General features: G+C 43.9%; 7 protein-coding genes and 2 non-coding genes across 10 annotated transcripts; 3 read left to right on the top strand and 6 right to left on the bottom strand.

Annotated features, from left to right (window-relative positions):
• Window positions 1–366: 366 nt before the first annotated feature.
• Window positions 367–6497, bottom strand: dbf4b (DBF4B-CDC7 kinase regulatory subunit). The gene is made up of 12 exons (XM_076151881.1): window positions 6360–6497; window positions 5200–5386; window positions 4892–5086; window positions 4726–4776; window positions 4553–4622; window positions 4303–4367; window positions 4063–4102; window positions 3922–3967; window positions 3078–3206; window positions 2823–2961; window positions 2593–2714; window positions 367–2477 (listed from the first exon to the last, which is right to left on the bottom strand). The coding sequence occupies exons 2-12, from the start codon at window positions 5341–5343 to the stop codon at window positions 1097–1099; spliced, it is 2382 nt and encodes a 793-aa protein (XP_076007996.1). The 5' UTR covers window positions 5344–5386; window positions 6360–6497; the 3' UTR covers window positions 367–1096.
• A 648-nt stretch (window positions 6498–7145) lies between these two features.
• LOC143001989 (gap junction gamma-1 protein-like) lies at window positions 7146–12555 on the bottom strand. Its single transcript, XM_076151893.1, has 2 exons — window positions 12117–12555; window positions 7146–9673 (listed from the first exon to the last, which is right to left on the bottom strand). The coding sequence occupies exon 2, from the start codon at window positions 9617–9619 to the stop codon at window positions 8255–8257; it is 1365 nt and encodes a 454-aa protein (XP_076008008.1). The 5' UTR covers window positions 9620–9673; window positions 12117–12555; the 3' UTR covers window positions 7146–8254.
• On the top strand, window positions 9805–9875 carry trnag-gcc (transfer RNA glycine (anticodon GCC)). The gene has a single exon. It is a non-coding gene; the product is annotated as a tRNA-Gly (tRNA).
• Window positions 10126–10196, top strand: trnag-gcc (transfer RNA glycine (anticodon GCC)). Its single transcript has one exon. It is a non-coding gene; the product is annotated as a tRNA-Gly (tRNA).
• A 2738-nt stretch (window positions 12556–15293) lies between the features above and the next one.
• Window positions 15294–19493, bottom strand: LOC143001993 (putative phosphatase phospho1). 2 transcript variants are annotated; one of them, XM_076151900.1, is made up of 3 exons: window positions 19160–19493; window positions 17379–18235; window positions 15294–16625 (listed from the first exon to the last, which is right to left on the bottom strand). In XM_076151900.1, exon 2 carries the CDS (start codon window positions 18197–18199, stop codon window positions 17420–17422), a length of 780 nt encoding a protein of 259 aa, XP_076008015.1. In that variant the 5' UTR covers window positions 18200–18235; window positions 19160–19493; the 3' UTR covers window positions 15294–16625; window positions 17379–17419. The 2 variants fall into 2 exon arrangements, with proteins under 2 accessions (XP_076008015.1, XP_076008013.1); XM_076151898.1 differs by having other exon boundaries at window positions 15294–18235; window positions 19160–19492.
• A 1571-nt stretch (window positions 19494–21064) lies between these two features.
• LOC143001988 (synaptic vesicle membrane protein VAT-1 homolog) lies at window positions 21065–38983 on the bottom strand. Its single transcript, XM_076151892.1, has 6 exons — window positions 38244–38983; window positions 36096–36303; window positions 35057–35227; window positions 34842–34931; window positions 34478–34716; window positions 21065–22953 (listed from the first exon to the last, which is right to left on the bottom strand). Exons 1-6 carry the CDS (start codon window positions 38799–38801, stop codon window positions 22768–22770), a joined length of 1452 nt encoding a protein of 483 aa, XP_076008007.1. The 5' UTR covers window positions 38802–38983; the 3' UTR covers window positions 21065–22767.
• On the bottom strand, window positions 22969–28557 carry LOC143001982 (uncharacterized). The gene has a single exon (XM_076151884.1). The coding sequence runs from the start codon at window positions 27320–27322 to the stop codon at window positions 25097–25099; it is 2226 nt and encodes a 741-aa protein (XP_076007999.1). The 5' UTR covers window positions 27323–28557; the 3' UTR covers window positions 22969–25096.
• LOC143001983 (uncharacterized) lies at window positions 28681–31324 on the bottom strand. Its single transcript, XM_076151885.1, has one exon. It carries the CDS (start codon window positions 31101–31103, stop codon window positions 28881–28883), a length of 2223 nt encoding a protein of 740 aa, XP_076008000.1. The 5' UTR covers window positions 31104–31324; the 3' UTR covers window positions 28681–28880.
• A 1733-nt stretch (window positions 38984–40716) lies between the features above and the next one.
• On the top strand, window positions 40717–57774 carry LOC143001994 (rho-related GTP-binding protein RhoN-like). Its single transcript, XM_076151901.1, has 5 exons — window positions 40717–41056; window positions 42133–42220; window positions 52096–52205; window positions 54596–54730; window positions 56794–57774. Exons 1-5 carry the CDS (start codon window positions 40952–40954, stop codon window positions 57046–57048), a joined length of 693 nt encoding a protein of 230 aa, XP_076008016.1. The 5' UTR covers window positions 40717–40951; the 3' UTR covers window positions 57049–57774.
• Window positions 57775–58410: the final 636 nt, after the last annotated feature.

Below are 58410 nucleotides of genomic sequence, written 5' to 3'. Positions count from 1 at the left end.
ATCAGATATTATGCAAGTCAGCATTGGGCTGATGAGTGCACATCAACCAAACCCGTACCCTTACTCTGCTCTCCACATGTGGCTCTGGTTGAGTCAGCATATAAACGTATACTTCAGCGGAACAATCACTCACTCACACGATACCTTTAGCTGTAAAAAGAAGAGGATGAAAGGTTTTGTGTTTTTAAAAATTTATTTAAAACACCATAACAGTTACAAGAATAGATATCACATTTTTCCAAATCCGGGACTGGAGTCGAGTGTTGTGTTGCGTTCAGGCTCTGATTGGGGGGCAAACACGACACTCTATTGTATCTGTGCCTAAAAATATCAATGTTTGCATTTGTTCCTTTTTCCGATGCAACCAAAGAGGAAGGCACAAAGACGGCGGTGAGGCTCTGGGCGTTCTGTCTAAAAAGGGAAACTGCTCTGATTAGTTTCAAGTATAAAGCTGAAAAACCTGTCCTCTGCTTTCTCCTTTGTCCAAATGCTGCTGAGGCATATTCACACACGCCATGATAGGACAGGGGTCTGGACCTCTGGCTGTCTCCTCTGGCAGGTGACCTTGCTCTTCACAACATGAAGATAATCTACTCCCACTGTGTTTTCCCGTCTCTCCCCAGCCCTCTGGATCACCTTCCAGCGGCAGGGAGAAGGCCGTTTGACATTAATCAGTCCTCCCCGTCTCACAGGTAGTGCGAGTCCTTTCACTCTAAGCTAATGCTTCGCCCCCCGTTTGACTATCAACGCCCGACAGGAGTGGGACGGGATCCAGGCGCAGCACTTACGCTAATTGAGTAAAGCTTCAGAAAAAGGCCTCATTAAATTCTCAATAGGCCGCACGTTCCCGGACACGGCTGCTAGAAAAGACTGAAGTCAGCACGACCTGCAGGACGGCGAGGGGGCGGGGCAGAGAAATAACAATGGACACTGAAATGGATTCTTCAAATTCATGGCTAAGTGGAGCGTTGTCCACTTTATAGAGTCCAAAATAATAGCACGTGTTTGGTAAAGTGTCTGTATAATACATTTAAATATTTATTCAGTGACTTACTTTGCTTAAACGCTGCCTTACTACACCCGGGGTCGTTCACCGTCAGTGCTGAACCTCCACAATCTGTACCAAGGTCCTTGAGAAGGCGTTCGAGTCCATTTCTTCGCCGCACAGCGACGGTGCAGAGGTGGCGGGCTGGAGGACGGTGTGCAGGTGGGACTCGTAGCTGGTGTCGTGCATCCAGGTGCACGGCCGCTGGAGGATCTCCTTGTCCAGCTCCGGGCAGCTTCGCTCGGCGGCCGCGGCGGAGAAGGGGCCGGCGGCCGGGGTGGGACAGAACCGCGACAGCAGCTCGCAGTCCCAGTCCGAGTCGGACGACGACGGCGACAGGTCGGGGATGAGGGCCGGCTCGATGCACACGGAGGTGGAGAGCGACGGCTGGCAGTCCTGGTTAGGAAAGGCCCCGGACGATGGTGAGACCTGTGGAATAAGAGTGGAGTCCCGTCGTGGGCTCTCGTGGCCCCCCTGTTCTACAGTCAATATGCTGTCTCTATGGCGATATGTGCCACCTGTGCACGACACCTCAAATAACACACCGCCCTTTGCACTTTGTGATTTTGTAAAACATTTAAAAACTTCTCCCGACCAGGAAGCGTCCTGTCCATAAGCTGCTGATGTCCTCCTCCGTTTGCTCGTGTTGAGTTCCAGGCTGAACGATCGGCAGCGTTTTTTGGGGTTCCACGTTGTCTCTGAGAGCCAAGGGAGAGAATGAGATCTACGCAGGGCCAGCTCAGTGACCTCCAAGCTACCGTCAGGACATAACAGTCTGCTCAACCCTGGAAGATGCAGCGGTTGTTTTGATCCTTCCTTCTCCTCCCCAATAGAGGAAATAAGCGGAGTAGAGATGGGAAACGTGACAGCGGGGATAAACTGAGACACAATGTCTAGAGTTTCTGTTTCATCAGTGTGTCCGTCTTCAATGTACTGCTGAGGGCTGAGGACAGGGGGCTCAGAGTACGGACTGTGAGCTTCAAGAACTTGGGAAGGATCTAGGATTTGTGGGCTGAGGACCGGTGGCAGGTCGTATGGGTCAGAGGGCAGACACTGGATGTCAGGACAGGGCGAGACAGATTGAGTGTCAGGCCGCCGGCTGGCTGAACACGGCGTGAGTGACGCAGCATCCAGTGAGGGAACAGCTGGACCAGAAGCAGAGGGTCGGCTGTCAGGGAGCTGGCAGTCCGTGATGGGAGTGAAATGCTGAGTGTTGGCAGGTGGAATGGTTGGATTTGGGGTGAGACACTGAACACCTGGTAATGAGCTGGCAAGGACAGAGGAAAAGGAGCTCATCATAGGGTTGGGGACCCGAGTATTGAATGATGACCCCTGGATCAGCAGTGCCTGAACCGCGTCTTCCGTCTCAGCGTCGGTGAGCGGCTCCAGCTCGCAGATAGCGACGTCTGGAATCGGCGAAGGAGTCGGCAGTCTGGAAAGCACGACGACAAAACGTCAAACATCGTCCTTTTACACAGATTCCAAACAGAATTCCTTCTTGATGACAGAAGAAAAGGGACAACGCTGGCCTGAAGTTCTTAACGTACCTGTTCTTGTCTTGTGACGGATCGAGGTCGAATCCTGGCCGCATCCCAGCCACCAGCTGGTCCAACACATTGTAGTTGTTGGAGTCCAGGACAAACTGACGATGTTGATCAGATTGTAAGTGCTGCAGGGAGGAAGAGCACAGGCATCAACACCAGCCAAGCCTGCTGTGGTACAAACAGCTACAGCGGGGAAAAACTAAACATTTCCTCGAGCAGAAAAAGTGTCTCACCTCTTCTAACTGAGTGAAGGGCTGCTGGCAGGCTTCGCAGTACGCCAGGTCCTTTTTGCGCGGCCGCCAAGGTGAAGGGTTAAAACTCAGCGGCGTGGGCGACTTGTCCTGAATGCTGTCTGCTGCTTTCTTCTTCTCCCTGATTCAAAAGAGCAAACACACACACACACACAAGAGCACATTGAGATCCATGCAGATAGAGGCTTAGTCTGTTACTGTTGTGAAACTTTAAGAACACCTCAACTTCAAACAAACCTGGTTGTACTTTCAACTGGATCGGTGAGTTTCTGAAGCGGAGGCGGCGGCGTCGCAAAGGGACTGTACCGGCTGGAGTAGCACACGGAGGGGAAGGTCATGGACTGCATGTGCAAGGGCTTGTACTTCCTAGAGATATGAAGGAAAACAACACAGTGAAACGGCCAAAAGGTTCAACATCATTACAGTACAAAGTGCTGATATAGGACATCATTTCTATACTTCTACATGTATTTTGCTCTTACATAACCAGGCTCATATTGTTTCAGATGTCATAGAATGGGACGCACGCCTTCACTAGAGCACTCCAATTAACTGAAACCAGAGGGCAGATGAATAGAAGTGTTGGCACGTAACGATGCCCCCCCAGCAGGAACGGCTACCGAAACCTGCGCCGCCTCATCAAACAGAAATTGAGCCCTGGACTCCCGGGGAGAAGCTTAAACAGAGGGGGGCTCGTCACGTTACCCGGCGGAACTCCTTCGCGGGATCAGTTAAGAAACGTAAACCCCACACCGGGCCGGGCCGGGCCGGGCCTCCAGCGAGGAAGCGGGTGCCAGGCAGATCACTTCCTCTCTTTGTTCCCATTCATCACGCCTCAGCCATGTAACGCATCTCATGGGACGCATGGCAGGCCTCAAAAGTGAATTTCGTCTTTGCTGTCAATTCCAGCTCGTGTTTCTTCACGATCGCTTTCAGGCAAAGAGCAGATATGTTGGGGCGAGGACGGGCCTCGATTCATTAAGTGGTGTTTGGGAAAACAAGTGTGCTCTGCTCTTCACACATCCTGTTGTTTGGAATAGAGGGGTTTTTGGGTGATTCTGTCAGTTTGGTGAAAACTCACCTGCTTGAGTCTTCCACTTTAAGATAGGGGGGCCTCAGAGCTGAAGCTGACAGAGAGGAGAGAATGACAAATAAGAGACGGAAAGGAAACAATTGTAGGCAAATGAACACATGTAGCAGCTGCACATGTATGTAAACTAACCTTTAACAAGAGGAGAAACTTGTTGTCTGCTGTACGGCCGCTGCATTTAAAAAAAAAAAATCATTCAAATCCATTAAATGCAAGCTTGCAAAACCTCTATAATGATGTATTTTAACAGATCTTCTATTATCTCATCATGAGGCCTGAGATAGTTTGTTACATTTGTCATGCAGGCTTTTTAACGATATTCCCCATCGCTGATAGTGAAGAGAAACACTTTGGGATTGAAGCCCATCATACCTCTGTCCTCTTGTGTTTAGAGCTGAAGCTCTCCCGGGTCAGCTGCTTTAGATAGGAGAGGACATCTGACACAACGTTAAGGAAGATATCAAAGACTCTCCTGTTCATTTCTATTAAAGCCCGGAGGCATTTTACAGTAACAGCACACTGTGGAACATAAACACACAGCGCCATCTGATGGATACAGGCGCTCACTGCACGGTACAGCTGGGAACTCTGATATTAGCACAGATATTGTTCAAAAGGATACCATCCACATACAGGATCTTCACTCCCCACGACTGAGCATTGGCCAACACACTGCTGCCCCTCAAACGCTCCTGTGAAAGCAAATACGTTTGTTTCACGTCAAGACACAAGAGGTTGCACACATCTTTACCGGCAGCTTCCACAAACTAAACCGATCGTGTGGAAAGGACTCACATTGTTGCGAATGGCCTTCTCAAGTAAGGCCTTCCCCCGGCTGCCACACACCTGCAGAGACAACAACACAGATTATGAGTGACATGTGGACTTTAAAGTCACTGTTCTTCACCAATACAGAATATGAAGATGAGTTGTGGAGTCGAGTGTGAGTGTTGTTCAGTACCATTGGTCTTGGTGTTCCTGGTCGCGGTTTGTCAACGTTGCTGAAGAAACTCTCCTTCTGCTTGGTGAGACAATGGGTTTCTACCTTTGCCGCCTTCGTCCCTGCGTTGATAACAACAAAGCTCGGCTCCTTTGGGCTCTCTCGACTTCCGGTCACGACAAAACTCACATCTTTATGCAGGAAACTCTCAACCCTCTACAGAAAAGGGAAACCAGCATGAATTCATCAAATTTTCATCATCAAATCTTTACTTTATACCAAACAGAATCCATGAAGCAGGACCCCCATCATGGCCTCTGCCTTCTTACCCCTCCTAGCAGGGATATGGCCTCCACCAGCAGAGCTGTCGGGCGGCTCTTCACGCCATCCAGGTAGAAGCTCTTCCCATCCAGCCTCTTGTGCCCGGGACACAGATCGCCCAGAAGGCCTCGTGTCTCCGGAAGCTGCTGCATGATCCTAGCTCAGTAAAGCAGCCTGGAAAACACCAGGATTCACCTTTGTGAGACAAAACACAACTAAGTGAACATTTAAAACTTGTGGATGAAGCCTTAAGTCAGATCCAACTGGAGTTCCTGCTGTTTTGAAGACATAAGGTCACACAAAATCATGTCTTCAAACAACAACAAGCTCCATTCTGTCTTCAATAATGACATCACCCTCCCACCCTACACTCTATTTACTCTTTTTACTGGAATAGAAAGATGGATGGTATTGATTGGAATGTTTTGTCATCAACAAGGTCAAAGAAGTCAAGAAGACGAGCTAATCCACAGACGTTATCCAACAAAGACATTTCTGAGTAGATCATCTAAAGACATTAGGATGGATTACTGCATCTCTGGCCTGCGATGTGAGGGTGTGTGTCAGATCTAACCACACAGAAAGATCACAAGAGACACATTCTGAATCGGATTTATACACAGATATTGTAATTCTTGGGGAAAAATCGATTTAAATTCGTGAATTGTTAAATACTGCTTCTCAAAAAACATGATATATTGTTGTATACATTGTTAATTATGCCTTTAAAAACTTCCGTTTCCCTGATAAGCATAGTGTAATCTTACTGATCGAGCACATCCGTCTTAGATAAACATCAGTATTAGCATAAACATGAATTATAGCGCCATCGCTGTGTTATAACAGTAACTGCAGTAACCGAGGCACACGCCGTATTCAATTCAACTCCAATTCAATTCAACTTGCCAAGCTAATATCGTTACTTAAGAATATGTAGCGAGATGATTAACAAAAACATGCCCGGTCACTGAAATGTGACATTAGTAACACCAATGCACTACAAAATACAACATATTAACAGCTAAACGAACTATCACATGCTATGATCGGTTAGCATGACGAACACACTGACTAACACCGTAGGAATATGTTATTTGTGTGTGCATTAAATGTATACCAGCAATATTTTCTACATGATATGAAGTAAATATAAAAGTGTTTCGCTTACGTTATAGCAGACTGAGAGGAATTGCAATGAACACTTTGATACAAGGGCGAAAAAGTCGAACCGCCGCTTTTTAAAAACACTGGCGCAGATGACAACGTCACATCCTCCTCTTCTTCTTCTTCTTCTCCGGTTTAATGCGCCACGAGCTTTGGTTTCCCACCATAGATTCGACAACAATGATGTGATTGGTCAATCGCTATCACGTGACAAAGAAAATCCGCTCGCACAGTTGTCATTTCAGTTTACATAACCCTGCCGCCATGACACTTGGCAGTAATGCGTCACTAAGCTGGTTTGCTAACCGCCAATAAACTCGAAAGAAGAAGAAGTAGACTATTGACTATGTACACTTCTGCCATTGTTCCGCCTGCTCCCTCTGTATTGGCTAGACTTCTCCACTGCCCGCCTTGTTGTCGAATGACGGGTGGGGCAAAAATAACGCAGCGGACACATTGTTGCGATGCGTTGTTTGGAGTAGAAGAAAAAGAAGATAGTTGAGAAATCATACACAACACACAATGCAAAACACACACGTATTTGAAATTGCGCAATTACTCTTGAGAAAAAAGCATTTATTTATAAACGGTGCTTGTGAAAACAGTGTTCACACAAACATTACATCCTTCTCTGTGGCCTCTTCCTTTAATGTAGCGTCAGTTTGGTCTTGTGGCCCAGGGAGACACAAATCAGGCAACACTTTTTATTTCTAACCATATAAAACAACATAAAACATGCACATTTCCTTAAAGAAACACTAGCCTCAATGAAAAGTTTCAATGAAAAATGTGCAAATCTTATGTGTGTGATGAGCAGTTCTTTATACCAGTGCTGTAAATACAGAGGGCCAGTCACATCAAAATATCATAACTTGAAAATAGACAAAAATAAGAGTATCTATAACAGTGCGTCTGACTCCTTGCATGCATCAAATATGTAAACATCTGAAAACATACAGTACTTCTTTGATATTAATTTTAAGTTAAGCCAAATGGCCGACACATCCCCTTTAAAAGGGAACTTGTCGATTGTGGTTGAACATTTAACAGTAAAAATGACCTGAAACATGACATGCTGCTTATTTGCAATTTAACTGTCAATTGTCTTTTCACTATCCAGTATTTATTGTTTGTTCTGTGGCGCAATTCTTTGTATCTATTGTGTAGTATTGTTGTATCAGCGTGTGTCATATTTCAAATGAAATAAAATGTAAATGAAATGAAATGCAATGCAAATGTCAGACCCCTGAACAATGCTTCTGGCAATAAAGGAAGCGATTGGAGGAATGGCACTCAATGGTATTGACACGCACACACACACACGCACGCACACACACATGCACGCACGCACACATGCACACACTCCAATTATAGTATCATAAGAAAGACAAGATAAGATATCTGTATTTGGCACATAAACTTCTATTCTATTCTATTCATAATGGTTGATGACAAGAAAGAATAGTCAGAAACAGCAATAGTATGGTGTGATCCCTAGATGGGGCTGTTGAGTCGGTGTAGACTTGTAGACTGTAAGACTTGTCACATAGCTTGAGTTGTCAATCCATGGGGTGAGACTTAAAGTGGTGCAATCTCCATTTGAAGAAGCTCTTTGACTGTTGAACTTGAGGCAACTTAGGTAACAACAATGAAACGACTTATATCTGACAGCAGTACCTCTCCACACAACTGCCTGTCTGGGGAGGCAAAACACTTTCAGAAGGACTTAACAGCAATGTCATAGACTCAGAGGCAACTACTAACCTGATTATTTAATAGCGCAAAATTGATCCAAATGAGATCAGAAACTTGTATTTTCAGTGAGAAGATGAATGGAAATAGCTACCCTATCCTTTTTATACTCAACATCATTTGTGTGTGCCTGAGGGTTAAAGTCCTTCAGATCCACTCTGAACCCTTTGTCTCTCCATATCTGCTGCTGTTGCTGTTGTTACTGCTGCTGCTGCTGCCTCTGTCTGTGTCTGTCTTAGTGTGTTTTGAGGCCTGCCGGTGCTTTCGTTCACGCTGAGGTTTGTGGTTATTACTGAGGTTCTGCTGCAGCTGACTGTCAGTCTCCAGTCTGGTCTGCTGCTTTTCCTTCTGAAGACCTTTGGGGTCGTCTTTAATCCCACCCCTGCTCTGGCTTCCATCTTTTCTGGTAAACTGCTGACCCTCCTCTTGGGCAATGTTCTCATGATTCTGCTGAGAAGCCGTCTTGGCATTAATGATGTCAGTGATTGGGAGCGCTTGTTCGTGATGCCCTGTAGATAGCAGAAGAGGTTTGATGTCCATGTTGTACCCGGGTGGAGAGGAAGGTGAGTTCCAGGAGAAAGGGTAGCTGCCGTAGGCCTCTTCATTCAATCCTGCCTCTTTGGGGGAGCTTGGTCCACCTGTCAACCTATACAGCTCATCCTCAGGGAGCTGCGACCTGCGCATGCGTACAATTTCACAAATGGTTCCCAAGCCCAAGTGGAGCATCTCCCATACGTTGAGCGCGAGGCAGAGCAGAGAGACGGCATACATGATGAGGAGAAAGATAGTTTTCTCAGTGGGTCTGGACACAAAGCAGTCCACACTGTGGGGGCAGGGCAGACCTGAGCACACATAGGTGGCAGGCACTGATAGACCATACAGAGCATATTGCCCACAGAGGAAGGCCACCTCCAGCAGGGAGCGAGCCAAGAGCTGAAGGACGTAGATGCGCATCAAGCCATCCTCCTTGATACGCTGGCGCCCGTCATGACGTCCCCTTGCCCTTCCTCGTCTGTCACCACCGCGGCCTTTTGCCCCTCCACCACCATCACTATCCAAGTCGGCCATCTCATAGATAACTGGGTCTTCCTCCTGGTCATCTTCGGCCTCTTCTATGCCCCTGTGCTGCCTTCTGCCAGCGAGGTAGTGCTTTCTGAGTTTCCTCTGGGCCAAACCGCTCGCACCCCCAGGCTCTTCCTGCTCCTCTACTCGGGCAATTTTGTTGACAGCGTATCCCAGGTACATGAGCGAAGGAGCGGCCACCAGGATGATCTGGAAGACCCAGAAGCGAACGTGTGAGAGCGGCGCAAAGGCGTCGTAGCACACGTTCTCACAGCCCGGCTGGCCTGAGTTGCAGACAAACTTGCTCTGCTCGTCATAGTAGATGGATTCGCCTCCGACGGCCGTCAGCACGATGCGGAATACGACGAGCACAGTGAGCCAGATCTTTCCCACAAAGGTAGAGTGGTTGTGGATTTCTTCTAGGAGGCGAGTGAGAAAACCCCAGCTCATGATGGGGGCAGGGAGATGTTTCCACAGCAACACTCAGTATGCACCATCACTCATCTGTGGAAAGAGAGAGAGAGGAGAGAGAGAGGAGAGAGTCCCAATCTGTGAATTTACAAACGTAGTTAGTAAATCACTAAACGTGTTTTTCCTAAAACCGAGATCCGACGTTGACGGATCATTCAAACATCGCATTGGTGGTTCAGTGGTAGAATTCTCGCCTGCCACGCGGGAGGCCCGGGTTCGATTCCCGGCCAATGCATCAGTCTTTTCAAAAGTTTTACAAAACCTCTCCAAATTAGGTTCATAGTTCAGAAACTTTTTTAAATCTTTAAACAAGTAAATTAAAGCCTGTCTGTGTAAGGTGGGTGATTTAATTATCATCCGAGCATCCAACAGTAGTATGTAACAGTAAAATGTGTTGCACAGCTGGCTGAACTGTGCGCTACTCCCGAAAAAGAATCACTGCATGCAACAGCCAGCCTGGGCGTGGTCTTGACAGTTACGCAATCGCATTGGTGGTTCAGTGGTAGAATTCTCGCCTGCCACGCGGGAGGCCCGGGTTCGATTCCCGGCCAATGCATCAGTCTTTTTAAAAGTTTTACAAAACCTCTCCTCTTTTTCTTTTATTCTTTACAAAAAGGTGTATGCATTGTTTTGCAAAACACACACACAGCTGACTGCCTGTACTGTGTGGCACCATCCATATGTTGATGCATCAAGTATAAATTCTGAAAAAAAGTATATATAATCCTGTGTGGCAGATTTCGTGAGGGGAAAAAAAAAAGAAACCTGCAAGTTTAGCCAATCGGCTTTACTACAAAACTAAGACTAGGATAAATCGTTTGGAAGTTTCAGCTACCTTTGGCTGGATTAAAAAGGAAAGGCAAAAAAAATCCATACAAAGATCTATTAAAACAGACAAAAGCACTCCCCACAGCCTTGGCTGGAAAAGATCACACTATGTATTCCTGGACTATACATGGACTTGCCGGACCATAGGACAGCAGGAAAAGGACATTTGTTGATACACGACACCATTCCAGTCTTATCTTTTAGTTTGTATTCAGTGAAAACAGTGTGCCTCTCTCTCTTTGCCTCTTTTTATGACGCACAGAAGCCTGAATATCTGTTTGCAACCACACAAACACACCACACAGGCAGATGTAAAACAATGGGATCTACAATGCAAACTTACTCCTTTGTCTTTCCTATACATGGATCTCAAACGGTGCATTTCTCTGTAATAATTTAATAGCTGTACCCTATAGCTTAAGTCTAAACATACTCTTGGCATAAGTATACACAGGGAAGAGTGATGAAGACAGTGGAATGTCTAACCATAATTGCTATTGTTAAGGGAAAGTTTGTGATGGGAATTCCGGATCGGATCTTTCCATTAGGTCTTTCCTGTGTCGGACATTCCACATGTTCCATAAAACATAACTTTAGTCAGTGTTATACAATATACTTTTCTGCTGCCCTAAGTACTATTTCAGGGTTGTTTCATGAGTTCTACACCTAAACGCATAAGGACCTGAGCAAGGTTAAAGCATGATCCACAACGAAACAGAAATAAAGGCTGGCGTCAGACTTAAAACGGGGCTCAGATACACATTAAGGAAGTTCTTTGTGCAGTAATACTTTAGGATAGCTGGGGTTAAGACAGCCATTACACTGAAAGATGATGCTCCGGGGCAGGATGACACCTTGAGCACCTTAAGAAAGAGCTTCTGGGAACGGGGGTGTATATGCTGCCGGTGCTAGGCCTGCCAGCCCGCAGCCACACCAGAAGGAGAGAGAGAGAGAGAGAGAGAGAGAGAGAGAGAGATAGAGACATCTTGCCTGTGACTGGTGAGCCATCTTCACAAACCTGTCAAACCACTCACAGTGCATGACTCTACTCTACCTGTAGAAACCATTAAAAGTCCACAGTTACTGTTTCTCTACGGGTGAACTGGAAGGTTTGTCGTTTATTGCTTGATTTTATTTCTCTAATGTCAGAGAGAAAGACACCAGAGAGTAAAACTCCATATGTTTTGTAAATATCTACACATATCATCAATCAATTGTTGTCTTATCATTAAAAATAACAAATCACTGCATATTTCTTATCATCTATGTATAAAACAAAGCCTCAAAAATACAAATATTTGGGGGGAAAGTTAGTAGTCGATTTCAATAACAGTAAAATTCGAAGATTACATAAAATCGGATTTTCACTACATAATTATTACCTGCTACAAAGCTATTAAGCTGTTTTTGACTTCAATTTACACAGTTTGCCATTCCAGTCAAGACATTCTATTATGTTATAATGTAGTTAGTTTTACACAATCACGTTAACAAAGGACAAACAACTTTTCACAGCACATTTTGGCTGCACAACCACTGACGGCAATAGATAATAATGACTGTATGCCATCTAGGTGCATCCTGTCTGAATGATAAGCCGTCATTAACACTATTGTAGTTCCAGCTGTGCGGCGTTCAAGGGTCTCACCTGCTCACACGCTCTTTCCACGCCGCTGATCCGCGTCTGAAGGCGGGCAGACCAGCAAACAGATCAAACCGGTAGTTTCCTCCGCTCTGTCCGGTGGGAATGGAGCCGCTCCGCCTTTACGCAGAGCTACACACACATCCATGAGCAAAAGGTGGAATTAATGTTGTAGAGTGTAAAACTGCACTTGTCATCATGCAGACACGAGGACTGAGAGCAACGGGGCTGCTGCTGCTGCTGCTTGGAAAGGAGGAGTTTGTACGTGTGTGTGTGTGCGTGTGTGTGTGTGAGAGAGAGATTGAAAGACGTCACTTATTTAACTTGCGTGATGTTACAGTCTCAGCATTTTGACATCAATTGCATGAATCCATGACTCTTGGGAGCTTCTACTTGTCTTTGCAGAGAGCTTCAGTTGGGTTGGAGCCCATTAAGTTCCATTATACTAAACAAACTTCCCTTACCTTGGCCTTCATTGTTTTATGTTTACAGCAGAAGTTGTCTCCTCGGTTATCTTTCATCTCACCCACACAAACAGCAACTGCTCTGTACAGATTCCAATAATATTTAGCATTTTCCATGGTTAATCTAATCTCTTTTTTAAATCTCTCTGATGATCGTTTACTATAGATCCAGATGGATGAGGGAGGCAGTGGCTCAGTGGGTAGAGCTTCCGCTTGGGAACCGGAGGGTTGCCGGTCAATTGCTCCCCCTCTGCGAAGGGTGGTAAATGTAATGTAAGTCGTTTTGGATAAAAGCATCAGCCAAATGATCGTAATGTAATGTAATGATAAACCAGGAAACGCATGTGACCGAACGCATGTTCGGTCACTTGAAATGCCGGCTCGGTCCCTCGTCGGATACACAGGTGCATCACCCGGATCAGATAGCTGATAGCTGATAGATTAGGATCAGATAGCTGTCATTCCAGCACAGTGTGTCAGTCAGATACTGCAGAGCTCAACAAACAGTTTCACTCTACGATAGCAAAGTTTCAACTTCACCAAACCGTCAACAATGAGCTACAAACCAAGGACAAAGACAATCTATATACCTGCAGCTCTTCTGAAGGACATTTGACAAACTGGATTCCTTCCAACACAGACAGACTCAGAGATGTCTCCTCTCCTTATTGACTGTTCCTTCACAGAGACACATTGCTCATTTGCTTGACTTTTGGCTGCCATTGTACTCTTAGCCTATCAGCGGAGGAATCAAACCCAAAGAAGAGGAAACACTCAGACCCTAATCGGCTTGATAGCAGTTTGGCACAGGAAGCTCATGTCTACTTGAATGACCTCTTACAAGACCGGAGTCCCTTTACCGAGTTATCTTTCACCTCAGAAGGAGTAATTGAATGGAGAACAATCAATGAGGTTATCCATAAAAGCAATGATAGGCTAGCACGGGCAATTTAAAGCATTTTAACTGCTAGGACTCTTGTGTTATTGCTTGGAGAAAGTCGTATCCACAGGGACTATAAGGTATTTAGATATTGGCAGGGAAACTCAACAAGAGGCTGACAGATATGAGGCTCTTAGTGATGAGTTTGAGACCCTCTAAGGTGATTTGTCATCATTCCTGACAGAGTGATTTTAATTGGGTTTCTTTCCCATTCACTTAACTCCTGAGGTCATTGACGGTTGGATTGGGCAGCCAGTTATCTTCCCCCCCCCCCTTTAGCCGTAATAGACAGTGTGTGTGTACACTCTCTCCCTAACAATGTCAATATCTATATGAGCTAAATTGGAGGATCGATTCCGGTCGTGTTGTCCCACTGGGAGTTGCAGTTTCTCCCCGAAAGGAAATCAAGAGCAGGCGGTTTCCCCCGGCTGAAGGTTACCAGAGGAGTAGGGAGAGGACACGTAAAGAAGGAGAGTAGAGGGTTGAGAGAGGGACAGAGTGAGAGACAGAGAGCAATATTGGGTGCATTCATAGAGGAATGTGTGTATTTGATTGGACAGAAATCAGACAACTCAGGAGGAAGGGAGTGAAGGGGGAGAGTTGGAATAGTGGTTCATCAAGATAAGGGGCTTCAAGTGGGCTAAAGCAGACAAATGAAGTAAAGTCAATACAGTCTAAAGGGGAAAGCTTGATTGATCAAATCACTTGGCTGACTTCAGCAGCATTACAGGCTCATTACAGTGCGGAAGAAGCACAAACACACCACACACACCACCTCTATGTCTGCAGCCTTCATTACTGAATTACTGAATGACTTCACAGAAGCTGAGCAAAGGACGGTGCTGCATTTAACACTTTGCTGCCCCCTTGTGGTAGCGAGCTATAACGCAATAGTCATGCCCTTGACACAACAACATACAGTAAAACCACTTCTGCTCACTCTGCAAAGGCTCAATGCCAAAATCCTGCATATAATAGAAGCTTAAAACTCCCTGAAGTAATGTTTATGGCTTTTAACGCAAAGATGATAGCTGCACACGACACAGAAGTCGTCCCGGTGGCTTTAACATCAGTAGACGTCTCAAATCGAGGCCAAGGTTTAGTTGCATTCATGTGTTAATGTCATTGTTCTGGGGTCTATTGTTCTCACGGCTTTACTTCTTACAGAAACGACCAAAGCTGATGATTTCACAGAGCGGAATGCTGCAGCACGTGGTCCAATCCTACACCCCACACGTCTGGTCACGTGGAGGAGCAATCAACAGTTGACTCAGTCCCCTGGCCTGCGGGGGAGGGGGGGTCAGGGACAAAGATGTGGGTACAGTCACACATTTCACTCTGCAGTCAAGGAGTGTTCTCTTTGATCGTCAATCCCGAGTTTGGTTTCTTCTGTTATTTGTATCGTTTTGGGTTCTACTTTATATTCCCTGCAACCGTCACAACTGTCACTTATTCTTATTAATTAATGGAGACAGATAGAGGAAAGTTAACTATCTCTATTCTGGATAAAAAGCGTATTTAGGTTACAGTTGGCCACTTTACACTTACAGATAAATTTAGCTGGTTTCCATGTGTTTCCCTCTGGTTTCCATGCCTGGCAAGTTGGCCGATTGTGCTTGCTGTGCCAAATAAAGGCACAAGACTGGACTTTAGCCTTAGAAGGAGCAGCAGTAGTACTTTTGCTGACCGAAACACTTTGTCCGTGTAGATCACTGTGCTCTTGCCTGGCAGTGTTTGACTGTAAATTCAATGCATATTCCAGAAGAAGTGTGGGAGAGTGTACATAAAGTGTGTATTGTACTCCTGGAGTCAATGCTTGGACACACACTGCACATCACAGAAACCAATCAATCAGATAATGGCTTTATATTCCTGTTACAATAACATATTACACACATACTTAATTGCGTTTTTGATTAAAACACACACACACCCAGGATACAGTAAAACACGCAAAGATGCAAACCAAAGTAGCACATTAGTCCTGGTAATACAGTTTACATGTTTTGAGCAGAGTTAACTTGGTTGTTGTGTGAATCATTAACAGTAGAAAACAGCACAGACTGCTAATCTGCTCATCTGAAGTCATGTCACATCCCTGAAACAAACCAGGAAGCGGCGCTAACAATGTCAAGTTTATTTTCCCCCTCCCTTCCTGTTTGTACTCGCCACTCTCGTTCTCTTCGCATCAAGTATTCATTGTTTAATTATTGCACAATACTCCAATAAAGGGAGTCCGAGTCAATCTTAGTGCCCCTGTTATCATATTCTGAACAAAGCATTGATGATTAGGTGTTGATCTCTGCTCATATCCCTGCTGCCTTGATTACATCTCATAAATAACTATACTTTCTTCACCGTATATGAATATTTGAAAGTGCAAATAAAGACATTTAAACACATATTACTGTGTTTAGCTTGTTAACACTTTGCTTTTTTTCCTACTCCCTGAGAAATTAAAAGTCGGTGGTTAAAACAGATACCCAGTACTTATACAGCATTATAGAGGCTAAATGAAATGATTTAATGTATTATTTATTCATTTTCCCTTAAATATCCTCAGTAGCTAATTAAATCTCTTATTATTAGCTGCAATAAGTGACTATACATAAAAGGTATGTATACCATAAACAATATTTAAAATGAATATTTCATCAAAACGTGTTTCTACTGAAGGCCATTAGCAGAATACACTCCATATAACCATGGAAACTGAAGCTAAATAAGCTACAAAAGTCAACACTTGTGTACAGTGGAGGCTTGATGGTTTGGGTTTGTGTATCCAAACTGTATCGCTCTCTAAATAACAAGAAAGGAACGTAGCTTCTTTTGTAAACAGGATGGAAAAACAAAGATGGGACTGTTACATGCTGTGACTATGATGCAATTTCCTGAATTTGAAACAGAATAATGACGCACTTGTAAACAGAATGAGGCAATAAAAGTGTTGCGGAACTTCATTCCCAGGTGTTGTCATTTAGGTGCATGAGGACGTGTGAGGTTACGTGTTGAATTAAGCATGAAAATGGAAATGGAGGCCGAAACCCTCGTCACCATCCGCTCCTATTACATATTAATGGGAATACACCCAAACATATAGAAGGAAGTGGTCTATGGAGAGAGAATACAAATAGATGGTCAAGAAATACAATCTTAACACTGAACTTGATACTTTTGCATTTGACGTCTTAACACTTTTTTCGGGTCACAACGTTGAGCCAAAGTGCAGAGAGTGTGGCTACGGTGCTGGATCCCTTTGGATGTCATGCTGGTGTAGGTTTCCCCCGTTATCAAACCCTGGGTTAGGTGTCAGTATTGAATGGTGGAGAGTGTAGACGTGTAGGCGTGCACATGAGATTCTACCACCTTATCCCCCCGGCTCTGTGTGTCACGACATGTATGGTCTTTGTTCCAGACGGACTACGTCTGGTCCATATCACCTGTCTCTTACCCAGGCCTTCTGTGAGGAAGTGTGAAAGGGATTTGCTCTCCGTCGTTAGAATCTCTGCAGTGCACGACAAGACTGAGTCAGTTTAACGTAAACTAAATATATACTTGGGGGGGGGGGGGCTGCACTGATTATACTGTACGTCACTCCAAAGCACATGTGGCACAACTTTGGTTAAGATCTGCAACACTTTCTTTAGACTTTACAGCCAGAACTTGAGATTGTGTATCAACAGAGTAATCATCTGTTGCTATTGACTGTTGAGCTTATATAATACTGCACACACACACACATTTAAATTAAATGTGTCGTGTTGTTCAAACATTAGGGTTTTAATCCCAGGCTTGCATTAAAAAATAACTGATTAAAGGAGTCAAGATGTTGCCAAGTGTGGCTCAGGTAAAAATCATGCTCACCCTGTGGTTGGTGCACGCTCACACAGACACACACACACATCTCATCTCTCCTCCATGATCTTCTTCAAGTTGTCCACTATGTTCTCGCCGCTGACCCAAGGAACTATGTTAGCCTTGATCTTTGCTGGCTGGGACTGCTTCATCTCCACCAGGAGCCTGTGCATGGGGAAGTCCCTCCTGGGGAAAGCAGTGTCTCTGGGTCCCAGGGCCAGAGAGGGACAGATGTCATTGGCCCCGTCTCCAACATAAAACACCCGGCGGAAGGGAGAACCCCCTCGCTCCTTCTGTCGACCTGCCAGATACTCTCGAAGGATCACCTGCTTGCACATGTTGTCGGGGCAACTCTGGCACGAGTGGGAGTGGAAAGGGAGGAGCGCGAGGCGGCCGCTTGCATCAAAACTGGCCGGATTGGTGAAAACCTTCCGGAAAAGATGATGCACCCCTGCTTTCTTCAGCCACGTCTCGATGACGTACGTGTTGGCGTCAGAGACCACCACGAGCTCAAAGTCCTGCTGGTGTGACTGAAGATACTTGAAGAGGCTCATGAGACCAGGTGCGGGTGGGATCTTCTCCACCTCTGATTGGATGGAAGCCTTGGGCACACCTTGCTCCGACATGTAGGCCAAAACCCGCTGCATGTGCTCATTGTAGTGCCCCTCCCTGAAGCAGTTATTCAGCCAATCAGGGAGCTTCTGATCAGGCAGAGCTCGCACCACAGCATCATCACTGCTCTCACTGATGATGGTCTCATCAAAGTCAAACAGGACCAGAAAGCGCTGGTCCTGTAGTGCAGCGTGGGCCTGGTTTGACGGAGCCGTCATGTTGAGTGGCTGAAGACGTCGGTGGTTTGTGCCACTCTGGAAAAAATGAGATGTAAAATTATACAACAAGGTTAATATCACAACGTTTCTCTATCCAGCCAATGACATCTTGAAAGCAATGGCCACTTTGTGTTAACATTGACGTGATATTCATGCCAGATCTTGGCATCCAGACGTAATTGCACAGTGGATGGCAGGTGTGTTGTAACTGGAGTTAGGAGGTATTACATCACCGCATATCTCAGCCATAAGAGGAACAACTGAGAGTGAGAAGGTCAAGCTTGTTCTATAACTGTATGATACAATGACTCACAAGGGCTACAATCCCTCTAATGTACTCTAAAGTGGAGTTTGAAAATACTTACACTTAGTAATATATTCGATTTTAAATGAATCAATATATCAATCAAAAATAGCAATCAAACTGGCAGTGGATGAAAATAAATAAAGTAGAATTAAATTAAATATTTCTTAGAATGCACAATAAAATGTATTGTAATTCTTTCTTCTTCTTTTTTTTTTCAATTATCGTAATTTTTTTCAATCAACAATAATCGCTCGAGCAGAGCTTTAACCGCCTTCCTGTGCAGTGATCACATCAGAGCCGCTGCTCTACAGTGTGAAGCTCTATAATGTTCTCCTACATGGCGCACTGTGATCGACCAACGTTACACTAATAGAGCACATTCACAGACTAAGCGCTCTAATTTTAACCACAGGGCACTATTCCTGTGTGTGTGCGTGCGCGTGCGTGCGTGTGTGTGTGTTTGTGTGTGTAGGCAAGGGGAGGGGGTTACCCTTCAAAGTCATTAGCGTCACTGTAACAACTCGTTAGCGGTGTTGTATGTGTGTGTGATCTGTCGGACGCCAAACACGGACAATTCCACCGCAACATCACAACACAAACACACACAAGGAGGATTGAAAGATGCCGGGGGGAGGATAAGAACGCAGGCCTACCCGTGCTGCACAGGAGCCAGGACGTCAGTGCTCCGAGCCCGGCGCCGCCATCCGCATCCCACTGACGCGGCAGGAATCTTTTAAAGGAGACGGAGACTCCGCCTGACCCACGGAGGGCTTTCCCATTTAAACCCACTGCGACAAGCCATATACGGCACAACACACCACTTCCGGTAAATCTCACCAAAATAAAATAGGCACGCATACCGTAAAAGAGAGGCGTCAAATAAAAGTCGAGTTTCCTGTTAAGCCACGATATTTGTGTTTAAATTTGAATGTAAGTAGTAATTTCATTTTTTTTCACCAAAATAAAATACGCACGCACACCGGAAAAAGAGGCGTGAAAAAAACAAAATAAAGGTCAGGTTTCTTGTAAAACCACGCTATTTGTATTTAAATTTGAATGACTAATAATGATATTTGCAGTTTTCTGGCTTCTCAACACATTATATTTGCATTGCAGTTCATGAGCACACATTTTTACTCACTTGATGTTTTCTATCTAAACTGTCTACTTAGCCTGAGTGCATCAACAATAGGTCTAATAATACCATGGCATGATTGACATTGAAGCAGCTGCTCATCTGGAGATCTTTTCTGTCTTTGGAGCTCTTAAACACCTTCTGACTGGAGGCCTTAACCTAAAAATAAGAGGGAGACATTTTTGCCTCAGTCAGCAGAAGGAGCCTGGTTTCTGCTGAAGGCAACTGAGGGTTAAAGCGTGTGATTTCACAGAACATGAACTTTTTACATTATCAGTTGTAGAACAGGCTGGGTGGATTCTTGCAGGGGTGGGAACAAGATAACACACTTGGAGTGACGTTTGCTGATAAAGTAAGAGGGTAATGAGCGTAATGTTATCACTCAGCCTCTCACTGTGGTCTCTATGTCGTGTCAAATACACACTGTTCTATCCATTTTACCATTCACTATGATTAGATTGTGATAATGACCACAGAAACTTGAGTACAAATCAATATTATCAAGAACTGAGAGTATCTATGTACTTTACACGAGTACTTTTGTACATGGATTTACATTTTATGGCTCCTCTATCTTTCCAGCTGGACACGTTTTACTACAGTAAACTCATGTAAGACCGTTTCAATAGCTGTTGATTTGTCCTATCTTTTGGGAAAAAAGATCAATCAATGAAGAAATTCAATGATCAACATACAGTGCAGTTTTTTGTAGCTCCTTTGTTTATGTTTTAATCCTATCTAGTTTTAATCCTTTCACTACGTTCCCAGCCAGGGCCTTCTGACCTCAGATGGGACTCCTGACCTCAATGCCAGTTGATGATACAATCAAGGGTTAATGGGAGACAATGACACCCGAAGTGTCCAATCTACTCCCTCAGTTTGTTTTGGTTTTGGTCACTGCAGAACACCCCGCTTCACAAAGACAGGAATCTCCAATCTCCAGCAGTTGATCTTCTTCTGGCACGGACAGGCTCGATTAACTCTTTTAAAAACAAAGACAGGTGATCGTGAGACAGCGCGGAGAATGATGACTCTTTAAACACGTTTGTTTTCCAAACATGTTTGCGAGCTTGTGTGTTTAATTTTTGACGTAAAATATCACGTTACTGAGATGAGCGTCTTGACGTGTGTCAAGAGACAAGGGAGCACAGATGGATGATTCCGGTAATTTTTCAAAATAAAACGTCTTTCATACTGAATAAAAACATATTTTATTGATCATCAGTCTTTCTGTGCGACCCGGTACCAAATGACCCACGACCGGTGGTTGGGGACCGCTGATATACAGGACATCCATTTCTCAATCTGTATAGACTGTACTTGCGCAATGACCGAAAACAATGTCATAGTTCATTTCAAAGTCGTCAGTTAGCAAATTTCCCCCATGCGTCATGATGCATCCAGTAAATGACAAACTCAGATGAGATGTGATGACACTTTAATAATGCAAAGTAGTGCCGCATGGACATAAATTATATCAGAAGTCCTCTGCAAGAGTGTATGAAGTGTGGATAGTTATTTTGATCATTTGCGAAGCTGTATTGGCTAGAGGGATTGATTGTGATTTTTTGAATTATATTGAAGTTTGACACAGCAAGTTACAGCGTTACATACAGTATGTTGTACTCATTTGCAGCCACAAGATGGCAGTGACGACTAGATGTCCCTTACTTCACGAGTATCTATCTATCTATCTACTGGTAAGCATGACACGCCTCTTACATAGAGACAGTGACCAAGACTCTGCAACTTTCTGACCCAGAATAGCAGTGTAATGTTGTTATCTTACATTACTTAAAGCAGAATGTGATCACACACTCCAGCATATCAGCATAGCAATGGACACGGCTGCTGCACACTTGTCATATAATCATTTACAACATAAAAATCAATATGCTCCTGAAAACAATGTCCCCAAACAATGTACAGGACAGTTGGGGACATTTACCTGCTCCACTCGTTAGTTAGTTCAGCAGCTTGCATTTAAAATCACATGGTCGTAAAATTTCATACATATCATCAACAGACATGGACGGACGAAGGCACTACAACAGGACGGAGCTCCAATTCTTACTTGAAGTCCACATCAGATTTTACTTCATACAGGAAGATGAAAATCCAGCCAAACTTCACAATACTAGTGGAGCCTGCCAGGAAAAGTGTCAAATATACAAACATAAACAATCATCTTTAAGGAATTAGGTAACCAGTCAATTCTATATTTGAAAACAAAACAAGCTGAGTTAGGGTGACCAAGTGTGATCAAGAGGATGTGGATTGGAATGTGTGGTCGGTCTGCTGTGGCCTGTGGACAGAGGGAAATCTCCTTTGTGCCTCAGCATCGTAACATTAAATTACATCCTCACATGAAAAAGCATGAATTACTCAAACCAGCCTTTACGATTTGGGGTCAATCTTCAAAGTAAGTCGATATGTCAGGCAAAAGAAATGGAGACATGCAAAATCTAATCTTCAAGATGAACAGCATTAATTTAAAATAGTGTAGGGGGGCTTCAGGTGAAGAGTGAGCACGAGTCAACCGACTGTAGTTCTGTAAACCCTCTGGTCCGGATCACTTGATTTTGAGGAGGCAACATAACATTTAGCAGCACAACGGAGCAAAACTTTCTGCTTTTGTGCGACAGGCCAGAGACATTCAGCACATTAATCGGTATGACCCAGCAATGTTCGTAAATGTATGGAAGTCGGTGTTTCACAGCTCAAAGACTCTTGATTTGGCGCAAATATATCACTTAAAGTATAACAATTAAAGGCAGACTTCATCAATTTTATACGAGAAACCATTTATGTTGGGTGAAAGAGGGCAGAAAGAGTCAAGGGGGAGAGGAAGAGATGAAGCATTAGCAAGTCAGAGTTATTGTTGTGACCCTCAATAGAGCAGCTGCCACTCATTTTAGACAACTACTTGTGGTCAGAACACATTGTTGTTTTAAGTGTTTGTTACTCAGAAAACATTACAGACTTTGCACCACAAAATCATCAGAAACACTGGACAATAGAAAGAATTAGTGGCATCTTGCTTTCTTTATTATTCGTTCCTCCTATTTCTACTCTATTCTTGATTTGATATTTGGAAGTGCTTGAAAATACCTTTCACATAAAAATTCAATCCTGCTTTGCTGTCTCTTCCTCTGTGACCTCTTCCTTCTTCTCTTCCTCGATCGGAGCTTCGGTTTTGTCCCCGGGCTCAGAGTCGGATTGTGGCTTGTCTTCCTCCTCCTTAGGTTCAGGAAGAAGAATGACCTTCCCAATGTTCTTGCGCTCGTGCATGCGCGACATTGCATCATTCACCTGAGAAAAGCCAGAGCACAAACAGTAGATCCTGCATTACATGGAGACAGTCAACTATAAACATTTGTAGAGTGTGGAATGTGGAACAATGTTAGGTTAGGATTTGGAAACATTTCAACATTAATCAAAAATTGCTGTTGTAGAGCTGTAATTAAAAGGTGCAGTTGTAGCATAGTAGTGTGTGTGTGTGTGTGTGTGTGTGATCCTTGGTCTCAAAACAAAGATTTTTCGCAAAAATGAAAACAGTGTAGCTTACTTAAAAGTCAAAAGTACATAGAGGATTAGGAAAAATAACGTTAAATGTTAGTCTTTATTAAATTGGTATATCGACACAGACAATAAGCAATGGCTTTGCGTTTTGACTGGAAAAGGGTGTGTGGCAGGTAAAGGTGTTCACTTACTTATACTTATAAGAGCAAAGTGCCCACCAAGTCTCTCCAAGCTCCCTCAGGTCAATGACTTCCTCACAGTAGAGAGGAATTTACCATCCTTCTTTTCTTTCCCATTATCTGTGCCAGTGACAGGTGATGCTAATATTTGATCATTGTCGCTATGACCAGCAAACGGTCCATTTTCAGGGTTTCCATCAACTGAACCAGGGTTTGTATCAGCATCGGATTGGTCCATTAAGATGAACTCGCGTTCTAGAGCTTCAGTAGCAGTGATTCTCTGGTCAGGATTCAGCTGCAGCATTTGTTTCATGAGGCTTAAAAAAGCCTGAATGTCCTCAGTGTCTTTCTTTGCTACTGGGCGAAAGTCTTGAATGTCATCCAGACATTTGAATTTCCTGGAAGCTACCTTGGGTTTAACTACACTAAGGCTTGTCACTTCCATGTACTCGTCTTTCGTATTCAGCCGCCAAGCTGAGCCATCGTTCCTGAAAAACAAGTTGGTATACTGTCCAGCACTGAGCATGTGGTCATCAGGCTGACCTAGTGTCTGTACAATCATACACATAACATTATATTCACACCCTGCATAAAGGTTGAATCCCAGGTACAGGTAGGCCATGACACAGCCTAGAGACCACGAGTCTACAACCACTCTAAGAGGGAGACCCAAGGAAACCTCTGGAGCCCTGAAAGAAATAGCCTGAATGATACATCCTGTCTCCATTTGAGAAAGATGACCAGCGTTGCCAAAGTCAATCAATTTGACTCTGAACGGCTCCTTCTCATGATTCACAAGCATGATATTATCTAACTTAATGTCTCGGTGAGCTATACCAATGCTGTTTAAGGCGTTGACGGCAATAAGAAGCTGCTTCATTACAACTCGAATCTCTGGTAAGGCCAGAGGCAAGCGTCTGTCTCTAACAAAGTCAAATAAAGTTTTGCTTAGTATCTCATAAACGAGACAAATCCTTTCTTTGGTACTAAAGTCTTCAATGAATCTCACAATGTTGCGTTCGTCTGGATCAAGAACACTGATTTCTTGCATCATACGTATCTCCCTCTCAGCTGACCTTCTGGAAAGACCCCATTTCTTTAACATCTTCACAGCCACATTCTCTTTTGTGCCTTCTTTAACACAGCGGAAAACTTCCCCATAAACTCCACGTCCTACAAGTTCTTGTGGCACGTATGGGGAAGACATTTCTGAAAATACATTTTTCAAAAGTCTCATGTGTATATGAGATTTACTACAATCTACATGATGTAATATGTCCACTTTCAAATTGCAATGACACAATGACATCATGGGTGGGTGCTCATGTGAAGGGGTGTAATCACAGGCTTCCATTGGGGGGGATGGGCTGACTCTCACATGATTAAACATAACAGGGATGACACAAGGTGAACAATCTCATCTATTCTATTCCTCTCACCACCTCATCACCTACATCTCCCCAAACAAGATGCAACATTTGCATGGGGTGCTTTTAATTTCATTTACATAAAATGAGCTTTCAGTAATTAGTGGGAGACATGAATGGAACCACACGAGCAACCCCCCCTGTGACATCATAAATGATGTCACAGTTGACACAAAGGCAACTTGGAGAACATTCACTACATCAAAAAACCTAGCCTCATTTCCAAGGATCCTTTTCAGTTCATTTACATACAATTAGCGGTTTTATTTTTATTTGCATAACCAAATGGTCATCTTTAACATCATGTTAAGGATTAATACCATCATCCTAATGCATTTTCTCCCTCAAAATCTTTCTTAAAGAAGAAAGGAAATTGCCTTTCTTCTTTTTTTCCCCACTATCTGCGCCAGTGGCAGGTGATGTAACTGTTTGGTCATTGTTGGTAACAGCAGCAGACGGTCCATTATCAGAGCTCCCATCAACTGAACTAGGGTTTGTATCTTCATCAGATTCGTGATGCATTGAGATGAAATCGTGCTGTAGTGCTTCACTGACAGTGATTCTCTTCTTAGGATTCAGGTGCAGCATTTGTTTCAAGAGGCTTAAGAATGCCTGCATGTCCTCAGTGTCTTCCTCTGCTACTGGACGAAAGCCTTTAATGTCATCCAGACATTTGAGTTTGTTGGAAGCTACCATGGATTTTTCGACACTTAGGCCTGTTGCTTTGATGTACTCTTCTTTCGTATTCAGTCTCCATACATGATCTGTGTTCTTGCTGAAGAATAGCTGGGTATATTTCCCATCATTGAGCATCTGGTCACCTGGCTGACCCTGCATCTCTACAATCATAGTCATCATATCATATTCACACCCTGGATATAGGTTGGCACCCAGGTACAGGAAGGCCATGACACAGCCAAGAGACCACATGTCTACGGCTTTGGTGAGTGGGAGACCCAAAGAAACCTCTGGAGCCCTGTAAGCAACAGCCTGAATAAGATTTCCTGTCTGCATTTTAGAATAATGACAAGCATTTCCAAAGTCAATCAGTTTGACTCTGAAGGGCTCCTTCTCATGATCCACAAGCATGATATTATGTGGCCTAATGTCTTGGTGAACCATACCTTTACTCCTCATGGCAGTGAGAGCAACAAGCACCTGCTTAATGACAACTTGAATCTCTGTTAAAGACAGGGACAAGTGTCTGTCGTTAATGAAACTGAACAAACTCATGTCTAGTATCTCATAAACAAGACAAATCCTTTCTCTGATACTAAAGTATTCAATGAACCTCACGATGTTGCATTCGTCCGGATCCAGAACACTGATTCTTTTCATCATACGGATCTCCCTTTCAGCTGACCTTCTGAAACGGCCCCATTTCTTTAACATCTTCACAGCCACATTCTCTTTTGCGCCTTTTATGGCATAACAGAAAACTTTTCCAATGACTCCCTCTGACACCCCGAGTGTTTGTTGTAATGTGTATTGACATGATTTGCTAGTCAGAGTCCTGTAGGGAGTAGTAATGGTAAACTCTGTTCCATCAGATGAACGAGGGTCTGTATCAGAATCGGATTGGTGTTCCATTAAGATGAAATTGTGCTCAAGAGCTTCACTAGCAGTGATCCTCTTGTTGGGATTCAGGTGCAGCATTTGTTTCAAGAGACTTAAAAATGTCTGCATGTCCTCAGTGTCTTTCTTTGCTGTTGGGTAGAAGCGTCTAATGTCATCCAGACATTTGTAGTTGCTGGAAGTTGGCGTGTGGTTTTTAAATCTTGGGTATGTGAATGTTGATAAATCTTTCAGCATCCAAGCATGATCTTGGTCCTTGGTGAAATAAAGATGGGTATGTTTCCCAGCATCAAGCATGTGGTCCTCTGGCTGACCCTGTATCTTCACCATCAATGTCATCTTTGTATATTCACAGCCTGGATAGAGGTTGGCACCCTGGTATAGGTAGACCATGACACAGCCAAGAGACCACATGTCTACGACCTCACTGAGAGGGAAACCCAAGGAAACCTCTGGAGCCCTGAAAGCAATAGCCTGAATGATACATCCTGTCTTCATTTGAGAAACACGACCAGCATATCCAAAGTCAATCAATTTCACCCTGAAGGGCTCCTTCTCATGATTCACAAGCATGATATTATCTGATTTAATGTCTCCATGAACTATACCTATACTGTTTATGGCAGTGAGAGCAACAAGCACCTGCTTAATGACGGCTCGTATCTCTGGTAAAGAAAGTGTCAAGCGTCTGTCTCTGATGAAGCTGAACAAAGTTACGTCTAGCATCTCATAAACTAGATAAATTCTTTCTTTGGTATTACAGTGTTCAATGAACCTCACAATGTTGCATTTGTCTGGATCAAGAACACTGATTTGTTCCATCATATCTATCTCCCTTTCAGCTGATTTTCTGAAATAACTGCAAGGTTTTATCTCCTTAATGGCCACATGGTTTCTTGTGCCTTCTTTAACACAGCAGAAAACTTCTCCAAAGGCTCCACATCCTAGGAGTTCCAGTAACATGTACGGAGAAGACATTTATGCAAATACATGTTTACTACAAGTCTTAAAGTCTTAAGCAAGTGTAAATGAGATTCACTTACACTGCATGATGTAATAATTGTCGACTTCCAATTATATTATTATGTCACAATGACATCATGGTGTGTGCTCATGTGGATGGGTGTGATTTTGTCAGCCAGATCAGCCAATTACAGTCCTTCATTCCATTGGGGGGGTGGACTTTCAATGATCATACATGACAGGGATGACAACAGCAACAATATGACATTACATGGGCCAATTCTCCATCATGAACAGACATCAATACTCCTATTCATACCAGGCCTATTCATACCGAGTCAGAATTGAAAAAAACAGTGGACAGGAAAAGATGTGACTTTGGCCCGGGTACATGGATACCTAGTTAGAGGTTAGCCAGCAGATACTGAAGTGCTATTAATACCCTACGATTCAAGAAGAACAGATCTTACCAAGAGACATGGTTGTCTGCTGTTGGGATCCAGATTCCTTATCTCTACACAGGGACGCAGTTCCTGACTAAAGTTACTGCATCAAACTCATCCTGCCATGTTATGGATAAATGGCTCAGCCAGATCCTACATATATTGGTCATGGATGGACCAGGAAACTGAACAGGGAGTGCAGATTTGTGAGGAGTATCAAGAAAGCAGGAAGACATGGCCACATCCTTTGGAGTAGACAAATACTCCATGGACCAGACTCCAGCTATCTATCCCATGATTTCGTCCACCTCGCATGCTACAATCGAAAATTCAGATAGAGCTTCAGCACTCACGGATTGCCACAGGTGATTGTATCAGACAATGGGACCCATTTCCCAAGTGCAGAGTTCAAGACGTTCATGAAACGGAATGGAATTCATCATGTTTCGTCTGCACCTTTCCATCCTTCGTCAAATGGGTTCGCAGAGAGGCACATCCAAACCTTTAAGGGGGGGATGAAAAAGATGAAGGGAGACACAATCGAAAAAACACAACTATCAAGGTTTCTATTCACCTACAGAAACACACCACATGCACCGACCGGCTTGTCACTGGTAGAATGGTGATGTCACAAAAACCAAGATCAACCTTTGATCTGCTCAAGCCAGACTAGAAAGCAAAAATAAGAAACAACAGTAACAGAAAGGTACATATGACAAAAAGGCGAAGATGAGAGGTTCCCAACCTGGAGATGACATCTCATGGAATGCCCATTTCCAGCGACGACAGTGTATGATACTGGGCCAATACTGCATTCAATGATGGCAAGTTTCCACTTAGGATCGTAGCTGTAGTTTCTGACATGTCGTTTACCCTGAAGGGGTCCTACTCATGATTCTCAAGCATGAAATTATCTGTCGTAATGTCTTGGTGAACGAAAACTATAGAATTTTTCACACTCCTCCAGATGGGCCTCCATGACAACATTTTGAAAGGTTATGCATTTCTGTCTTTACATGCAAACTGAGTCTGATTGGAGAAATCTGAGCTGGCTCTTTGTAGATAGAGAGCCGTATTCATGAAATGCAGCATAATCTTTTAACAACCCTTCAAGGGTGAATACCATCATGCTAAGGCTTCTTCTCCTTCAAAAACTTCATCAGAGTAGAGAAGAATTTGCTTTTCTTCTTTTTTCTCCCAGTATCTGTGCCAATGGAAAGTGATGCTAATGCTTGGTCATTGTTGCTAACAGAAGCAGACAGTCCGTTATCAGAGCTCCCATCAACTGAACTAGGGTTTGTATCACCATTGCATTCGTGATTCATTGACATGAAATCATGTCCCAACGCTTCGCAAGCAATGACTCTCTTGTCAGGATTCAGGTGCAGCATTTGTTTCAGGAGGCTTAGAAATACCTGCATGTCCTCAGTGTCTTCCTCTGCTACTGGGCGAAAGTCCTTAATGTCATCCAGACATTTAAAGTTGCTCGAAGCTACCATGGATTTTTCGACACTTAGGCCTGTTGCTTTGATGTACTCTTCTTTCGTATTCAGTCTCCATACATGATCTGTGTTCTTGCTGAAGAATAGCTGGGTATATTTCCCAGCATTGAGCATCTGGTCATCTGGCTGACCCTGCATCTCTACAATCATAGTCATCATATCATATTCACACCCTGGATATAGGTTGGCACCCAGGTACAGGAAGGCCATGACACAGCCAAGAGACCACATGTCTACGGCTTTGGTGAGTGGGAGACCCAAAGAAACCTCTGGAGCCCTGTAAGCAACAGCCTGAATAAGATTTCCTGTCTGCATTTTAGAATAATGACAAGCATTTCCAAAGTCAATCAGTTTGACTCTGAAGGGCTCCTTCTCATGATCCACAAGCATGATATTATGTGGCCTAATGTCTTGGTGAACTATACCTTTACTCCTTATGGCAGTGAGAGCAACAAGCACCTGCTTAATGACAACTTGAATCTCTGTTAAAGACAGGGACAAGTGTCTGTCGTTAATGAAACTGAACAAACTCATGTCTAGCATCTCAAAAACGAGACAAATCCTTTGAGTAGTAATAAAGTATTCAATGAACCTCACGATGTTGCATTCGTCCGGATCCAGAACACAAATTCTTTGCATAACATGTATCTCCCTTTCAGCTGACTTTCTGAAAAGACCCCATTTCTTTAACATCTTCACAGCCACATTCTCTTTTGTGCCTTCTATGGAATAGCTGAATACTGTACCAAAGACTCCCTCTCTGAGGAGTTCTGGTAACGTGTATTGACATGATTTGCCAGTCAGAGTCTTATATGAGTCAGAGGTAATGGTAAACTCTGTTCCATCAGATGAATGAGGGTCTGTATCAGCATCGGATTGGTGTTCCATTAAGATGAAATTGTGCTTAAGAGCTTCACTAGCAGAGATTCTCTTGCCGGGATTGAGGTGCAGCATTTGTTTGAGGAGACTTAAAAATGCCTGCATGTCCTCAGTGTCTTTCTTTGCTGTTGGATAGAAGCGTCTAATGTCATCCAGACATTTGTAGTTGCTGGAGCTTGGCAAATTATTTTTCAACCTGGGGTCTGTTAATGTCTTTAAATCTTTAAGCCTCCATGCATGATCTTTGTCAATGCTGAAATAAAGTTTGGTATGTTTCCCAGTATCGAGCATGTGGTCCTCTGGCTGACCCTGTATCTTAACCATCAGTGTCATCTTTGTATATTCACAGCCTGGATAGAGGTTGGTACCCTGGTATAGGTAGACCATGACACAGCCAAGAGACCACATGTCTACGACCTCACTGAGAGGGAAACCCAGGGAAACCTCTGGAGCCCTGAAAGCAATAGCCTGAATGACACATCCTGTCTTCATTTGAGAAATATGACCAGCATATCCAAAGTCAATCAATTTCACCCTGAAAGGCTCCTTCTCATGATTCACAAGCATGATATTATCTGATTTAATGTCTCCATGAACTATACCTATACTGTTTATGGCAGTGAGAGCAACAAGCACCTGCTTAATGACGGCTCGTATCTCTGGTAAAGAAAGTGTCAAGCGTCTGTCTCTGATGAAGCTGAACAAAGTTACGTCTAGCATCTCATAAACTAGATAAATTCTTTCTGTGGTACTATAGTGTTCAATGAACCTCACAATGTTGCATTTGTCTGGATCAAGAACACTGATTTGTTCCATCATATCTACCTCCCTTTCAGCCGACCTTCGGAAATAACTGCGTGTCTTTATCTCTTTCATAGCCACATAGTTTCTTGTGCCTTCTTTAACACAGCGGAAAACTTCTCCAAAGGCTCCACATCCTAGGACATCTAGTAAGATGTACGGAGAAGACATTTCTGAAACAGAAGTTTTTATCCAAAGTCTTAAAGTCTTAAGAAAGTGTAAATGAGATTCACTTTAATCTGTATGATGTAATATGTTGACTTTAAGTGATAGTACAATACACAATGACATCATGGAGGGTGCTCATGTGGATGGGTGTGTGTGTTGTCAGCCAGATCAGCCAATTACAGGCCTCCACTGGGGGGGTGGTTTGGCACATCGCATGTGATCATACATATGTGACAGGCATGACACAACAGCAATGATATTACACTTAATGGGGCCATTAATAATCAAAACAGACATTACTGCTTTAAAGCCTGTTCACACAGTCAAGAATTGTATTTAATTTTTTTAATTTGAGCTGATTCCTTTCTTTCTCACTATTCAGTAAGATATATGGCTAAATTCTTAAAAGGTACCATCACCTTCCCCATCAGGTTAAAGATGAATACCATGATGCTAATGCTTTCTCTCCTTCAAAAACTTCATCGCAAAAGAGAGGAGCTTGCCTACCTTCTTTTTTTCCACAGTATCTGCACCAGTGGCAGGTGATGTAAATGTTTGGTCATTGTTGGTAACACCAGCAGACAGTCTATTATCAGAGCCTCGATCTACAGAACCAGGGTTTCTATCAGCATTAGATTGCTGATCCGTTGAGATGAAATTGTGCCGCAGAGCTTCACTGGCAGTGATTCTCCTGTCAGGATTCAGGTGCAGCATTGCTTTCAAGAGGCTTAAGAATGCCTGCATGTTCTCAGTGTCTGTCTCTGCTACTAACCAAAAGTCTTTAATGTCATCCAGACATTTAAAGTTGCTCGAAGCTACCATGGATTTTTCGACACTTAGGCCTGTTGCTTTTACATATACATCTTTAGTATTCAGTCTCCATACATGATCTGTGTTCTTGTTGAAGAATAGCTGGGTATATTTCCCATCATTGAGCATCTGGTCACCTGGCTGACCCTGCATCTCTACAATCATAGTCATCATATCATATTCACACCCTGGATATAGGTTGGCACCCAGGTACAGGAAGGCCATGACACAGCCAAGAGACCACATGTCTACGGCTTTGGTGAGTGGGAGACCCAAAGAAACCTCTGGAGCCCTGTAAGCAACAGCCTGAATAAGATTTCCTGTCTGCATTTTAGAATAATGACAAGCATTTCCAAAGTCAATCAGTTTGACTCTGAAGGGCTCCTTCTCATGATCCACAAGCATGATATTATGTGGCCTAATGTCTTGGTGAACTATACCTTTACTCCTTATGGCAGTGAGAGCAACAAGCACCTGCTCAATGACAACTTGAATCTCGGTTAAAGACAGGGACAAGTGTCTGTCGTTAATGAAACTGAACAAACTCATGTCTAGTATCTCATAAACAAGACAAATCCTTTCTCTGATACTAAAGTATTCAATGAACCTCACGATGTTGCATTCGTCCGGATCAAGAACACTGATTCTTTTCATCATACGGATCTCCCTTTCAGCTGACCTTCTGAAACGGCCCCATATCTTTAACATCTTCACAGCCACATTCTCTTTTGCGCCTTTTATGGCATAACAGAAAACCTTTCCAATGACTCCCTCTGACACCCCGAGAGTTTGTTGTAATGTGTATTGACATGATTTGCTATACAGAGTCCTATATGAAGTAGTAATGGTAAACTCTGTTCCATCAGATGAACGAGGGTCTGTATCAGCATCTGATTGGTGTTCCATTAAGATGAAATTGTGCTCAAGAGCTTCACTAGCAGTGATTCTCTTGACGGGATTCAAGTGCAGCATTTGTTTGAGGAGACTTAAAAATGCCTGCATGTCCTCAGTGTCTTTCTTTGCTGTTGGGTAGAAGCGTCTAATGTCATCCAGACATTTGTAGTTGCTGGAAGTTGGCATGTGTTTATTTAACCTTGGGTCTGTTAATTTCTTTAAATCTTTAAGCCTCCAAGCATGATCTTTGTCGTTGTTGAAGAAAAGCTGGGTATATTTCCCAGCATCGAGCATGTGGTCCTCTGGCTGACCCTGTATCTTTAACATCAGTGTCATCTTTGTATATTCACAGCCTGGATAGAGGTTGGTACCCTGGTATAGGTAGACCATGACACAGCCAAGAGACCACATGTCTACGACCTCACTGAGAGGGAAACCCAAGGAAACCTCTGGAGCTCTGAAAGCAATAGCCTGAATGACACATCCTGTCTTAATTTGAGAAATATGATCAGCATTTCCAAAGTCAATCAATTTCACCCTGAAGGGCTCCTTCTCATGATTCACAAGCATGATATTATCTGTTTTAATGTCTCCATGAACTATACCTATACTGTTTATGGCAGTGAGAGCAACAAGCACCTGCTTAATGACGGCTCGTATCTCTGGTAAAGAAAGTGTCAAGCGTCTGTCTCTGATGAAGCTGAACAAAGTTACGTCTAGCATCTCATAAACTAGATAAATTCTTTCTTTGGTATAACAGTGTTCAATAAACCTCACAATGTTGCATTTGTCTGGATCAAGAACACTGATTTGTTCCATCATATCTACCTCCCTTTCAGCTGATTTTCTGAAATAACTGCAAGGTTTTATCTCCTTAATGGCCACATGGTTTCTTGTGCCTTCTTTAACACAGCGGAAAACTTCTCCAAAGGCTCCACATCCTAGGAGTTCCAGCAACATGTACGGAGAAGACATTTATGAAACTACATGTTTTTTCCTTAAGACTTCGTCTCAAGCAAGCATAAATGAGATTCACATCACCCTGCATGATGTAATGAATATTGCCTTTGAATGATATTACAATGACACAATGACATCATGGTGGGTGCTCATGTGTATGGGTGCGGTTGTTTGCAGATCAGCCAATGAGAGGCCTCCGTGGGCATCTACATACATGACAGGGATGAAGCAACAGCAGCAAAAATAGACATGTATTGTATCTAATGCTTTATTGTCCGTATTATTTCCTTATTCCCTTGATTCTCTGACATCACACTCTTGTCTGTCCTTGAACCCCGCAGAAAACTCTTAACACAGAAATCCCCCCTAATGGCTGATGCCACGGCAACAATTCAGGGTGTTACCTAGCAACAACTCCTGAGTTCCATCTCATCTGACGGGGTGACTAAGGTTTGCTCAGCTACTATACCAGTGATAGAAAAGGAGGCACCATTGGGTGCACATAACAGGAGTGTTAAGTGATGTTTCAGTGGATCAAAAGCTTAAAATTAGCTCAGTAACCAAAGTGTTTTTTTCGTAAAAAAATAATTAACAGACAAACCTGAACACCAACAAACCCCAGTGTGGGAAAAAGGGATTTGCGGTCATGATAACAATAACAATTAGCATGTTTACTACTTACTAAGATCAGATATTAATTAAAATCCACCAACCTCCTCAAAGTGATAAGTTGAGTCAATGCGGGGTTTAATCTTCCCCTGGTTGTAGAGGTCGAGCAGTGTGGCCATACAGCTGCTGATGAGCTCCTCGTCACAGATGTAGCCAAGGTGAAAGCCGGCAATGGCTCTGTTGTTCTGCATCAGCCTCTGTGTGGTGATAGAGAGCTGGTTGAACCAGACCTTAGCAATAGCCAGCAGGTTCTTCTTCGTGCCTGTCACACAGTTAGCTGCACCTGGAATGAGGGGTAGAAGAATACAGTAGAGTGTGAAAGCCATTCAAGATGATTTTCATTGCAGCAAATGCAGATAAAACATCACATTAAGCCAAACTAGATGATGCCTTGATATTGCATCTTACCAAAACTTATTATTGTGCCTAAAGGTTTCAACAGATCATAACCCTTTTGGCTGTCTAAGCCTCCAAGTGGGTCAAGGACGATGTCAACTCCTGTCCAGACAAAAGAAAAGAATGAGGATGGAGAGGAATGAATGAAACAGTTTTAGTTTTTTTTTACGTGTTTGTTTGTACACACTACAACATGCAGTACAAGATGACAAGATAGTCTCACTCACCCTCTGGGCTGATTTTGTGGATTTCCTCCACATAGTCTTTGGTGCGGTAGTCGATTGGGTGAGTTACTCCACCTTGGGCAATGATGTCATGCTTGGAGGCCGAAGCCGTGCCAAAAATAGTCACATCCTGCACAGTTTGGCACAGCTGGGTGGCAGCGATACCCACACCACCTGCAGATATGTTGAGCAAGTTGGGTTTTTTTTACAAATTCTGCAAGTCGGGAGCTGTCAGGAGACAAAGTATGCTCCTGACATTAAGATCCAGTGAGGATCAACATGTCTCATATTGGATGTGGGTGAAGGATCAGGAATGGTAGCGATGCTGGTAACCGACCTGTAGAGCTGGATTAGGAGTGGTTATGAAATGCAAGATCTTTCACCACCCAACCCAAAGGCTTTGTTATTGCAAATTAAAGGTACTCTAATGTGGCTGTCACACCCTCATTCGAGAGCAATGTCGGGGTGTGTGTACTTCAGAAATGAATGATGAAGTACATACTCAAAAGTATTATCCTCATTTTTGTTAAAACAAGAATGTGGTCGGCCTTCTTGTCGCTTAGAGTTTGGAATGGCGCATCAAATTTTGGTGATAGGTGTGTAGAGAGGATTTGATAGGTAGCAATTATGATGGTGCAATAGAACTGGATCGATCTAAATAGAGAAAGGAAGGAGTGGCAGGGAGAGTCAAACCAGGACGTGACTGTGCGACGTGGCTGCTCAACTTTTTAGACAATGAAACACATATTGTTGTGCTCTAAAGAGGAACTTTATGCAACAACACTTGCAACATAGTTCAGATGTACTTGTTTAATGCTGATTTTCTGTAGCTGATGTCAAGAAAAACAACAACGGTTCAACCTTCATCAGAAATTCATACAATTAGGCTTTTTGTGTCAGACTTCAAGTGTGTTATAGAACAAAATGAGAGTGCTGATAAATCGTATTACTACATCATAGTTTCGCAGTAACACAAATCAGATGCACGTGAGACATTATTATTCACATTCCTAAGGTGCTTGCTTGTGTTTTAGTGTCTCACCTGCCGCACAGTGGATGAGAACGCTCTTCCCGGGCCGGAGGTGGGTCATATCAAACAGCATCATGTAGGCGGTGAGGTAGCTGATGGGGAGAGCAGCACCTTCCTCAAAGCTCATGGACTCCGGCATAAGGAATGTTTTCTTGGCCGGTAAGAAAACCACCTCCTGCCACAAACCGCTGCGGCTCCACAAGATGACGCGATCCCCGACCTGATGGGAGGCAAAACGGGCAAATTAGAGCAGCGGGAAAGAGATAAAAAGAAGTTTAAATAGCTACAGCAACTCCTATTGTATGTCAGGCTTCCTCCATCAGTATAAAGGGCGATAATTGGAGGACAAATCGGCCCTGGCTGAGGTACTGAGGCTCTCTGAGTGCCCTCTAGTTAAATACTAGAGGAGCCATCTCACATTGTAGTTTGTTAATGGAACCTCAGTTCTACAAATTGCTAAAAACATGACTCTATTGCACACACATCCATCCAGTCTCACTGTATTTGCAGTTTGTATTGAGAGATAAAAGGATAAAACCCAATATATGACAATAATGACTGGTTAAGATGGGGATTTAATGTGTTGCAACCCTCATTTACGTGTCACTTCATTATCCAGCAGCACTGTGCACAGGTCCTTGTGCTGCATGAGTGCTGCACACAAGGGCTTCATGGGAAATGCTGTCTCCTACTCTTGCTGTCAGCGTTTTGGCAAGTATTGCGAAACGTGCCAAAACAAATGAAGGCCACAGGAAAGAAAGCGCGGCGTGATCGAGTGCCGCAACACTTCCTGTTAATGAAGCTTCAAGAACTCAGGGCCACACCCACTTCCTGTTACAGACCCGTGACAGGAGTAAGATCGCATAGACGTATCATTGTAAACGTCATTGTAGATGAAGATAGTTGGTAGTTGCTCCTCTTTACTCAGCCCTCTCTCTCTTGATTTCAATGTCTTAAATGCAAAAATCGGTCACATTGACTTCAAAACATGGAGCAGATGAATTATGCCACCTGGTGTCCTCTGAAATAATGTTTAAAGGGACTCCATCTGTAATGATGTTGCACCTTTCAGCCACTCACACGCAGTTTGGGGTTCAATATCTTGCTCAGTCACAACAACTTAGCTGTCCCTGTCCCTGTCCTTGTCCCTGTCCCTGTCCCTGTCCTTGTCCTTGTCCCTGTCCCTGTCCCTGTCCCTGTCCCTGTCCACTACTGCCCGGCTCTTTTCTGGCCCGGCCCCTCTCTCCAAAAACATTTGGCTTCTCCATGGGTTATTGTCTTTGCTGCTCCTGGTGTTGTTGTTGGTTTGGTGCCCTATGGTCTGCTGCTTCCTCTCAAAAAAAAAGTGTTGGAATGCACCACTCCCTGGGACTCTTGCTCTCAGAGAAAGAAGAGAAGGATGAAGGAAGGAAAGAAAGAGGGGGGGCGTATTTCCACACATAGAACACACACACTCACACCTTCATCGGGTCTAATGGAAAGTAAACCAGTGTTCAGTGAGGTTCTGGTCTTGAGGATTACTGTCTCCAGCTTTTTTTCATTTCCCCTTTCAGACAGAAGAGTGTTGCTAGTAACTTAAAAACAATCTAAACATTGACCAGCACACAAAACCAAACTGTGGATCAGGGGATTTAGGACAAACTCAAAGCCCTGAAAAACAATACAGGCTCTCAAGTCCAGAAAGCATTGCTGAATTCTTAAACCGGAGAGTTTTTGAAGGAGGAAAGGAAGGAACGGTTGAGAGATTGTATAATAAATACAGCTGTTTGTCAGACTTGATAGATTAAAACTCAATAGAACTTAACCTCTGGAAAGCTCTTATCCAGCTAAAAGGTAAATGTACCCCTGTGTTGATGATAAGATTTTAAACACACATCAAGGACAGGCTGTAAATGGTAAACGTCTGCACACAGGTTCCCAAAAACAGAGGCCATATTACTGATGGGTCTGATGGAGCTCATTCACTCCAAAGGCTTCTCTGAACTCATGTCTCTGAACTATAGATGTACAAGTTGAATAATCTCTACAAGACTGATGTAAAGTATCATATTAAATTGACATGGTCACTGACAGATATACTTCAGCTGCATGGCTCAGGTTGGAGGAGCCTCTCAGGAGGTCTAGACTGATCGATCGTGAGGATTATTATGGGCTACTCACTTTCCTGTCTGCCACCTCATGACCGACTGCTTCGATGACCCCAGATGCCTCCATGCCCATAGTGAACGGGGGCGCGGGCAGCAGGTCGTAGAGCCCCTGCCTCCCTAGCAGCTCTGCGAAGTTCAGCCCGCAGGCTTTGACCCGCACCTGGACTTCCGCCGCCTTCGGCTGTGGACTCTTCTGCGTCTTCACCTGCAGCTTGACTTTGTCCAAGCCGCCGTGTCCAGTCAGGACCAGGGCCCGATAGGACAGAACCTCCTCCTCCTCCTCCTCCTGTTCGTCCGCGGCAGCAGGAATGATCCCTGACTGCGGCATCACCTCCGCGGCGGCAGGGCTGATCCCTGACTCCGGCATCACCTCCGCGGCGGCAGGAATGATCCCTGACTCCGGCATCACCTCCACGGGGGCAGGAATGATCGCTGACTCCGGCATCACCTCCACGGGGGCAGGAATGATCGCTGACTCCGGAATCACCTCCACGGGCGCCGGCGCAGGATCATCGGGCTGGCTCTCCTGCAGCGTTTTATCCAGCTGAGTTGGTGCCTCATCGCCAGACATGATCAGCAGTCCAGATGTGGCGCGTCCTTGGTTTTTAAATCACTGCTGTCTGTTCGGGCGTTCCAAAAAAGACAATCGCTGAAATGTTCCTGACTGCAGACGGCACCCTGTTCTTTGTAAAATTGTGGATAATTCTGATTGATTTCCTGTGTGCGCTCTGATCAACAAGTGAGTGTCAATTTGCTCACATTTACAATACAAACTTATGGCATGGACTTTCAAAATAAAGCCCCTATTGCAAATTGATTTTCTTTTCACAATTTCAGGCCTTTCCCCCAAAAAAATGTATCCCTTTGTAGTGTTACTTGTCTGTAGCATGCACTGTATATTTTGGTTTTGCAGGAAATCATGATATATATAATATATTTTGTTTTATCATTGAAGAACTAACGACAAAACGGAAGTCAATACAACCCCATTTTCCGCACAAGACACTAATTGGTCAAGTGGTAAGTGCAATTCCATCTGCCTAAATGCTACAAGTTATACAAAGTAATAATTTTAATCTAAATAGCGTGTGGAAATATAGTCGAAATAGGTTTTATTTTAAAAAGTAAGTCATGTAACTTCCGTGAGCCTGACACAAGAAGAACCTTGGAACGCGAGCCAGAAAGCGTCGGAGACCTTGAAATCCCGGAGAGGAGCGAGATTGTCTGCTCTCACAGCTGGAGGGACACGTATGGAAATACAGCAATTAATATCGTGTTTGGGGATGTCAACAGAATATAAATTCTGGAGTTAAGGAGTTTTGTGTGAGTTGTGAGAGAACATAAGTCCGTCCATGTTTCTGCTCATTGAAGAAGTGAATCGACCGTGAGAAAGATAAAGACACATGACAGGAAGTAACTTGTTTGATGTAAGATACATGACACGTCACAGTTTCCACGTTCTGCCTGTTTTAACGTCATAATAAACTCACTGAGGAATGAGGTAGAGCTGGAACCTGCACTCTCATACACACACACACACACACACACACACACACCACACCACATCACACAGCTGGTACATACATGCTGGGAAAACAGTTTGGCTTACACACATTGCCTTTCATTCCTCTTGTGGGACATTAGGGTAAATATCAAATATAGAAAAGACCCCGAGAGCACAAATCCAAATCCATCTATCCATATCCATCAATGTAAACACAGGGTGGCGATAAAGGGCTTTGAATAGTCGAGCTACGTGCGCGCAAATGCTCATGGGCACCGAAATCTCAATCATGAATCCATACTTTTGCTTTCTGACAAGATAAAAATCGATAATGATGACTACATAGTGTTCAATGCTTTTGAATGTTTTCACTTTTACTGTGCTGTGATATTAGATTTACACTATTCTGTAATAAGACATTAATTTAATGGAGATATAAACTAATAACTTTTAACTAATGACTGACTATATCAATGATTGAGTATAAGAAGAATAAGCCGAGTCATTTCCATCTCTTTCCAACTTCAATGTGAACTTCAATCTTATTTTCCATCTTGTAAAACTCGCGCCTTGATCATCATAATTTAGCTCAAATGTCTAAAATGACCTCTCTTGACCAAGTCTTCATTTGTTAGGGTCATTGCCTGTCAATCAAGACTCAAATGGTTTTAATCTCCACTGACTACTTAAAAAAAACCTGACACAATAAAATCCTGTCTGTTGTTCTATAGAGGGGATGAAACAGCCACAGTCAGGTAACAACCGGAAATAGTGTGATTTGGTTTTCAAAATAAAACCACAGAGACACGTCGCATATCAATAATCAATGGATGAAACGGATCTATCAAATATGGTCTGTGATGATCAACATATAACCGCCAACCTGGTAACAACACATGCCACATCTGCAAAACATATTCTTACTTTTGCGTGCTGTTATTTTGAAAACCCCAAACAGATTCCGTCTTTAATATTTCGTCTTGACAGAAAGCATCAGTATGTCGCCTCACCGGTGGCTCGGCATCATTACGCAGAGCATGAATCCAAGTTCAGACCGCTGCAGCCTGTGGAGCTGAACTTTGTCTCATCTGGATGTAAAGTGCTTGAGTTCTTAGAGAACAAGAGAAACATTTTGGCCTTTGCCCTCTTCCGCTTTTCTTACCGCGAGGATCTAAATGACCAGTGGGCAGCCGCGCAGGAACTCTCAGTGATACGCGATGGAGAGCAAGGGAGTGCGCCGCTGTAAGATCGTGGTGGTCGGCGACACGCAGTGTGGAAAGACGGCTCTCCTCCACGTCTTTGCCAAAGACTCGTACCCAGAGGTAAGACCGAGTTTAATTCAGACAAGAAAACATACTGTATAATCGCGTAAAAACCCGGAAACAGAGCAGATGTAAAGTCCCTCAACACACGTGTCATCCACACCAAACGTGCAAAAACGATTATTAATTTCCCATAATATCGAACTCACAGATAACTGACATTCTATTATATGATTTCATTTGATTTGTTGTAATGTAAGATCTTCGTCGTGACGCACTGCGCGCTTTGCTCCCCAGATGGGATGGGATGTGCTAATAGAGGAGTTCTGATTCTTTTTTCTTTTATTCGGGGGGGCGCGGGAGGTTAATCGATCTTCAATGTTAATCATGTGACAACCTGGACGAATAAACCAAAATATGTTCCTTACACGGATCGTTGCTCCTGCTGTGCCAAAGCGCGCAGAGCCGGAGCTCCGTGCGCTTTTGCGCATAGCGCAGCTGGTGGGAACGTTGCCTCGGGGTGGTTTGCTTGATCTGTAAATTGCAACAATGCTGGTTTGAACACAGCAGCAACCTGTGTGACGAAGTGGCTTTGAGCAACACATACCTGTAGATTTAGTGTGTTAGATCACGTGAGGAAGAAATATGTAATCACTTTGTTTATTAAAAAAACAACTCCAGCAACAATTAATTAAACAAATAAGAGGCTTGATGACTCTTATGTTTACTGACATCTAAATGACATAGCCAAATTAATGAGGCATCAGATACAATAATTAAATTAGGTCAAACTTAATATTAGACACACACAATTAATGCACAAAGACCTGAAATACTTCTATATCTGTACAAATGTATGTACAGATAATGAAAAAATTGTCATCATGTCGTCAGAATATTGTTTTGTGTGGTGCCACAATTAAACTGTTATGGATCATGAGATTAAACCACTTGAATATTAAATTTGAATCTCTGAGAATAGGTCAAATAAGCTTGAATTGACCTCATCTACTTTGAATTGGTTTCATCTACATGCAAAAACACACACACACACACACACACACACACACAAATGATCTGATTGAGGTTAAACTTGTCAAACGTCTCATCTGTGATCTGATTCTGTCTCATTTCAGAATTACGTTCCCACGGTATTTGAGAATTACACAGCCAGCTTCGAGATCGAAAAGCAGCGGACTGAGCTGAACATGTGGGACACTTCAGGTAAGACACGTTCAGATTGGGTTTGAATGTTTCCCCTTTGTATCTCTTCATGTTAAAACACCAAGAAGAAGATACTGGAGAACAAAATATACTATATCACCGCACTATTCATCTGAAAATGAAAGGCTGTGGTTTGTTTCTTTGCTGATGAATATCTTCGCTTCAATATGAGATACACTGATGTTTTGGGGTAAACACCATCGATCTCAATCACATGGAATCACTCAACTGACCCCAATGCATGAAATGCTGTCAGCTCACAGAATCATGAAGGTATAAGTGATTTAACACCAAATAGGGAACTATTACTTTGGTGACATCACAAAATCTATGTTGAGGGTGAGTGTGTGTGTGTGTGTGTAATGTGGCGCCAGTACTTTTACTTTAAGGATTTCAGGATTTCTTCTTTCACTGATTTGTTGATGTGGCTTTTTAAAACTACACCTTTATAAAACACCATCCGAAATTTATATATTTTTTAAAGGTTACATTTAATGAATATTTTGCTGCATTAGTTTAGTGCTTTCCGAGCTTAAACAGTCACATTCTTTCAATAACTTTCTCCCTTTGTCAGCCAGTAGCTCCAGTTCGTTCACACTTACGTAACAACGCCTTAAAACTCGTTCTCACACACTCACACACACTCCAGCATGCATGTGAACCCACGGAGACAGACCAGATAGACAGGCTGCTGGTTTCTGAGGCGGCGCTGCTTCTCGGTTTGGGGTGAGGTCGAGCCGCTGTGTTTGAACAACGCCCGCTCAAATTGTTGGTTGTCTCACACACACATTTCACACACCATCTCACAGAGGCGTTGGTGAGCGACAATTACAACGCTGGGACACTCAAACAGTCATTTCCCGGCACCATACACATACACACGCATTCATCTTTTGGTGTGCAACACTTGGCTGCATTATGTCATTAAAGCTGCAATCTGAACAATCTGAACAATCTTAATAGAGGGTTGGAAGCTGCTGTCACTCCCACACTGACTGACAGGCCATTTAATACACACAATACACCATATGATGTCTATATCTACTTAATGAATGTCCTAAGGTGCACTTGAACGCTTGTTTACATCAGCAATGTTCACTGGATGTAGGTTTAGCACACTTTTGCAGTCTACAATAGAACACAAGCAAGAACATTGTGTGTGACACGCTGCTCCCAGGTGTGAGTGTGTGTGTGTGTGTCTTCATGTACTATATGATTCAAGGTGTTTCTGAAAAAGGAGCCTGCACGCTCAGCAGATTTCACCTAAACCGTCCACATAAATAATGAAGAAAATCTATTTCTGCCCCTCGGCCACTGAGAGGGAAATTTTCACGGGTAAGAAAGCGAAGAAAGGAACTTAAGCAGCGCCGGGGCCAAAGTATAATTAATCGCTAGGACTTAAGTCGGGTTCCAGATTGTGAATGATCTAGTTTAGGGGATGTGATCCATGTCTGAGCCTCTGTGGGGGAAAGAGGAAGCGTTGTTTTTGCTTTCCCAGTGAACCTTCGAGCTATTCAGGCTCTGTCTCAGGAGGCAGGTGCATCGCTACATCACCACCTCCCTCTGCTAGCTGCTTCTTATTACTAATGACCAAACCTGTGTGCGTACAAGGCTGATGTGTGTGTGAGTGCGAGTGTGTGCGTGTGTATGCACAGGCATGTCCAGGCATGCATAAGAGACAGCCTGGCAAATGTTTGCGTGTTTTGTGTGTGTGTAATTGTGTTTGACGGTTGTCCAAAATATGTCAGTGTTGTTCTGTTGGGTAATTCCCAGTGTCTATGTCCCGCCCTAGTTTCCTGCCCATTAAAATGTGGTTTTGTGGGTGTGTGTGTGTGGTAAGGAAATAGAAATGAAGTCTATCTAGTTAATCATAATTAGATCATTAGATTTTACATATATGCTGTACATATATGAGGCATGTTAGGTTTGTATTATAATTTAAATTCTATATTAAATTTAACCTAGAAAATTCAGGAATTACCCAGAACACTCTAAAGATACTATATATACTGCATGAGTGTGTGTATGTGTGTGTGTGTTTGTGCGTGTGTGTGTGCTGGGGATGAAACTCTGACACGTTGGACGATGTCAGATCTACTCAGAAAATGCTTTGAGAGCTCTGGATCCTACTGAAAGTCTGAAACACAGAGGGGAAAAAAAGCCAGAACCTGTCAGAGATTTCCAGATGTAAAGCCGGAGCTCCTGAGCGGATAAGAGAGGAGGAGCCCACGCAGGAGGAGGAGGGGGGTTAGGAAGAAAGGGAGCATGCTGGGTGCTGGAGAGGACAGAAGCACCCTGCCAGCCGCCCAGCGTGCAGAAGAGCAAACAGTGGATTTAATTAATCAGCCTCTTGCTGTGTGACCAAACACTCACCTATTCTCCATCCGCACCCGCACCACCCACCATGGACTCATCCTCACGCCTCTTCCTCCTACTTTTAAACTCTCACACTCTTTCCTCTCCCTCTTCTTCTTCCTCCTGCATTCCTGCCTCTTTAATATTTCTTATCTCTCTCTTTCTTTCTCTCTTTTAATGAGATCTTGTAAGTCTAGTAGTTGTGTTGTTGCGCAATATCAGGGGATTCATTTAGCTGCTTTTTGGGTTGACGTAAATGAAAGAGGATGCGTACAGATAACGACCGCTTTGTTTCATGTTCAGTGGAGAATTACTGACTTATGTGAGCATAGAAAATAACTCTTAGCGCTCATAAATGCATTTATTAGAAAGGGAAAGCCAGTTGGCAGATACTTAACTAAGACGAAAACAAATTGGACACATAAACAAATGACTGTAATCACTCAGATAGTCTCTATAAAGAGGCTTCGGAAATTATTGAAAGGGGGAATTATTACTATTATTGTTCCTACTATTATTACTATTACTACTTATACTATTTTGAAACAGTCACAATGTTCTAATGTGCCAAAAAAGACAAGAACCCTGTGTGCACACTAAGTGAAAACAGCCCGTTAGTTTGCATTTCTGTGGGTGTGACCCCGAGTTAACCCTCTTTATGTTTCTTTCTCCATCTTTCCGTCTCTTTCCATCACTCTCAGTCTCTCCTTCTCTCTCCTCTCTCTCTTGCTCTGCCCCTGTCTCTCTATCCCTCCACTTCTCTGTCTCCATCTCTCTCTCTCTCTCTCTCTCTGTCTCTTTGATCACTTCAAACTCTGTTTCGTCTTTCCTTTCCCCAAATATCCCACCGTGGCCTTGACGACCCTTTGCTCCCTCGCATCCCCCTAAACATGTGAGACATCACACACTGCTCGCCATTATGTGCCGTGATAAACAAAAAGGACACCCGCCAGAGAAATGGACGGTGGGAACGGGGCGCTGAGTCATCGGTTCCTCGGCAGCGTAGCAGCTGGCATCAAACACGGCAACAATCTGCAGTGGTGGAGAAGGAGGATCTGCTCTGATATCACTCAGTGTGCTTTGTTCTTGCATTGATTGGTCAGAGCTGAACTGCATTCAAACTCGGGGCCCAAAGGAGAAAGCATCTGTTCCCCTCTATTATCAAGCAATTTCACCATGTACAACTTGTCAACAACTAATCAAAGCGTGTTCTTCTTCTTTGGTAAAAGCAAATAGGATCTTGTCCCTGACCGCCTTATTTCCTCTCTGCGGGACTGAAATAGCTGAAATACTCTGTTTCCTTACTGGCTGCCGGTTTCGTGCCTGCAGGGCATTCTGACGACAACAGCGACACGAGTCAACAACACACACACACACACACACACACAGGTTTAACAGCTGAACCTGTGAACGTTTGAGGTGAGAGTGAGTGAAACAACTGGCTCAACCTGCAGCGTCACCTCTTTAAACTCCAAGCCGGTATGGGAACGATCTAAAGGAACGATTGTGTCCCACAGGCACATACGCTTGCTGTATACACACACAAACACTTACACACAACTACCGTGGATATATATCACACACTGTTTTGAGACACATATCACTACTACGTGCAATGTCAATAATTTATAGTGCAGTACGCCCTTCAAAGTTCACTTGTATCCATCCATTTGTCCCAGCTTTTAGGACCCCACTTATACCCTCGCTCCTTGAAAGCACCATCAAGATGTATGCCGGGAGAGCATGCGTGTGTGTGAGTGTGTGAGTGGCACCTGGTTCCATGACAGGAACGAGTCAGGGACGCTGTTTTGTTGCGCTGAAACGTTCCAGAGGCTTCATGGGTTTCAGTGCAGATAGCGTTGAAATGGGTTTTTTAGTCCCGAGTGCTGCTGCGCGTGTGTGTGTGTGTGTCTATAAATTATGTGCAGGTGTGTGTACGGACATAAGTGCACGGAGAGATTTGAGGAGTAATAAAATGTAAAAATAGGGCAGAGAGACGGGTGTACGTTAGAGGAATGGAGTGTCAAAGTGCTCCGAGGCGAGTAGAGAGACAGAAATGAGACAGGAGGTCTGCTTGGTTTCGAGCACTACTGAGTCTCGTCTCTCAGCCCATTAGGAGACCCCGGGTACATTGAAAATCAATGGCCGAGATGTGTCTCTCTCGTCTCAGTCCCAGGGGGGTTGGGGGGGGGGGGGTCTGTCTGTCTCTCAGCTTCTGGTGCATGTGTAAGTATGCGGTCTGTCAGAGAGCCAGGAAGTCTGGACCAATTGTGGACACACTCACTTGTAAGTCACACGGCTCCTCTCCACAATCAGTGTACGCTGCCTATCAACGTGTTATGATTTGAATATAGTCACACGTCCGGTGACTGCTGGTCCTCAGTCTGAAACACCCCCAGATGGAGTTCAGACAAAGCGATTCCACCACAGAGACAAACTAGCAACTGCAATTTTGGATTTTTTAGTAGAGTTCACTTCTATTGTCTGTATTATCTCGTAAACAAGTGTTTTTGGAGCAGATATTTGGTTCAGAGGTTCAGCTCATCCGCACGTTTGAGCGTCAGAGTCGAACATAAGGCCGCCCTGGCACGGATGCCACATAAAAGCACAACAGGAGACGGGAGGTTTAATGATAAGAGGAGAAGCCCAGATGTCATTTTGTTCCCTCTTGTCATTAATTTCAGGGGATTCCTGCAGGATTACTGCTGATTTCAGGGGAAACATGCTCTCCCTGGCAGCGCCGCTCGCCCTCTGTGCCCGGTGGGTTAGAAATACGCCAGAGAATCACGCCGACTTCTTCACAGGAATCCAGAATCTGATCACTTTAATCAGAGGAGAGAAACCTGATTACCCTCAAAGCCAGGGGGAAACATTCCTCCTGCTGAAGCGCCTCTGAGCCGGTGACTTAGATTTCATTAGACACTTCAGTAATCACATTCCTTCCACACCACCGGAAGGACAAAAGTAACAAAGTACGCTTACTCAATTACTATCAAGTACTATCCAATACATTTATCTGACAGCTGTAGTCCTACTACCTCCGACTTCACTTGGTGTATAGTTACAAAGTATAAATACCTGATTATAGTCCTTGAGTAAGTTTCGGGGGGAGAATTTGTACGTTGCACTTTTTCATTAAAGCCGTGCGACTGTGACAAACAGTATTAAAACTAAAATATGAACTGACTTTATGGTGCTTTGATGGAAGCTGCGAGAGGAAAATGTCAGAGTGATAATTAATATTGATTCTGTGCGCAAACATGTGTGTGTGTGTGTGTGTGGACAAAGTTGTTTGGCTGCTGCTCACAAATAAAAACTAATAAAAGAACACCTCCCAAAATAAAGAAGCAAACAAGGGTTTAATAATGAGTTTTTACAAGTTCAGACAAAAGGTTTGGACTGTATGCCTCCCTGCCTTTCGTAATTAAAAACACAGGCCTGGAGCCCCGAGCGCTCATTAAGAGGCGGTTCAGCCAGAAAGACGTACGCAGGAAAATCTTAGACCCTCAAGGCTGAATTTCCCAAATAGTCTGGAGTACATTTACATAGTCAAACCATGTTAGGCCTGTAAATCTGGGAAATGTTGTGGGTAATTATGTGAAGTGATGCTATCCTCCTCGTCCTGATCACATCCTGGTTAGTGTCTGTGATCGGTGTCTGGGGATGAACACCTGCTGAAGAGGGAGAGATTAAAGGGCTGCATCCCGTTAGTCTCCTCCTCTGTCCTTAGAACCTTTCCCCAAGATCGCTCAAATGCAGCACCAGCGTGCACACAGAGTGACAACACCATTTTTCTTATAGGTACTGTTTCTTTAAGGCCGCCTACTACCTATTGGTTAATTGAGCCTCGTGCTGGAGGGGCATGTCTAACCATTCCTGTTAACCAATCGAAAACCAGGGTCAGTTCAGGACCCATGGCTCCGTCGTCTCGGATACATTTCTATAGGTATAAACCTCAAATATCATAGTCCTGCGTCCTGACATACAAAAGAATTCTACATACATTACATCATCTTCAATCGCTTTTAAAACGGCTTCAGCAATGAGACGTCAAGCCTCAATTCTTTCATCAACGAAGCGATTTCTGCCATTTATTTTGCCTCAACGTGACAAACAACTCCTCACACCGGAAACCAAACGGGATGATTCAACCACAGTGAACACGATCCATGGACACAGTTGAATCACTGTTTACAGACTACACACTGTCAATCAGTTCAGCTCTGAGAACTTTTGAGCATCTTCTTTCTAAGTTTGATCCTGGTTTGCACAGAAGCAGATGGGCTGAGGCTGAGCTACAACAGAAGGGAATCTTCCCATGAGGGGCATCGTGCTACAGGTCCCAGAGAGGGGCCAAAAAAGCTCACGGATCAATAAACATTAGCTGCTGATCCCGTGCCGGACATGGATTCGTTGACATCATGGTGCCTTGAGGCTTTTGAGTGTGTGTGCGTGTCAGAGTCCATGAAGACTTGTGCGGCCGGACTCAGTTTTATTTTTTATTTATCTCTCGATTCCCTGAGTTTGACGGGGAAGATGACATCATAAGGATTGATAAATGATAGTGAAACTGCACACATGTGAGGAAAAACAGTCTAGACCTTTATTAAAATCATCAAAGAACAATCTAGAAGGCATGCCAACCTCTCTACAGCCCCCCTTGGGTGTTGCTAGGATTCTATATTCGATTTCAGCTCGGCTTTGTCAGTTTCTATAACAACTGAGGAGAGGAAATGCAGACGGACCCGAACCTCAGGAGATTATCGGTGCTTGTTCAGGCAGGTAGAATTTACGGCGGAGGTCTCGGAAATTATCAAACTTTTAATGACAGCCGAGGCATCAAAATCTAACTCCTAAATAAACAGATAACGCTGAGACGAAGAGGGAACTTACTGAAGATTGTTCTCTCTCTTCTGCTCGAAGTGTGTACGGCCTTGTCAGCACCACTGACAGCTCTCGTAAACGTTTCGCTGCACATTTGCCATTGATTACTGAAACATTTGCGGAATCATTTGAGTGCCACGTCGGTGTAATGTGTTCTGGCTTTTACGGCGTTAGAGGGAAAAACTGCAGCGGAGAGAGAGTCAGTATAGAAACACTTTTAAAGTTATATAGAGCATAATGGACGTTTCAGCAATTTATTATTCTGAATTCGCCTTGGGAAAGGTTTGCGAGGAACGTAATGCAACTGGCCCCGTGTGAACTTTTACACAGAGACTACTGCAACAAGTCAATGTCAAGATAAATCTTCAGATGGAATCAGATGTTTGAGCTCCAGTACCAATGAAGTACTAATTTGTGTTGTCAATGTGAATTATGAGAGTAATACAAGGGTTGTTATGGTTATCACCTCCCTGGCTGTGTTAACGGCTGCTCCACTTACTGCTTAGAACCTTAATAATCAACTAATTCAGTCATTGAGGTACAAAACCATAAATGTCAACATTTGATCCATCTGAAAGCAGAAAAAGTGCTCAGATACAGGAGTTTACACATTTAAGTCATATTTATATGGCTTGTCTTAATCCATATAACTTCCTTAAGTGTGTGGGCAGATATATCATTTGTTCTTTTGCAACAGTCGGCACCAACACTAATGATAGCAGCTGACCGAGGAGACATTACTCTTCTTCTGTTGTAAGCCTATATGGGCCCGGGTGTTCTCGCAAAAAGTGCTCGGCAAGCAAGTCTGCAAACGACTTCTTTTACAGCGGCGCGTCCTGTTGCCCAGATTCACCCGGCAGTATTTTAGAAATGCACTTTGCTCACCCTCAGGTAAGAGCTCTTATCGTAAAAAAACCCCCAAATGTAATGACGGTAATTGTTGTTTTCTGTTTGAATGACGCGTCCATTACTGGATATAAGGGACAAAAAAGTCAATTAAAGAGGAATTGTCTAAAAATACAAAATTCCAATTAAAAATCCTAAAATTTTGGAGTGAAAAAATGTTAACAACTTCCGCGTTAAAGTGCGTCTATGTGCCCCCTGCTGGTCATACCGTATATTGCAGCATGGCTTGGCACATTTTGGACAGTGCGGCCTTGGCATTGTTGCATTCACTCCGAAAAAGTAAAAGTTTTAAGCTTGTAGTTGATGACAGCTGCTCTGCTGACAGTGTGGAGCTGAGCTGCAGCTGGTGGAGCTGCTTCGGTGGGTGTTTGTCCGTGTTTGTGTGTGTGTGTGTGTGTGTGTGTGGAAGCTGAGCAGAAAGCGGGTGGTTTGAGAGGAAGGCTGTTGGTTACACTTCGTCTCTCCCCTGCTTCCTTCGCCTGTCGTCCAATGAATCATCCATGTTTGCTACGCGCTCCTGTGTGTGTGTGTGTGTGTGAATGGGTGTGTGTGTGTGTGTGGGAAAGTATAGAGCAGCAATTAGAGGGAAACACAGGGGAAAGGAAGGTGGTGTGTGCCGTTTTTGACCATGTAAACACATATTTTCATGCACACATGCACGGTTTGTTTTGGGTCACATTCTCACAGCACAGCACAGTCAAATGAGTGTGAACGTGGCTGCTTATTAAAGCACGTGCGTATCTGCCACCATGTTGTACTGAAGGCAAAACCTCTTTTGTATATTCCTACTGGTTATGATGACATTTATTCACAAACATAATTGCTAATATCTATATTAAACTTCTTAAATCAATTACTAAACCTATAACGAGTTCTAATACTTTTTTAAATCCTTACTTTTATTTTGTTGATCAACTCTAGAAAGCCCTCAGCATTTTGTGAGGAAAGATTTGATTGATTTGATTTACTGATGAAAATTTATGGAGCTCTTTAAAGGTGCAATAAAAGTGTGTGTGATGATATTATGTTAATTAGGGGAATAGAATATTAGCAAAACTAGTAGGGAAGAAGAGAAGGTCATAACTTTCAAAATGAGACCAAGTTGTGGAAGAAGAATTTTGCTGCCTCACAGAACTCCATGTTTGGGACTAAAAACAAGAAAGAATCCTGAATTGTGTTTTAAATTGTGTGTGTGTGTTTGACAAAGGCTTAGAGTCACTCGGGTTCTTTTGCGAATGTCCTGCCGAACAGATTTTTGTTAAGCCCTGTGTATGGTGACAAAAGGGACGCAGTATTGGTGACAATAAGGGAAAGGCAGAGAGAATGTTGTCCCCTCTGGGTAGGAATGTGTCCCCTCGCCTGAGCCACAAAGCCTGATTCAGACGGGCCCCAGGCCAGAAAGAAAACAAGGCCATTCTGAACTGAACTGCCAGGTGACGCTTTGTGCGAGTCGTTCATTATATCACTGTCACATGTCCGTCTGCTCAGCACCGCCGCGCTCACACAGGCCGAGAGGATCGGGGCCTTCCGTGTTCGTTTCAAAAGCAGTGAATCACACCCACTCATTGTCATCTGCAGAGTAGGTTAGCGCCTGGTAATTACATCTAATCATAGTTATTATTGCCAGAAGTGCAGTAATGACTCATTCTGTGGTATAAAAGTTAACTCTGAAAGCAAAGTACATGAAATGCCTTTAGTTGCATCAACGTGTTTTATCTTCTCGTCTGCAGGTTCGGCTTATTATGACAACGTGCGGCCGTTGGCGTATCCCGACTCGGACGCGGTGCTCATCTGTTTTGACATCAGCCGCCCAGAGACGCTGGACAGTGTGCTGAAGAAGGTCAGTCACACATTATCGTCATGAATGCCACCAAAAACAGCAAATTCGATTTAAAACATTTTTTGTTTTATTGCCGATGCATTTTTATGTCTTTTTTTTCTTAATGAGGTTTTATTGTGTTTTGTCATATTTCTGCTTTTATTTATTTTTGTGAATTTATCAATCTAAATTTATGGTATTGGCCACAAAACTCCGGATTCTTAAGTGGATAACTCTTAATCTTAATTTCTACTAATAAATCTCCAAAATCGATCACATTGCATCATTTAAAACATTTTCCAACATTGTTATATGATTAAGACTGATTCATAATTGGGAGCCTGAGGAGCCGGTGAGGCGTTCAGGGGTCACGTTGCTGACACTTTAGTAAACTAGTCGTCCTTTCACTACATTCCTCCACTCAGCACCATCACTCATTATTGACATCATCAAAGCCCAAACCAACCCGCATCTTTCATGGTGGATGAATTCTCACATCAACTTGGGGGTCCAACTTGAACCCTGACCCCCACGAGATGCCCTGAGCTCCTCTCGTCAATAGCGGTGAATGTAACGCCGGCACAATGCATGCACGGGATGCCAAAGTGACACGTCGGGGGCGTCACTCTACACAACATAAAGACTCTCTCACACTCCAGTGTTGTGGGTGTTTTCATTTACCTGTCATGATTTTGGGAAACTTAATTTCCATCTCCAGGCTTCTGTTTTGAAAGCTCTCAGCCTCTAAATCCTTTTCTCTCTTCGTTGCTAAGCTTGAAAAAAAAATACTCCCCGACTCGCAGCTTCTCCATTTTCTTTCCTTTGTTCTCCTCAGTCGCTCCTTTAAATCTCCCACACTCGCCCGGTCTCTATGTCGGTCTCATCCCGTGTTCCCTGTTCTCGCTGGATATTCCCATCCCAAACCCAAACTCGGCTACCTCCAGTCTCTTCCACTTCAACTCTTTCATGGCAGATGATTTCCCCCCGGCTTCATCTTCAGCTTTCTACATGATGAACTGAATGGAATTTTAAATATTCGATTCTTAGTCTCAAACCTACCACTTATTTATAGTTTTACATATTGGATCCGAGATTTCGTGGCAACACACACACACACACACACACACACACACACACACACACACACACACACCCACACACACACAGCGATACACAGAGAGAGAGAGAAAGAGTGAGATAGAGAGCATTGCCTAATGACGGAAGGAGTAGAATTGCAATCTCAACCAATGTTTGACGCTACATTCACATCTTTCTGCTCCGGCCGCCTGAAGCTATTTCCTATAGATTTATTTCCTATGGAGAATCTTTTACCATCATCTTAACGGGAAGTTGACATCCGTGTAGGTTTCGCCGTTGACAACAACAAGCAACCGTTCAACAAATCTTAATGCCCCACGTTACATCATACATGCATGTGTGAGAACAGATGACTGAGTGAATTTGTCAGTCGCCTCCATGTTACCCTTTGATGAGCCAGACTCTCAGCTCTGATTGCTCCCATTCTGCTCTCTATCTGGCCACTAAACACTCGCCCAATCCGTACATGACTGCAAACAATAAGCGCTCTTCCCATGAGCCTTTGTGACTCATCTTAATCACTGCCATTCAACCCCCGGTCGCACCCCGTTTGTCAGACGGGCCCGTTTGCGAGACAACGGCTCACTCTGCGCACGCCGGGGCCCGTAACCGCGACGGCACAAGCATCTGGGAGAAAAATGGCTTTTGTGAAGAGGGGAACAAATGGAGGAACAGAACAGCGAGAGTGGCTGCTTGTGACATGGTGTGAGAAGATAATGAATGATTCCCACAGAGCGCGCGAGAGAGAGAGAGAGAGAGAAGCTTTCATAGATCAAGTCCCGTCTGGTCTGTGTCATGAGTTCTCTCGTGCTGTGTGAGCTCATGCTGAAACAACAAAAAGCCACAATAAAGACGGGTTGTTGTCGTGTTCTCGGCGATGTTTCCACGTCTTGTTCTGTGTATTGTCGTATGTGAAATCATCAAGTAGAAGGAGGATTTACAAGGTGGAAATTAGAGCGAGTAACATCTGTAGAGTTGCAACATTTCGGCGCATGACAACGATGACAGAAACAATGGAGGGAATCGAGCTGAGTTTGATGAATATCCTCAAATGTGTTTAGCTCTACCCACCATTTCCTTCATCACTGGACTGTATCTTCATAGGAGAAGGAGCTAAAGTAGTTAAGGAAGTACACTTCTGATTCCACAGTGCCAAACAAAGGAAAGTTCCGGAGCATTTAAAAAGGATATTTGGATTGTGAGATCATTTCTGCCATTGCACGCAGCTGCAAAAACAAATCACGCCTCGAAAGAAAGATCAGCACTTCTGTATTTGATTCCTAATGCTCACTTTTGTCTCCTTCCATTCACAGTGGCAGGGCGAGACGCAGGAGTTTTGCCCCAACGCCAAGGTGGTGCTGGTGGGCTGCAAGCTGGACATGAGGACAGACATGAACGTCATGAGGGAGCTCTCCAAACACAGACTCATTCCTGTTACCCACGAACAGGTGAGCGGATGCGGGTTTTGATTTGTTCTTCTGCCAATGAGTCGATGAATCACGGATCGGCAAACATCAGCAGAGTCGAATTTAGCTTTAAATTAACTGCTGCACCCGCTACCGAACGCACATTGAACAGAGCGTGAATATTAATGTGAAAATCAGCATGCAGGGAGAAAAAAAGGGTTTGAGTTCTACTTTGGAAGTTCGAGAAAGTTCTGCGAAAGGCCGAATGAAAATAGCTTCTTAATAAGGGGAAGCTGTGTGTCTGACTGTGTACAGACGCCAGCAACCAGAAGAATGTATAAGAAATGAGAAAGACGTGAGGCGATGATTGGCATAAAATGAGCCGAAAGCGTTCAGGGAGGTGAAAGGAAATAAAAGCACCGAGTGATTCCAGAGACGAGGGAGGGGAGACAACATTGTGGCACAGGAAGTTTATGACGGGAAGAATGGCATATGAAACGCAGTATCGCAGTGTGTCGACATCGGAGCACACTTTGTTTATCATCGGCGTATCTGCGACGTTCATAACAAATATTTTTAAACCTACAATCTCTTTCAATCTATTTTTCTGCAGCCCTGACTCTCATTTGCCCAAACTAACAATGATTTACAGGCACATTTAACAGGATCCTCCACGACAAATGGCCGCCCATTACGTCTCCCGCCGCACGCAAACAAAAACATCTGAAAATGAGCTTAAAAAACAAAACAAACAAAAAGAGATATCGTCATTCGCTTCAGATCATAACGTCCACGAATATGAAAGCACAAGGAGCATAAAGGAGCTGAAAGTGAAGAAAGACGGTGATAAACAGCAGGAAGTGTGATAATACAGTTGTTTTGTTTGTGTCTTGGTGCGGTGAAGCAGTGGCGTGCATGAATTTGAATGGCCTATTTTCATGTAAATGTGAATTCCCCCTTCTTGGCAGCCCCTTTCTCAACAAATTAATATTTTCTCATATCGCTAAACAAAGTGAGGGTAACAGCCTTCACTGTCAGTAATGACATCCAAATTGGCCCGTCGGGATGTCAGATCTTCCCCGGATAAAGCAATTTGGCTCCACATCCATAGAAACCGTTGATTACTCCAAATGCATCAGTAGGATCTCCTAAAAATTTAACTCCAGCCATTTAAGACTTTGAAACTACTCAAACCCAAACCTTCTTTAACCTTGTTTGGCGGCAATGCAGTGTAACGTGATCAGAACTACCTTTGAAGCTCAATCTGTAATGAACTATCCAGACACGGCCGTCTGTATGTAACTTTAAGATGGAGCGTGAACTCGCAGCCAAACAGCTTTTCCGTAAAATAAGCTCCGTTCAAAAGGGCGACATCGCCTTCAACACAAAGCAAACGGCCTTTACATTTGAGCCACTCAATGTTGGTGTGATCCTCAGGGGGGGAGGTGGACGCTTGCCAGAATAAACTGTAGAAGAACTGCTTCAGGAAGTGGAAGTGGAAAAGGAGGCTCAAGGCATCACAGCATGTTTAACTTAATGTAAAAGCAGAATGCAGCCTCCTTGATTATGTTGCAGAGGAAGAATAATCCACCTCCTCCTCCAGACCTCCCAAGTGGCTGCTAGATATTTTCTTCAATATGGTAAATCTCTAACATCGATAGCTGAACACCCACGCTGCCGCGGCGTCCGTGTCTCACTGCCAAGGAAAGCGTCCAAAACGTCTGATCTCAGATTTGGAGAAAGAAGGAGTGTGAAGCAAAGTGATAGGAATTCAAAACGACATCCAGACAGACGGACGAGTGCTGCTGGAGAAGAGATTGTGTATTTCTAGGGCTCGTTTCCAAACAGGGGCAGTAGTACTCGCGCACACACACACACACATACACAATGGGAGAGGGGGAGAGAGAGAGAGAGAGAGAGAGAGAGAGAGAGAATCAGCTCCTATTAGCTGTAAGGACAAGCGCTCTACATTCCAGATGATGGCCCATAAACAAGCAAAACCGGCACATTCAGCGGCATTTGTGTTTACGTTTTGCTACTTTATCCACTGCTTCTCCCTCCACTGAACACTCCTGCATCCTCTCCCTCTCTCCTCTTGTCTTCAGGGCACTAACTTGGCGAGGCAGATCGGAGCCGTGGCATACGCAGAGTGCACCTCCAGGTACTCAGAGAACAGCGTCCGCGACGTCTTCCACGTCACCACCCTGGCCTCCGTGTCCCGAGTCCACCGGCCTCAGCTCAAGCGCAGCGGCTCTCGACACGGCCTGAAGCGAGTGTCCCAGCAGCCGCCTCGGACTGAGATTATCGAGCACCCCCCCGCCATCAGAAAGGACCGCGCCAAGAGCTGCGTGCTCATGTAGGGCGGGAAAGCGTGTGGGCGGCCAAGCGCACAAAACTTAATTTATTGGTGAATTCTTGTTACATCTTTGCACTGCATAAAAGGGACAATGTGATGAAGACGGGGAGCCCAGAACGCTACTGTGGACCTCTTTGAGCGAACGAACCTCTCATTGTTACTTTTCTTTGTGGCCCTGTTTGCTTTAGGTGAGGCCTTTTGCAGTGAAAACAACTGTTTGTCGTCGAGCGATTTACTCGAGGGAACGGACACGAACGGGTGAAAAAAAAAAATAACACTTTAAAAAAGAGAGAACAAGGAGCAGAAATCTAATCACCCTGAACGTAACACGGCTGGTCTCGACCTCCATTATGTTGTTCCCCCCGTTTTTGAAAATGCTATTCTCTCTGTTTAAGTGTTTACGTGAATGAAGCACAATAACATGCACGCAAAACTGTTTCTGAGTTAGCCGTTAAAATGTCAGGGACTTAACTCTTGTTGTTCCACTTCATATCATATCATGAGCTGAGGAGTCAAACTTCCCAGACGAAAAAAATAATCAAAAAGAGTCAAATTAACAGAATACTTTCTTAAACCACAAGTGCTTTTAACATGGACGTGGAATAACGGCTCACCACATACTACTGACGTGTTGTGAAATTAACTTTGTCCTGCAGCCACAGAGGGAGAAAGCAGGTGGCTGTTCTGTTGTACATGTGATACTGAAATAAAAAGAAACTTGCTCTGCTCAGCGACTGAATATCTCTCATATCTTCGTTTAGCCGTGACACACACGTTTCGGGGCCGTTTCTCCTCAGGAAAATACGCTTCAATGGGGGGGGGGGGGGGGGGGGGGGGGAACTTTGATACGAAGGTTTGGCTTTGGGGCTCGGCGGGGCTTTCTGGCTGTGAACGGTTTGTCTGAGGAGATTTAAACAGACAAGACGACACAATGTTGAATTCAAAGATATCGAATTTGAAAGGTAATAGCTGGATTCTCGGGGAGAGATTAAAAAGTCTTGGTTTGATAGAATACGCTGCTTCATCTCCTGCTGGAAACAAAGGATGTTCTCCTTCGGGAATCAAGGAAACAAAGACACTTTCTCCTCTTGTTTTAAGAAAATCAGAGTCTAGGGGTTCAGGGAGCAGAGCCAGCTTATTTCACCCCACACTAGATGCTTGGTGTATTCCTGTGGGAACCTTCCAATCTACTTTTCAGTTCAGTTCCTAGTCTGATCTTGCCGAAAGATAATGACATTATCTGATGAGTTTTCTGGAAATATCGGATGTGCTTCTTTTTAAAGACACCGTGATGTCTCCATGGTAGCACGATCCTAATCATCACATGCTCAATTAGTGCTGTTAATTGGGACTTTGAACCTTATCA

The sequence above is a fragment of the Genypterus blacodes genome, unplaced genomic scaffold (genome assembly GCF_046128005.1).
Source record: "Genypterus blacodes isolate CSIRO-AG114 ecotype Tasmania unplaced genomic scaffold, CSIRO-AGI_Gbla_v1 ptg000055l_1, whole genome shotgun sequence".
NCBI classification, from domain to species: Eukaryota; Metazoa; Chordata; class Actinopteri; order Ophidiiformes; family Ophidiidae; genus Genypterus; species Genypterus blacodes.
This window is presented reverse-complemented; position numbering and strand designations above follow the sequence as displayed.

What these genes read in the sequence shown, in the direction of transcription:
- LOC143001983 (XM_076151885.1), bottom strand. Translation starts at nt 31,103, where the DNA reads ATGTCTTCTCCGTACATCTTACTAGATGTCCTAGGATGTGGAGCCTTT.
- dbf4b (XM_076151881.1), bottom strand. Translation starts at nt 5,343, where the DNA reads ATGCAGCAGCTTCCGGAGACACGAGGCCTTCTGGGCGATCTGTGTCCC. An exon ending in GAAGATCCTGTATGTGGATG is followed by an intron (nt 4,368 to 4,552) that starts GTATCCTTTTGA and finishes ACGTTGTGTCAG; the next exon opens with ATGTCCTCTCCTATCTAAAG. An exon ending in CCTTCACTCAGTTAGAAGAG is followed by an intron (nt 2,715 to 2,822) that starts GTGAGACACTTT and finishes TCCTCCCTGCAG; the next exon opens with CACTTACAATCTGATCAACA.
- LOC143001993 (XM_076151900.1), bottom strand. Translation starts at nt 18,199, where the DNA reads ATGACGGCTCCGTCAAACCAGGCCCACGCTGCACTACAGGACCAGCGC.
- LOC143001982 (XM_076151884.1), bottom strand. Translation starts at nt 27,322, where the DNA reads ATGTCTTCTCCGTACATGTTACTGGAACTCCTAGGATGTGGAGCCTTT.
- LOC143001988 (XM_076151892.1), bottom strand. Translation starts at nt 38,801, where the DNA reads ATGTCTGGCGATGAGGCACCAACTCAGCTGGATAAAACGCTGCAGGAG. An exon ending in AGGCACAATAATAAGTTTTG is followed by an intron (nt 34,717 to 34,841) that starts GTAAGATGCAAT and finishes CCCTCATTCCAG; the next exon opens with GTGCAGCTAACTGTGTGACA. An exon ending in CAACTTATCACTTTGAGGAG is followed by an intron (nt 22,954 to 34,477) that starts GTTGGTGGATTT and finishes GGCTTTTCTCAG; the next exon opens with GTGAATGATGCAATGTCGCG.
- LOC143001994 (XM_076151901.1), top strand. Translation starts at nt 40,952, where the DNA reads ATGGAGAGCAAGGGAGTGCGCCGCTGTAAGATCGTGGTGGTCGGCGAC. An exon ending in CCAAAGACTCGTACCCAGAG is followed by an intron (nt 41,057 to 42,132) that starts GTAAGACCGAGT and finishes GTCTCATTTCAG; the next exon opens with AATTACGTTCCCACGGTATT. An exon ending in TGGACAGTGTGCTGAAGAAG is followed by an intron (nt 52,206 to 54,595) that starts GTCAGTCACACA and finishes TTCCATTCACAG; the next exon opens with TGGCAGGGCGAGACGCAGGA.
- LOC143001989 (XM_076151893.1), bottom strand. Translation starts at nt 9,619, where the DNA reads ATGAGCTGGGGTTTTCTCACTCGCCTCCTAGAAGAAATCCACAACCAC.